The sequence below is a fragment of the Heloderma suspectum genome, chromosome 3 (assembly GCF_057233095.1).
Source record: "Heloderma suspectum isolate Gila_16-S chromosome 3, 16-S_ref, whole genome shotgun sequence".
Lineage (NCBI taxonomy): Eukaryota > Metazoa > Chordata > Lepidosauria > Squamata > Helodermatidae > Heloderma > Heloderma suspectum.
Window position 1 is genome coordinate 114,533,950 of NC_139460.1, and position 72,089 is coordinate 114,606,038.

Consider the following 72,089-nt stretch of genomic DNA (forward strand, 5'->3'; position numbering starts at 1 on the left):
TCACAAGGTGGCTTGAGGCACCCCACTCTCTCTCAACCTCAGTCCTCCCCATCAGCAATATGGAGATAAAAATACTGATCTAGCTTGTAAAGTTGTTATAAAGATTACACGATAATGAACATGAAGCATTTTGAGCACTCACACCCTTCTATATAAATGATCTGCATTGTTATTAATTTTTAAAAGGAAACTTAAAACTACAGAGGTGCTCCATGGTTGGGGGGGGTATTGGTGACATCACAGAGGGATGGGGAATTAGCATTGGCAGCTTCTGATTTAAACTTGCACAGGTGATTACCCCCCCCCCCCCAGGGCTCAACCCTTGAGATGAAAGATTTGTTTGGATCCAACCTCACTCTTATAAAAAATATTATGTATGTCTTTGTCCTAATTTAGGGCAGACTTGGCACTTCTTGGCCTTCATGATTCCTATAGGAACCTGCCTCATCATGACTCAGGCCAGTGTTCCGTCTAATTCAGTGTTGTATGCTAGGGCTGTGCACCATTTTGGCCTGAGGTCCAAAGCTCGAGTTGAAAAGGGCTGCTTTGGGTCACTTCGAGCCCCTTCTGAGGTGAAGTGGAGGGGGCACGAAGCAACCCGGAGTGGGTAGGGGGTTCTCTGAAGTGCCTTGGTGTTCTTCGGAGCTTTGGCACCCCCGGCCCAGCTGCGCTGGTGCCTCCAGGTCCTTACCTGAGCCGCCCATCACCACTGCTGCCACCACGTCTGCCTCCATCATCACTGCCACCGCTGTGGCCACTGCTGCCTCCACCGCTGTGTTGCCACTCTCGCCTCTGCCACCATCACCACCGCAGCTCCTGAGGCCTGGACGCATGCTGGCTCTTATTGCAGGGAGTCACCATTTTTGAAATGGCAGCTTCCTGGAACTTCTAGCAACGGTGATGATGGCAGTGGCAGCGGCAACGGAGGTAGTGGCAGCAGAGAAGAAGATGGTGGAGAAGAAGGCAGCAGCAGTGGAGGTGGCAGCGAAGGAGGAGGAGGAGGCTGCAAGGTAAGGAGCTGGGGGATTGCACGGGGCATCAAGGGCCCCTCGAAGCAGGATTCAGCCATCTGAATCCTGCATCAGATTCGGGACCAAGTCAGGTCAGGGGGCCCCCAAATTAGCCCAAGCGAAATCGGGGCTGCCTCTGAAGCTGCAAAGCATCTTCCAAGACAGATCAGGGGGTCCCTGCACAGCCCTGTTGTAAACACTGATTGGCAACAGCTCTCCAGGGTTTCAAACAGGAATCTTTCCCAGCCCTACCTGGAGATGCCAAGAATTGAACCAGGAATATCCTTCAGGCATATGAGCTTGCCCAAGCCTTGAGATTAGCATCAGAACTCTTGCTCTCTGGCCCATCATCACTGAAGACTTGACTGATAAGCAGCAGGGACAGGGTCCTTTCAGAGGAGTCAATCCAGAAATTAAGCAATGAGTAGTATGACTGACAACAGACACAGTTGCAAGACGTATTATATTCCTGGATCTCTTGATAATCAGAGTTTCAGGGAGTTTTCTCACAGCTATGTATATATGTATTTATTTACAGTATTTGTATACTGCTCCATATCTCAAACAGATTTTGGAGCTAAAGGTGTCTACCGTTGGTAGATTTCTTTGTGTGGGTTCAAGCTTTCAACCTGTGAGCGATTCCAGCCTCCTGTGTGGTATAAACCAAGGAAATTTGAACAATTCAATACTTTGCTAATTTTTTATGATTACATTGAAAATAAGATACTTATGACAAATAAACTTCTTACTAGTGAATTTAAAGAGGTCAAATAAATGAAATAATAGAAGGTGACTAACTCTGTTTGAAGCGGTTGAGTGTGGGTTGTTATTGAACCATGGGTTGTCTGTTGAACTGTGGGTTAGCGTGTTGTCCGAACCCAGGACATTTTCCCCAGGGTGACTTGTTAACCATGCAGTGTGGCTTGTTAACTACTCTGAACTCCCCAACAACAAACCATGGATCTCAAGTTGGCTTGTTCAAGAAAAAATAAGGAAAATTCCCTGTGAAGTTGTTTCAAGTCAGGAAATGACTTCTTCACCTCCAAATCTGGGCCCAGCTTTTGATCACCTAGAGCAGGGGTAGGCTACTGGGCAACCTGGTGTCCTCTAGAATGTTTGGACTACAAATCCCATCAGGCCCAGCCAACAAGCCATTGGCCAGGGATTATGAGAATTGTAGTTCAAAACATCTGGAAGGCTCTCAAAGACATATGCCAAACCAGAAGTGATTCTAACATGGCTGAAGTTGGCCTAGCAATACTACATGAAAGAATTTCAAACAAACATGGTCCAGATGGATTTGAGACAGGGGCAGTGATGGTTCAGGAAAAGCTTTGTTGAATGAATGGACTTTTAATATCCTTGAAGGAGAAGATGCTGGGTTGCAGGAAAGAAAAAGGAAGGTTGTAAAATGACAGAAGTACAGAGATGGAAGTGGGGAACAAAAAGGAGACCAATAGCAGGCCAATAGGTTTGTGAGCAATGGAAGAATAGTGGAGATATGTCAGGTACAGACAATTAATAACAGACCTTCCAGTCTCCTTAAATCAATGCTTTTCCATTCAGTGAATGCTAGTAAAAATGTAGAAAGTTTCCCAGAGGATTGTATAAAGATGCACTCCTAAAGACTAATTTGTAGCTTCCATGCTATATCTCACACAATATTCTTAATTATTATTTTTCTGAAGGCTTATCTACAGAATATCCATTTCTATTAAATAGATACCCATAGGTCTTAGGACGCAGCAAGACCACATATATTCAAAACACAGATGAAATAAAATAAAATTATCTTCCATGGAAATCTGGTCATATGATGTGTGTCATATCTAAGTCTATTTATCTGGGTATAGAAGGAAAATAAGGCTTCTATAAGATCCTGGTTGCAATCAAAAGTCTAAAACTAATACTTGAGCCCACATTATTTTCCAAATTTTTTAACTTTCCCAAAGTATCACTTTATTTCAATTTTGGGGAAAAAATCTACTGGGAAAAGAAAAAAGAGATTTAGAGAATCATATTGAATTCATTACACATGTTCTCAGTTTCCTCCTTAAGTCACATTAAAACTGTAACGTTGAAGTCTTCCTACAAAAATATTTCATTCTTTTAGGCATCCTGCAAGGCTGACCAAAGGGACATTGGATACTATGCACTTCCCTCTGCAGCATCAAGAGGGAAGTCCAATGCCAGAGACCCTCCCTGAATGGCAGCGGAGCTCCTGTCACTGTGGCTGCCCCACTGCCAGTGCTCTGTCAGTGGTGGAACCAAAGAAAGGGTGGTTTGGGATGTTTTTGGAGCATCATGGGGCAGATAAGTATCCCCAGGATCCTTGGCTCCCTCCTTACTCTGGCACACACAACCCAAACAGAGCCAGAAACTATGCCAGCCCAAGAGCTCCCATTGGAGCAAATGGAAGGGGGGAAGGTCACCTCCCATTTCCCATGCTGGCTGTCACAAGCTGGCAAGGCTTAAGAAATGGTGGAAGCCCTACTGCAGATTCTCTCCCCACCCTCCATAGGATTGCTCTGCCCCTAAATAATTTAGATCAGGCAAAACCATTAGAACACTGGGCTGGCGAAGTGGCAGAAAAGGAAAATGGAGACCTACAGTGCCAGTCACCAGTGACATAACATTGATATCACCTGATGTCAGTTCAAGCACAATACAATGTGCTTGACCATGGAGACCAATCATGCATTTCAGCTAATTCATCAAGTGTGGACTAATCAAGTGAAAAGGGGCAGTATCCCATTTGGCACTCGTGCTATCATAAATTATGTTGCATTTGTATAAGCTACCTCTAGTGCGATGCCAATAGTGTTTGCTGGAGAGACGGGTTTGCCTGGAAAACACGTTGCACCAGCAAACACTACTGTCATTGTACTAGAAGTAGCTTACACTAGTACAATATAATTTCTGTTAGCACTAGTGCCAAATAGGATACTACCCATGAGGTCCAATGGGTGCGTGCGTGTGGGGGGTGTTCTGTGCCTTAACAAGCTAATGGTCATGGCAACAGCCTTCTCCACATCTGGAAAAACAACAACCATACTTAAGGCTGGTGAAAAATATCAGTCTGCTTCTGCAGCATATGTGTCAGGCAAGTTATTAATTTGGTTAGCTCTGGGTTTGAAAATGCAAAGATGATATTTCCTAGGGAGTTATTTTTCATATGGCCAACTGGTAGATAAAAATGTTAATCTAGGCCTTCCCTTTTTCCAGTACTTGCAAATTAGAAGTTACATTCCAGAAACAACTAGAGAAATAGACTTGGTTACTTTGAGAAGTTATTGAGCTTGAATGTACAGAAAGGATTATTATTCAAAGTATGTATATATATGTATGTATGTATGTACAGTATATATGATAATGAGACAGAAATAACTAAACAAAAGTGGGGAAGAATTTAACATAACTATCATGGAGGAGCAATGGAATTAGGTCTGTTCAAAAATTTGTAGAAACGTTATTAGATGTGTTTTCTGGATAAAATGTCTTTAAAATTGTATGTATGTATGTATGTATGGCATTACAGGCCAGCCAGGATCTTTAGGAAGTTCCCAGTGGTAACAGACAGGTGCTGAAGGTCTAATGGTAGAGGAATTTTTTGCCAATGTATGGTGGAATTGTAATCCTGTTAAGGAATACTGGAACAAGATAATAAACACAATTACAAGCTGTGAGTTGTAATTAACCCCAATAACTATGCTCCTGGGTGATATTAAAGATCAGATCCCTAGAGATTTAGTAGCGATGTTAATAGCTGCAAGGATCATCTTCACAAAAGCTTGGCGATCAACATGCATACCATCTCTTGTATGATGAAAAAGAAGATCTGGACTGCCATGTTGATGAATACATGCCAAACATGGTAAGGTATGTGATTGGTGTGGCATGTTTCTTCTACACGTCTCTCCTATGCAGCACGGGTGCATGTGCTCCACATTACGCACTACATGCACCTGCTTCTATAAGGTGTATATAGGCCCTTAGTCCTGATGGTGAAGCCCAACTACATGCACAAATCTAAGATGATTCTGCACCTGGAATACTGTTTCTACACACAGAACCGCTTTGTTCCATTGGGGTGAAGGTGTTGGATCATTCTCTAGTAATCGTTTAGACTCCTTCATCATCTGCAATGCTTCACATGCAAATTATCAATATGATCAATATGGCCCATGTGGGTTGAAGCTTAAATACCATTGTTGATTGTCTTAACTCTCCAGACTCTCCCTCTGACTGGAAAGGCTGTATTTGGCTTTTAAAAGTCTAATTTCTTGTTGGTGATCCAAGGCTCTGAAATTTAACATAAAAGCGTCCATAAAAGATAATTGTGGCCCCTAAAAAATTGGCATGCCAAGTGATTTCTTGGCATGGCTGAGCCAGCCCTGTATTTTCAAGACAACAAATGTGGGTTTTCTTGTTGCAGAATACAGAATATGGATGTTGCAGAGGCATTGAATTCAAAGCCCATGAGTATGCTGTGATGCCATTTTATGATTTGCTCCTGACCTTATAATTTCACTATGCATAATCCTTTCTTTCCAGAGAGTGGACCATCCATTGAAGTGAATGGGAGAGCTCCATGTAAATAATCCATCAGAGCCTTTATTCTTGCAAGAATTATTGGACCAAAGCTCATGCTTTTAGGATTATATTTTGAAATGTTTCCTTAGCATATCATGGGTTTTTAGCATACTATTGAAGCGTGCAAAACTAGTTACTATTTCAGTGCATCAACAGACTGATTTTTTATAGCCTTAATACTGAACCCCAGACTCAGTTTTATTGACAACTGTTGGATTCTACCAGCACAATCTCTTCCGGTCCTCTTGATTTCTAGAGATTTCTGTGCAATCTTACACATGTTTACTCAGAATTAAGTCCCATCGAATTCAGTGGAGCTTAGTGCCAGGTAAGTGTCTATGGGATTCTAGTCTGAGGCTATACTCACTTACCTGGGAGTAAATCCCATTAATCCCAAAGGTGCTTCCTTTTGGGTGGACACATATAGATTGCAGCCATAATCATGTATTTAATTTTCCGAATGAAATCAGTTAAGAAGAGTCGGTGTGCTTCACTTCATCTGGCTCATGTCCTTGAATCATGAGTCACCTTTACAATACTGATTAGTAAACATTTTTCTTTTATTCCCTTTCATTCAGAAACATAAAACAATTTCAGCAGTTCAGACTAGTTTTGAAAAATCTTTAAAAAATAAATAAGTAGTAAACCATTATGATTTGTTTCATAATTATATTTGAAAAACTGTATACGTAATATTGAATTTAAAGTTATAACAATATTGAATTTAAAGTTATAACAAGACATTACTTTTAATTCTCATTGTGATGATGCTCTTTAGGTTTTTGTCCTACCAGTTTTTGCAATGCTAAATTCATAAAGTGAAGGGAAAAGTTACAGTTTATTTTTGTTTTTCTGAATGAATGTAGTTTTATTGCTACAAATTGCAAATGACCCTCCAATTTCTTCTTGTTTTTAAAGGCAGCTTAAAGAAAATACAGATGCCATGCTCCTATAGTGTTCAAAAGAAAGGGCAGTTGTGCACAAAATTGTTCATGTCACATCATTTGACCTTGAAACTAATGAGAATTTGAGTGACAGGTTTGACACACACTAATGTGGATATTCTTCCTAAACTTGAAACCCTCGCGAAAATTCTTACAATGGCTATTCTACGCTGCTCACCACAAGGTTGTTTAAGTCGTCCTGCTGATAAGTTCAAAAACTTCAATTGCCTTCATGGCAAATATATCCTCAGGGGCTGTAATGAGATTAAGAGCAAATTGGAAGGTTAAATTTTAGTCTTGTTGAGTAGCTTAAGCTCCCATTTTCCAATCTGCAAACTCGCAACTCCCCATCTGAGATTTCTAGCGGAGATTAAAATAACCTTTTCCTATTTATGAAGAACCAACCATCCTTTTTCTAAGCCCATCTATTAAATACTTAATACTCAACATTAAACCAGAAGAATAAAATGGCTGAAAATAGAAACATGAATTCACATGGTCTATTTTGTGACAACCACAGAGATTAAAGGATTTCTAAGTGAAAAGATGCAGTCCTTTAAATGTAGTAGTAAGTGCGAAGTTGGAATAAATGTACAACTATGCAGTCAGAAAATAAACCAAGAATAAAAACATCTTGACCAGGAAAAAGTGTAGTTCAGTAATTCATTTCAAATAAAACAGCTAAGTACAATAAATGGATTTTATTTCTTACATTTATAGGAATTATACATATCCAGAATTTTAAAAAGATTTTCTGGACCCATCCTCATAGCCATTAATTAAATGACAGAATACTATTGTTGCTTGAATTGAGAGCAAATTCACAAGTTACAGGTGGCTGCTTATTTTCTCAATTTTTCCAGGGGTGGCATATACACTTAAAAAGGTGGGTCACAGAAAGGGGCACTAACCAAAGGGGTCAAGCATTGGTGAAGAATGGACAGTGACCTTCTTATCTGGGTAGGCGTTGTCCCCCTCTTACCAATGGCTCATCCTATTTATTATTTTCATCTCCAATCCGTGGTCTACTACATAAGCAGTGTAACTTGTGAGCCACCAGAAATGGATAGAATAGCTAGCATCAGCTGAGAGGAGATTTAAAAAAAAAATTCCAGGTTCCTGGATTCTGCTATGGTATTCTCAGCTTATACTGCTCACATAAGAAAATATTAATATGTAAAAAAAAAAATGTGGCTGACGCAACGTTTCAATTTCATCTATAAAAACCCAGGTATTATAACCTCTAAAGTCTTCATTCACAGCATGCATGTGTATAGGAATAGGTTACTGGTGGCCTGAGGTCCAGCTCCGGAGGGAATCTCAACTGCCTGCACTACAGCTCACATTAGAAAACATAGGTAAAGAGCATTCCACCCTCTCCTCCCTGGCGAGAACAGGAACAGCGGTTTTGCCATTACCCTCCCCTTAATATTCAAGTCAACTGCAGCCATCTTTTTTCTGTAACATGTGCTTGGGAGGGACAGCAATGATCACATCTCACTGCTCTCAGGGCCATTTGTGGCTCCATTTTGAAACAGCACCTGGTGGTCCTGGTAACAGCTGGCCAGTGGTCTTAGTGGTACCTGGGCTTTCTAGCCTCTTGGAGAGGCTATTACTTGTAAAGAAAAGAAAAGAATCCTGAAAATGTTAAAGGGAGGCCTCAAATTTTACTGCAGATTTTTTTAAATTAAAAAATCCACAATACAAATGGAAAGGGGACAGACTTATGAAAGAACACATGTGAAAGTGGCATGGACTGGAAATAGATTGGTCTGTTCATCTCTAAAATAAGGATTAAATATTTGTGGTAAAGAAGGAAAACAAGGGAGGGCCTACATGAAGAATGTGAGTATCATTCTTACATTTCTATGTACTTAGCTGGCTGGGCCCTTTGTCCTTACTGATAGTAGAACTTCAGATCTTCAGACACAGACAATGGATGCAATGCTCCTCATAGGGACTAGATGCACTAAATAAGCTTAAAGTAAAGCTGAACAACAATTAATATGTTGTTGCATTTGATATAGATCCTATGTTGGTAGGGGTGGGAGAACATCAACTGGCTTTTCCTGGTTTGCAAGGAAAACCTGGGGGCCATCTGTATGGAAACACTTTGCAACCTGATTCTGCTTTAAATTGCATTTTCAGGAAATCGGATTTGCGCCTTCCACGGTACACACACCCAATTACAGTGGGGTATCCCCCCCCCAAAAAAAAGAACCTCTTTGGCACGGCAGACAGGTGAAGCTTTGCAGCATCAACAAGCTTCCAAAATAATAATAACACTAACACCAACAACGGTTTCCCCTCTCCTCTCTCAGCCCCTCTTAAGTGCAGTGGGGGAGAGGAGTGTGTGCATGTGCACATCTGCATGCACATTCCTCTCTCCAGTGGCTCTGGGCAGTGCACTCAGTAGGAGCAACCAGGCCATGGGGCGGAGAGCGAGCAGTGCAATGGAGGATCCGTGGTGCCCGTCTCTCCTGCTGTGGTGGCATCCCAGGTTCCACAGAGGCCCTTCCCTGGAAGAAGGAGGAGGATTCAGCAGCCCCCACCCCCTCTAGCCCTTTCCTTCCCCCCCCCCCACCTCCACACTTCTGCACTTCTTTAGCTGTGAAGGGCCGGAACCTCAATGGAAGTAAATGGGAATTCCCGAGTTGACATGTTTATGCTGTTCTCAGAGAAGTGGGGACTTCAAAAGAACAGATGTCATCCCAAAGCGCATGCTCATTTGGGGGAAAATAAAGCACCTTTTAAACTCGTTAAGCCTGTGGCAATGCTTCCCACCTCCAGAGAGGTGCAGATCCAGAACAATAGCCTTCCCCACCCCTCTCGCTCAGGGTTGAGTAACTGCAGTGCAAGTCAATGAGAATTACTTCTGAGTAGTCCTGTGCAGCCCCGCAGCTGCAAATGAGTAAGGCGGGTAAAAAAACAAAAGCAAAGGGGCATCCCACAGTGTTGATGTAAGACCCGACCCCACCCCTAGGCATACCCACCATACTGAGACAAATTTATTTTGGGGAATCAGGGCACACTCTGCTTGAACCACATTGAAGTTGCAGCAAGAAGAAAATCTGGGGCAAAATGCCTTTATGAAAATGCAGATTTTCAGGCAAGGAACTATGGTATTGCTGCAATGTGGTGGCTGTGTCACATGTCCTTCATGAGGCTGAGATGCAGCAGCACTGGAGTAAATCGGTCATGTAGCTGGGACCCTGGTTTCCCCACTTTCTCTGTTTTAGGTGTTAAAAATGGAAAAGATGAACTCCCATTTGTCCACCACATGTCTCAGTAGCGACCACTGTAACACAAAAGAGAGGGCGCATCTCCGGTAAACCCTTGCTCAGAAACTATGATTGGCCAAAGTTCCTAGGTTCATATTTAACAAGAGTTTTCTCTCTTCTACACATTGCAGTATGTGCTGTGAAAGCAGGTGCTGACAGATGGCTTTTTAAAAAATGCATGAAGTGGCATTTAAAGCATTTTAAAGTGGAGGAGTTTTAGTTAGTTGTGAAGGTCAACACCTGCTGGTCCCATGGGGAATATGTCCCCCCACCCCATGAGGACATCCTGCAGACTGGGAGATCAGAAGGGTCAACATGTGAGCCACAGTTCAAATGAGGATTGCTGAAGATGCAAAGGCTAGTATAATTTTAGCTGGGGCCGGGGGGGGGGGAGGTATAGTTTTCTACTGGCTGAATGCTAAATCATGTGACAGTGATGAGTGAAACAATGGCATGCAGACAAGCATGTAATTTGTACCACATCTTTTTGCAACTTTCTATGACTCCAATGAGTCATTATGGGCATTAGCATTCCAAACAAGCCGATGGATGAGAATTTGACTCCCAGAAAAGTACTGAAATTGTGCATGTCTTGGGATTTATATGTATTATTATTATTATTATTCATTAAATATTGATGGTTTTGGTCACATATGACACCTTTTCTTAGATGCATAAATTCCTTAACAACCATGTAATTGAGGTAAAATTAGATGTTGTCTGAGATTACTACGTTTAGAAATGGATTCAGAACTTGAAGAAGTCTGAAATCTTACAAGATCTTCCAGATTTGCTGTATGATTAAAAGGGCGGAGACACAGATGTGTAGAATAAAGCAAGGTTACAACAAAGGCATTGAAGTGCAGTTCTCCGTTACGCTTTACCTTCTAACAGTTTAATGTTCCTAAGAGACCACCAAGTGCTGTCAATTATAACTGCCCTTCTCAAGCTTAAGGTTAAGTGACTACAGTAACTGAGATGATTAAAAAAAACCCTGTGCGATCTGCTTCCTTTCTTCCTGCCCCCTCCCATCACTGTGCCATTACCCCTATCATCTGGAAAGGTTCAGTCAAGAACTGACATCTTGCAGTCCAAACTTTGCTGCTATAAAATCTCATACAATAACTATTTGCTTTCACAGCACAGGGGGCACGTTTAACCACAATATCACTCCTGCAAAATATTAACAAATACATTTGAAGGTTTTCTTAAGTCAGTAACATTTTTAAAAACTTAAATGCATTCACTTTGCATGGGGAGTTAAAGGCAATGTGGCATGTAACAGTAACGGGACTCCATGGACACACAGAGTTTCTTTTCTTCAAGAGATGGGTTATAAGTAGCAAGAATGAATTTTATTAATATAAAATCTTAAGTGCCTGCTACTTTAAGTGTAACCAATGGCAGGGCCAGCACCAGTGGCAGGGCCAACATGGTCAGGCACCTGCTGAGGGCCCACACCACAGCAGGGGCCCACTGAGAAGAGCTTCCTGAGGTTGCCGCTTTCTTCACCATTGCAATCTGCTTGTATACCTGCCTCCCACTCTGGCCCAGACAACAGCGGTGGTGAGGAGGAGGAGCAATAGATGCTACCGCCTACTTGCTCATGAGCTCTGTGCCTGTCAAGCAAGCAAGCGGCAGCAATTATGAGAAAAAAGAGGAGGAGCAATAGCAGCTGATAACGATGGTGGTGAGAAGGTCGACTCCCGAAGGGAGGGGCCAAGGGCGTGTTGAGGGTGTCTTGCCTAGGGGCCTTCAAAAACCTGGAGTCAGCACTGACCAACATTGTAAGACTTAGGTTCCAGTCTCGAGCCTGGACAAAGTTAATAGTCTTAATCCAAAAGAAATTCAAATGTTTATTGCACTGGAAATCCCATGCAGCTTTGCAACTTTGGAATCTGCATTTACCCACATAACAATGCAATGGTTCCATGTAATAAACACTACAAATCCCATGGTGCATTACATCTTGGAAACTGAACATCCTGCTCCGTTGGTCAGCTACATTGAAGTTTGCATTGAAAGGGGGAAAAGTGTGAAAACATGCAAAGATCTGACTCAACCAGAAATGATCTTAGTATTGAGGCCTTCCACCTGCTTTTTGGATCCTTGCTCTTCCTAGTTAATAAAATATGTGAGGTTTGGTCTGGCTGTGTGAACCTTGAAGGAATGAATACTTCCTTGAGTGGAGGTAAAGTGCCAGCTTCCTTTTAAAAGGCAGTGGCGATACCTCTGCTGGAAAAAAAAAATGAAATCTGGTCTCTATGACCCTGGATAATTCCCATTTAATATCTAACATTCCATTCTTGAGCAACGTCCTGGAGAGGGTGGTGGCATCCCAGTTCCATGTCTTGGTTGACAATTATTATCTAGATCTGTTCGAATCTGCCTTTTGGCTTGATCATGGTATAGAAACATTCTTGGTCATCCTGGTGGATTGCAGGGGAAGTGGGAATATGACCCTGTTGGATAGGGGGTGGGTGAAGTGTGACTGTGTTGGTTCTCCTGAGCAGCTCAGCAGCCTTCAATACCATTGGCCATCCCTAGGTTGCATGCCCAATTAACCAATTATTAAACTGGTTCTCGTCTTTCCTGGTTGGGGTTACTCAGTCACTGGTGCTGGGGGATTCCTGTTCTCCCCCTATTGGATATCATAGGGTTCTATTCTGTCTTCTATGGTTTTTAACATCTTGAAGAAGCCACTGGGAGAAGTCATCTGGTGGAGTGGGCTAAAGTCTTATCAGTATGCTGATGATGTGTAGCTCTATCTTGCATTTCCATCTACTGATCCAAGGGAGGCTGTGGAAGTCCTGAATGGTTGTCCAGAAGTAGATTTGGAATGGATGAGGGCAACCAAGCTGAAAAATAATCCCAACAAGGTGGGAATACTGTGGGTGGGAAAGCTGACAGATCTGGATAGAGGTCTTCATTTCTAGATGGGGTCACACTACCTCTAAAAGACCAAGTGTGAAGTTAGGGAGTCCTCCTGTGAAGGCACAGGTAGCTACAGTAGCCAGAAGTGACTTTTACCAGCTGAGACTGGTGTGCTAGCTACAACCCTATGTGAATGCAGTGGATCTCACATCAGTTACTCATGCTCTGGTTACAACCAGACTAGACTACTGCAATACACTTTATATGGGGTGTAGAGAGCATGAAAGAAAGACCAGCAACCACGCTGAAGTAAAAACTGAAGTGCCTCTCCCACAGGAGATAGCCCCTTGAATTCCACTCCTCCTTCCTATTGTCCCTTTTACCCATAAAGAACCATAGCATATCATGCCACACAGTGGCAGCTGGTGCCCATTGGAGCTGGTGGGGTGGATGACAGGGCAGATGCTCAATATTCTACTGAAATTGCCAGAGGAGTAAAAGAGAAGACCACATGTGGCATCCGGAAGCAGTGGAGCAAATGTACCTGGTTGTGGGAGGATCTCTCCGCCATCAGTGGGTGGGTGACAGGCAGGGGATCATTGCACCAAATATAGACCCTTCTCTGATGCCACATGGGGTTGCCTTTGAATACAGTCCAGAGGCTTCAGGTAGCACAGGATGTGGTGGTCCAGATGGTGCTGGGGGCAAGGTGTTAGGATCATGTTAGACCTATTTTGCACCGGCTGCACTGACTGCCTATTGAATCAGCTGGGAGAACTGACTGTGCCCTGCAGCCTGCATGGACTCCCTAAGATAGCTTGCTGCCTTTAGGTGCAGTGGAGAATTCTGTCCCTCACCAGTGTTAAAATAAGATTCAACTGTAGATGGAATGGGGGGGCACCATCTTGTGCTTTGCCGCAGGCAGCAAAGTACCTTGGGCCAGCCCCCACAGGAAGCATTCGGGAATATGGTCTACTGCAAAATAATCTTTCTCTTTTTTTTGCAAGAGAAATGGAAGGATTGTGAATTCACAGCAAAAGTTGATTTCCACCTCTTTGGGGGGGGGAACCCCCCTACACAATATGTGCACCCTCTGAAACCGCACCTCTTGGCAAGAAAAACTGCCAGCATGACCATAAAGCAAATGCCCTGAAAACCAAGATGAATTGTGGCACAAGAATGACTTGTTGCATGCAGATGGCTGCTACAAAGAAGCTACTTAAATATGGTCCTGTGGGATTTTTTGATTATTTAATGTACAGTGATGTCCAGATGCCAGAATACAATACAAACAGAATACAATGACAATAGAAACAGCAGGCTGATGCTGCTTTGTTAGTCAGCGACAGCCTTATGGATGCTTCCAGCAATTCTGCCAGTGCTACATTGTCTGTTCTGCTACAGTGCAACAGACTGAATGGTTCTAATAGTTAATTTAATGTTAGACGGGGTTCACATGTTTGTTGGGCCAAGGATTTAGGTATATTACAGTTTTAGATCTATAAAACACTCAATACATTTCTCTGCTTGGGACATTAATTCCATCGAAGAGGGAACAGTGAATTTACTGACACAATAATATAAGGATTAATTCCTAGGTAGCTATAGGGAATTATGGATTAGCCACATGGTTTGGTTGATAATGCTCTTTTTAACTTGGCAGTAATTCACTATCTAATGTCAAGGGATATGGTTGTTGGAGCAGCCGTGGAAAAAAAGGAATTGCTTTGAGGGAGATGTATGTGGTAAGTAGGAGGCAAATGCCGCAAGATGATTTGTAAAAAGGATTCATTGGAAGAATTTGCATCTGTGCTTCGTATTAGGGATCAGCCATGCTCCAAATGATCATCCTAGGCCCTCACTGTAGCACATCTGAGCTCCACTGACTCCTTCCCAATTTTCCAGGTTTTATGGGGAGGGAATGATAGGTGAAATTATGTCACTCCCCTCTTCTTATAGTCCTGTTGCTGTTCTCCCACTTTGGAAGAGGGATTGTCCTTGCAATGCTCTCAAGTACTGAAGGAAATTGCAAGCATGAAAAGACAGTGGTTGGGTTTATATACCCAAGCTGTACAAAGTATGATCCGTCAAGAAAAACACTTAGGATATATACAGCTGTCTTACTGAGTCAGACCATCTGGACTAATTCTGTCTACTCTGACTGTATGTGGCTCTCCAGGATCTCAGATAAGGGGTCTTTCCCTGCCTTGCTACCTACATTCTTTTAATTTGAGATGCCATAAACTGAACAAAGAATCTATTGCATATATAAAACATGTGACCTATTAGTTATGACCCCTCCTTATATAACACTGTTCACAATGTGCCACATACATTACTTCAGGGCCAAACTACGTGTTCCGCTAAACCTTTCTCTCCACCCATTTTTTAAAAACTAAAATTCCCACACCCCCATGGGGGGGGGGGCTAAAAAAAAGGAAAAAGCATCCTCTGGAATCAATGGAGGCTTTCTTTTCTTTTTTGAAAGACCCCTGCAGGGGTGGAATTTTGCAGGGAGGATTTTGGGGGGGAAATGTGTGGTGGGGCCTTCCCTCCCAGAGCATCCTTCCCTCCCAGAGCACCATGATCCCAATCTGAATTGGGGCCATGCACACTTACATGAGAATAAAAAGTAAGACAAACTTCAGCTCCATGCTACACAACTAGCATAATGTATACTTTGGCCCTCAGTAATTTTAAACATGCTTGGAAGGTCAGTATTATACCCACACTGCAAATGGACCATTATCACTACAAGACAGAGGATTGCCTAAGGCTGCCTATCTAGTAAGTTCATGGTGAGAGGCAAGATTCGAACCAGGGATGTATTGGTTCACTGCTCACACTCTTAGTCATTGGCTGGTTCATTCTGCCCATGAACCTGTATGGGAGATCACCAGGGGGTTGCTAAACCTCCAGGAAAGCTAAGACAGTAGGGTTGTGCATGATACATGGTTGGTGGCTCACAATTTGTTAGGACTCTGGCTTAGGCAGAAAAATAGGCATCACTGCCAGAAGGAGGCACAATGTCTTCCTTCAGAACAATAGCAGGTGATGCAGAAATATCTATTCTTAACTTGATCTACCAACATAAGTGATACAGCAGTGGTGATTGAAATATTTTACAGGCTAGTATTTGCATACTTTGAAATGTATAAATATTCACTGACAGACATGTTGACACAAATCAAAATGTTCCATGTTGGTTTGCCATCTCTACAACTGATTTCAAGATAAAGCTTTTCTGGGTTTTGGCTTTCAGGTACAACTCAGCTAAACACAAACAAACTTCGGGCAAAGGCCACAGCTCAGTGGTAAGATGCATGTGTTGCATCTACAGGGTTCCAGGTTCAATCTTGGTATTTCCAGTCAGCATAGACAATACTGAGATAGATGTACCAATAGTTTGACTTGGTACAGGGCAGTTTTGTTTGCTCCTATCCTTCATCTTAAGGCTTCCTAACACAACCTTTTGAATCTTTCCCTAGTCAAGCTGAAGATGCAAATCAGACTCAAGTGTTTTAAATCATGCAGAAGGACGAATGTAAACTAGCAAGAGAATCTTCCCTATGATGAATCCTTCCTGCTGGTTTCACAGGATCCAATATTCTGGTTTGCAAGCAGCTGTAGTAATTAGACATGACAAGACACTTTCTACATACTGTTTTGTCTAATGAACTGTCAGAGAGTGTAGTTTTTGTGACTTTTAATTACCACACCACCCACAGTTAGAACATGCTCACCTACCTCTACTGTTTGAGTACTAATCCATCTTCTCTTCAAATATTCAGCTATTAAAGCAGTAGGCTCCTGCCTAGACCTGTGTTTCTAAAAGTGCATTAAGGAAAAGATAGTTTTGTTAAATAGACTTCATCGAAGGAGGCCTTTTATTACATTTGCAAAGAGTTTATTTGAACTTTGAATGGAATCGATGGAAGTCAATGAGCATTATTTTTTTCCTGTCAGACTCAGTGGGACTGAGATCAGGACCTACATGTTAACTCTCCTGGGAATTTCAGTGAACAATTAACAGAACATTAGAGAAGCCTGAGGTGGAAAGACCTATAATGGCAGGTCAGTATATGCCAATATAAGCAACTGTATAATTATTTCCAGGTTTAAGCTTTCTAGCCTATACTGGAGTGAGTGAAAGTGACTTATATATATATAATCTCTGAACATGGCTGGCATATAATACTTGTAAGGACTTCTCCTGGTCAGGGTTTGGCAGCCATTTAGCCCAATTCTATAAATCTTTATTTAGCAGTAAGGCCTAATAGGACTTACTCCTTGGTGTGCACAGCACATGGAAGCCTTAAACACTACATATGTTATAGATCTTCCAAAAAAGCAATGAAAATTTGGCCCCTGGCACTTGTGGGGAGGGGGGAACCTTACTGCCAATACCTCAAAATACAAGATTATTGCCAGGGACTGTAACTGGTTTTGTACTGTTATTAAAATAAAGACAGGACTGCACAAATATATGGAAATACTTCATGCTATAAGTCATATAAAGTGAGTCTAAGTAGAACAATAATCTAAAACAAAAGACAGAAATGTGTAGGAGCCAAACAGTACATTTATAGTCACATCCCCAAAGAAGGAATAAGGCAGGGACTTCCCAGTGTAATCAATGACAGCCTTGAATGTTATTAATTTTAGGAATAGGGATGAGAAGTAGTGTTTCCTTCTTGAAGTTACTAAGCTGAAACATTCAGCTGCAGGATGTACAGACTGTGTAAAATCCATTCCGTTTGTGTTTCGTGGATTGCCAGGCACCTTTCTTGCCATCGTCTGCCCACCAACGGAATTGGATGTTGTCTGTTTTCGAATTTGTGCAAATGCACAATTGCGCATGAACTAAAATGCGCAAATGTCCTCAAAATGTGTGTTTTCATGCTTTAGCCTATGGGGTCAATGCGCATTATTGGCTGTGTGTGTTTTTTTTTAAAGGTGTGTTTTTCTATACCAAAATTTGCACAAAATTCAGGAAAGTTAGAAAATCAGTCTGCAAATCTGCGAAATCTGCTCAGCGGGGGAAAGCCGGTCCACTGCAGAATCCATGGGTCGGATTCATGAAAATCCAAACTCCTTGGGTTCCATTGCAGATTTCTCTGACATCCCAAGCTGCAGGGGAGTGCAGGTTATCTAGCACAGATCACTATTTTGCTTCCTAGTTGTTGGGTCCCTTTGGATACTTTTTTCACTGTTCCTTAACTGCTACAATTTAGTTAGAAGAACATATGCACACCTACATTTCTGTATCAAATAATATTTTGGCATAGCAACACTTTTATCTCACTACGTTACATGGTTTTCCCAACATTTTTTAAAAGTATAATACGTCTTTCTCACAGATGTATGATATAAAGTTGGTGGTACCATGACCTGCAGACTGCCATCTTGCAGCAACCAGGAAGTGGGCCTTCCCCGTGATGGCGTCCAATTTATGGAATGATCTCCCCCCTGGTATTTGGGAGGTGCCAACGGTTGCATGCTTGAGGCATCAACTAAAAAGACCTATTTCTTTATCGATGTCTTCCCTAAGTGAGTGTGCTGCCCAATCTGCTTGTAATTATGTGTTGTAATGGTTTTAACTGGCTTTAATGTTTTTATTAATGTTTCAGCAATTATTATGTATTTTAATTGTATTTTATGCATATCATAATGTGCTTTTAATGTTTTTAATTTTCTTGAATGCTTAAAGATATTATTAAACATGGACAACAGTATATAAATCTAATAAAGGAATGAATGAATGAATGTTGAAATGTTCAGCCAAGTGAGATTGAATTGAAGATGAAATCCCCATGGGTCATGACTCTCACTTGGTAGTTTTCTGCACATCACTTCCCTTATCTTTTACCTACTCAGTCTCACAAATAGGATTGTACCAACTTTTGAACCAGCCCCTATAGCAGCAGTTTGATCCTGATGATGCTGTGCTGTAGGCAGCAGTCTGAGCTAGGAATCATGGGACAACAACACAGTAGAGAAGATGAAGGCATAAGTCAGAACCGAAGGACAAACTAGGATGAAGGATGAATGCACAACCAAGGATACATATCAGAGCTCAGGAAGACCTTGTTCAAGCAAAGCTCAATGGGAACAGTTGGAATAAGTCCCCTTATTCTTCTTCCTGTCCAGGATGATCTGGTGGCTAGGATGGGTGGATGGAGTCAGTCCAGGGCCTGACAATATTTAACCAAGAAGCTGCAGTGGCTTACTAAGGGACAGCTGTCTACAGATCCCAGCAGGTTCCGACAAATGCCTAGCAAGCAGCAGGTGAAAATGAAAAGTTTCACCTGCTAATTTCTGGATACCACGCTTCTGTTAAAAGGAACAGGAAAGAAGCAAGCTGGACTGTTTTGCAACCCCAATCAGAAGGTGGTTGTGAAGATAAATTTATTTATTTATTTATTTATTTATTTATTTCATTTTTATACCACCCCCAAGTCAAAGCGCTCTTTCAATTAAATGAGAAAGCCACATTGTTTGTACTGAAATGACCAAACCAGCTATTTTCTCATTTCGATGAGAAACTATTTCATGATACCAAACCAGTTCAGTGCTTTCAATCACTTTCCTCATAATATCATATCCATGGATGTTTAGCATGATTCTCTCAGTTGTTATTTTACAGAAAGGCAATTATTTTAATAGCATTTCGTTTGTAAGCAGCTTTGAGCTTTTTAAAAAAGTAGCATAACAATCTTTTAAATAAGATTGCAATCCTATCAAAATTAGCTTATTAAAGCAGATCAAGGAATGGACAACAGGCAGATAAATGTATTGAAAAAATGGACTTATCAGGATTCAACAATTTATTTTTATTATATTTATTAAATTTCTTAATCGCCCATCTGGCTGGTCACCTGGCCACTCTGGGCGATGTACAACAGTACAATTTAAAAGAGTAAAATTATACATTAAAACATTGTTTAAAAATACCCTAACCCACCCCAAATGCCTGTCTGAATAACCAAGTTTTCAGTGTGTGGCAGAAGCTCATTAAAGAGGGGGCATGGTGGAGTGCCCTAGGGAGGGAGTTCCACAGAGAGGGGGCCACCACAGAGAAGGCCCTCTCCCTCGTCCTCACCAGCCTAGCTGTCCTGGCTGATGGGACAGAGAGAAGGCCATCTGAGGCTGATCCTGTTAAGCGGCCTGTTTCAAGTTGCTGGAGGTGCTCCCTGAGATAGGCTGGGCCAGAACCATATAGGGTTTCAAAGGTCAAAACCAACACCTTGAATTTGGCCTGGAAAACAACTGGTAACCAGTGCAACTCCTTCAGCACCAGAGTGATGGGATCATGCTGGCAGCTGCCTTTAATCAGGCGAGCCACCGCGTTCTGTACCAGCTGCAGCTTCCGAACCGTCTTCAAGGGTAACCCCACGTACAGCACATTATAGTAGTCTAGATGAGAGGAGACCAGGGCATGTACTACCGATGGGAGCAGATGGCCGGGAAGGTAGGGGCGCAGCCTCCATATCAGATGGAGTTGGTACAACGCTGTCCGGCTCACGGCTGACACCTGAGCCTCCATGGACAGCTGGGAGTCTAAAATGACCCCTAGGCTGTGGACCTGGTCTTTCAAGGGTAGCTGTACCCCATTCAGCACCAGATCAACATCCCCCAACCTCTTCTTGTCTCCCACCAAAACTACCTCGGTCTTGTCAGGGTTCAGCTTCAGTTTATTCCTCCCCATCCAGCCACTCACCATCTTCAGACATTTAGACAGGGATTCCATGGCCAACCCTGGTGAAGATTTGAATGAGAGGCAGAGCTTCGTGCCATCCTCATATTGACGACACCGCACCCCAAATCTCCTGATGATAGCCCCAGTGGCTTCATATAGATGTTAAACAGCATCGGGAAGAGGAAGGAACCCTGTGACACCCCACATGTGAGCAGCCATGGGTCCGACACCTCCTCTCTCAGTGCTACCCTCTGGTATCTGCCGGAGAGGAAGGACCAGAACCACTGCAATACAGTGTCTCCAATGCCCAACCCCTCTAGGCGGTCCAGGAGGATACTGTGGTCAATGGTATCAAAAGCCACTGAGAGGTCGAGGTGAACAAGGAAGGAGCATTCACCCCTACCCAAAGCCCTCCTTGTATCATCCACCAAGGTGACCAAGACCATTTCTGTCCCATGCCCAGGCCTGAAGCCTGATTGAAATGGATCTAGATAATCGGCTTGTTCCAAGTGTGCCTTCAACTGCATTGCCACCACCCGCTCAGTGATCTTGCCCCAAAATTGCAGATTTGAGACTGGGAGAAAGTTGTTCAAAACTTGGGGATCCAAGGAGGGCTTCTTTAAGAGCGGTCTTATCACTGCCTCCTTGAGGGTTGATGGCATCACTCCCTCCTCGAGGGAGGCGTTCACCACCGCCCTGATCCCCTCACCCAGTCTCTCTCTGCAGCCCATAATGAGCCAAGAATGGCAAGGATCAAGTAAGCAGGTGGTCGGCCTTACAGATGAAAACACCTTGTCGACTTCATCAGAAGGAAGAAGCTGGAACCGATCCCACAAAACCGGTTTGCCACAGGCCGCCTCTCGCTCGCTAACTGTATCCACAGCACATGGAATAACACTCCTGATCCAATTAATTTTATCTGCAAAGTGCCTTGCCAAGGCCTCACAGGAGGCTATAGAATGCTCCAGCGGTTGTGGAGCAACTGGACCGACCAGGCTCCGGACCATTTGGAACAGCCTCCTGGGACAGCGCTCTGTGGACGCACGCGATAGAGTCAGCATAGTATTCCTTTTTTGCTGCCTTCATCGCCACGTGATAGGCTGAAGATACAGCTCTAGCCTGTATCTGATCGTCTTTGGAGCAAGACTTACACCACCGGCGCTCTAGGTGTCTCACCTCCTGTTTCAGGGCTCATGACCCTGGATAGAACCTAGAGGTGTACGAAACCCTGCTTACCTGGCTCCGCTGGGTTCTGCAGGTGGGAGGAGGTGATCCATTCCTCCCCCCGGAATCCTCAACAGAGGGGGAGGCGATCTGTTCCTCCCTCCCGGAATCCTGGCTGGCTGGCTCCGCTCCATGGCCAGGCCGCGGAGCCGCCAGCCGGGCCAACCCACAGCGGAGCCTCCAGCCACTGCCAGGCTGGTGTGGACGCAAATGGCGTCCTGTGTAGGGGACAACATTTGTGTCCCTACACCGGCCCGTGATAGGCTATGTAAATATTTACATAGCCTTTCACGAAAAAAACCCCAGCGAACACAAATGGTGGCAGCTACGGCGGCCGCCATTTGCGTTCCCTTTTTTTTCTCGCCGTGATAGGCTACGTAAATATTTACGTAAATATTTACGTAGCCTCTCATGGCAAAACAGAGGGGCGCAAATGGCGGCCACTACGCCATTTGTGCCCCTCTGTTTTGCCATGAGAAGCTACATAAATATTTACGTAGCCTAGGTCCCTTAGTTCCCTGCGTTAGCTGTGATAGGCTACGTAAGTATTTATGTAGCCTATCATGGCTATATGGACGAAGCGAATGGCGGCCGCGACCATGTCTGCCATTCACTATGCAGCGCGGACGGCAGCAGGTAGGTGATCTGTTCTGAGCCCATTTTGCGGGGTGGGGGGGCACGGGGGCTTCGTTCCACCACGGATTTCGGGGGGCCAAATGCACTGGCATTCGGCCTCACTGAGATCCGTGTCAGAATTCTCCGCCATGCCTAATAGAACCATGGTGCAGTTCGACCCCTGTTCAGGGGGAGAGGATGTTTTGGAGCCACCTGATCTAATGCCCCAGTAATTGCAGCTTTCCCCCTACCCACCAGGGTTTTGACCAAGTAGCCATTTGCATGCTCCAGAGAATTCCCAAGCACTTTCAGGAATCCATTTGAATGTATAAGATGCCTGGGGTGGACCATTTTAATGGGTCCTCCACCCCTGCAGAGGGGTTGTGGAACCGAGAAGTAGGGATGGGTGGATTCCCTACCTGCTGCTCTGGGGTGGGGGGAACCTGGCTGTGGGGGGAGGTGATCCATCCCTCCCCCCAGAATCTTCTTTGGCCAGTTCCGCTCCATGGTGATTCCGTGCAGCCGGCCACCGGCTCCATATCGCCAGCAATGTGGCCGTATCGCTGGCGATACAGAGCTGGCTGGCGGCTCCACAGAGTCACTGCGGGGAGGATCTGGCTCCAGAGGATTCCAGAGGGAGGCAGAGGTGAGTGGTGCTGTTCCACTGCGGACTCCGGAAGCCAGATTCCTTTGAATCCAGCCTCATTAGGGCCACGGCAGATTTCTCCGCCATCCCTACTGAGAAGTCCAATGCCACCAGATAGTGATCCGACCATGACGGGGGGGGGGGTGGATATACCCCCGACTTCCAGATCACTCCCCACTTCTCCAGAAACAAACACAAGGTCTAGTGCATGACCGGCTACATGGGTGGGCCAAGTCAGAATAGGGTACAGCTCCCAGGTAGCCATGGTCTCCATGAAGTCCTGAGGTGCCCCCGTGAGGATGGCCTTTGAATTGAAGTCCCCCAACACCAATACATTAGGGGACTGCACACTAGGGATGGCGGAGAATTTCTCCCCGAAACTTCGGGGGGCCGAGCGCCAACGTGTTCGGCCCCCCGAACAAGTTTCAGGGAGAAATTCTCCGCACCCCCCCACCACCGCACCCACCCCCAGGACGGGACTTACCTCTCCCGAATGTCCCTCCCAGCGGCGGGTCCGGCCGGCGGGTCGTCGGGTCTTCGTCAGGGGCGGGGGCAGCAGCCAATCTTTCGACCGGCTGCCGCCGCCGCCATTGCAATAAAAGAAAACAAAACAAAAACGCCCCCATGATAGGCTACGTGACAATTAACGTAGCCTATCACGGCTAGATTTGCAAAGTCAGCCGTGATAGGCTACGTAAATCGTCACTTAGCCTATCACGGGTGACTTAAAAAAAAAAAAAGTGCGTACGGATAATGGCGGCCCCCATAGGGAGCCGCCATTCCCGTTCCTTATTTGGTCTCTGTAGTCTACGTAAATGTTTACGTAGACTACGGCGAAAATAAGGGCAACGCTATTTGCGTTGCCCTTATTTTCGCCGTAGTCTACGTAAAGATTTACGTAGACTACAGAGACCAAATAAGGAACGGGAATGGCGGCTCCCTATGGGGGCCGCCATTTGCGTACGCACTTTTTTTTTTTTTAAAGATTTACGTAGACTACAGCGACCAAATAAGGAACGCGAATGGTGGCTCCCTATGGGGGCTGCCATTTGCGTACGCACTTTTTTTTTTTTAAAGTCACCCGTGATAGGCTACGTGGCGATTTACGTAGCCTATCATGGCTGACTTTGCAGATCTAGCCGTGATAGGCTACGTTAATCGTCATGTAGCCTATCACGGGGGCGTTTTTTTTTTTTAACTGTTTAGTTCGCGGCCGGGCGAGGCGAGGCGCCTCCTCCCTGGCCTGAATTTCGGCTGGGCGAGGTGGGAAGCCTCCCCCCCGGCCTGAATTTCGGCCGGGCTAGGCGGGAAGCCTCCCCCTCCCGGCCTGAACTTCGCGGGGGGAGCAACGAAGCGCCTCCCCCCCACCGTGGGAAATCTTCGAGGACAGGTAAGTGACTTTCGTCCACCCCTACTGCACACACACATCAGAGACCACCTCAAGCACCTCGGCCAGGGAGTCAGCTGTGCAGTGGGGTGGGCAGTATATGAGCAGAATCCCCAGACTGCCCTTCGGGCCCAGCCTCCAGTACATGCACTCAGAAACCTTGGTCTCCCAGAGAGGGGGTCTGGTGAAGATCAAGGACTCCTGGTAGATAACAGCCACTCCCCCTCCCCAATCCCCAGCCCTCGGCTGCTGTGCATACGAAAATCCGGCGGGACACATGGCTGCTAGGGTTGGAGCAGCGGCCTCAGCCAGCCAGGTCTCCGTAATACACGCCAGGTCTGCACCCTCATCCAGGATCATGTCATGGATGAGAGATGTTTTCTGAGTAACAGACCTAGCATTGCAGAGCAGCAAACGAAGGCCAGAAGATGGAGTCACGCCTCCCCCAGCCATCCTTTGGCTCTGGACAGGCCCAGAACAGGGGACAGATATTACACATCTCTCCCTTGCTCCCTCACCTGGCATGGCCTGCCCCAGCGCTCTGCCAGCGCCTGCCGCCCAGCCTCTCTATAGTGTAGCCCCCAACACTCCCCCCACTGCCTCCGCCAGGTGGACACATGTCCCCTTGCTCCCGCCTATCAGGCAGGCTACCCACCCCTAAAAACACAACAACAACAACCCCCCCCAATCCACCCCTACCAACAGTTAAACAATAATCAAAACATCCCCTGTACCAGTACTGGCTCTCCCAGGCCACCTCAGCCAGCCAGCTGGTATGGTCCCTCCAGGAGGAACAGGTGGCGCCGGTCAGCAGCAGCTGGCTCCGCACCTGGGGCCTGGTCCTGCAGGGAGTGGCGGCCTGCCAGGCAGAAGCCCACAGGAAGAGCAGTGGTGGCGGCAGCGGCGGCAGCAGGCACTCCCTCTTCCTGGATGGTGGCTCTCCTACAGGTACTGGCTCCATATATTGTCTTCTCTTTATTGCAGAGTATTGCTTGTTTTTCTGTGTAAACTATTATTTTATTTTATATGTAACAACACGATCTATTTGTATTTTTAGAATATGCATTCCTTTCATACATTTTATTATTTTGTAAAAAATATTTTAAATAAATGAATATATTAATGAATCACCTCTTTGGACTAGAAAAGCATAAGGATTCATTTCACTCACCTGTAATACAGAACATAAAACAGAGAAAGACAGAAGAATTATATATACAACAGTCTTTAGTTAGTCCTTATTGAAGACTCCCCACTCCCACCCTGAGAATAACACCATAATTTTTCCTGAATAAAGCTAACCCAGAATTCCTGCCAACAGTGATTGTAACAGAGGTTGTTCTATAATTTCTCTGAATTCATTTTTCAGATAGTGGTAATTATGGTTAAATTAATCAGAATGTGCAGTGGGTCTAGAGCATTGTGGCTAATCAACCAGACTCTAGAAATATGTTCTCTAACACAATAACTCACAGTAGAATTGTAATCTGTCTGAAGTGAGTGGTATGGCTCTTTTCATTAGATGTTTTTCTCCCTTTCATCCACCATTTCCAGTTCTGTTTTTCTGTCTTTACACCCAGCATGAAGTGAACTGTTGAGAATAATTAAGTTGCTGCTGTCTCTCTTGAAACATAATTCACTGAAAGCACACTGGGAATCCAGAATTTAAGTATGTTTCTCTCCCCCCGCCACAGTTATATTATTATCATCTGCCACAGGGAAAAAACAGTAAATTCCCCTAGTAGATATTTGATTAGCTATGGATGTCACTGTATATAATTTGCATCCAAAACAGCAAAAGCAGCTAACTTTGTTAGTTTGATGGATGTACTCAAAATTCCCAAACAAAATAAATGTAATGTTCCTGTTTGTTTTGTTTCTTGGGAAATGTGATCTGAGTTTTCTCTGAAGTATTCTTTCAGGATGTAGCTACCCTTTGGGACAACCTATTACACACGTGCGCACGTGCACACACACACACACACACACACACAGAGAGAGCTGTAAGAGGCTACCTTTGAACTGGAAGCATTTTCTCCTAATCCCAAATGTTTAGGGAATAGTTCTCGTTAGCACTAGGGAAAATGCATACGCATGCTCAGTAAAGCTCAGCATTCTCTTACCACTTTAACACTACAATCTCAAGAAGGCAAAAAAGGGGCAAACCCCCCAAATGCCACTGAAATATAGGATTATAATTTAGGGATATACGAATTTTGTTAAATCTGTTCAGGCTGTGTTTTGCAGATAATCAGACGTCTTTTGTTCCATTGTCCGCCCATTGATGGAAGTGGGGTTTTTTTAGGCATGTACAAGGATTTCATTCCACTTGCGCTAATACACATCAGTGCTAGTGCACATTAGCGATTATGTGAATTTGTGCAAATCCCCCCCCTGCAAAAGTAAAAAATTGGTCTGCAACTCCACAGAATCTACACAACTTGGAAAAAGCTGGTCTATTGTGCAATCCACAGGTCCAATTCATAGAAAGCTGAACTCACTTGAATCCATTACAGATTTCTCCGCCATCCCTATTATAATTGATATACCTTAAATGTAGGTATGAAATGCTTAGAGAGGTGAAATGTCCAAAATGTTTACATATTCCTTAGGAGCAAATGATACTTTGGTGGGGTATTATGTTTCAAGCATCATAACAAGTTTTATTCCTTTGCAAGTTATTAGTCCTGTCTCCTCCTGCTCCCTTTAGAGTGGTACATTGTTGTTGTTGTTGTTGTTGTTCAGTCGTGTCCGACTCTTCGTGACCCCATGGACCATAGCACGCCAGGCCTTCCTGTCCTGCGCTCTCTCCCGGAGCGTGCTCAAGTTCATATTCATTGCATCCGTGATGCTATCTAGCCATCTCATCCTCTGCCGTCCCCTTCTCCTTTGGCCTTCAGTCTTTCCCAGCATCAGGGTCTTTTCCAGGGAGTTTTCTCTTCGCATTAGGTGGCCAAAATATTGGAGCTTCAGCTTCATTATCTGTCCTTCCAATGAGCACTCAGGGTTGATTTCCTTTAGGATGGACTGATTTGACCTCCTGGCAGTCCAGGGGACTCGTAAGAGTCTTCTCCAGCACCACAGTTCGAAAGCATCAATTCTTCGGCGCTCAGCCTTCCTTATAGTCCAGCTCTCACAGCCATACATTACTACTGGGAAAACCATAGCTTTGATTAGACGGACCTTTGTCGGCAAGGTGATGTCTCTGCTTCTTACTATGCTGTTTAGGTTTGCCATAGCTTTCCTCCCCAGGAGCAAGCGTCTTTTAATTTCATGGCTACAGTCACCATCTGCGGTGATCTTGGAGCCCAAGAAAGTAAAATCTGTCACTGCTTCCATTTCTTCCCCTTCTATATGCCAGGAAGTGATAGGGCCAGATGCCATGATCTGAGTTTTTTTAATGTTGAGTTTCAAACCAGCTTTTGCACTCTCCTCTTTCACCCTCAACAAGAGGCTCTTGAGATCCTCTTTGCTTTCTGCCATTAGGGTGGTATCGTCTGCATATCGGAGGTTGTTGATAATTCTCCCGGCAATCTTAATTCCGACCTCTGATTCATCCAACCCGGCATTTCTCATGATGTACTCTGCATATAAGTTAAATAAGCAGGGTGACAATATGCAGCCTTGTCGTACTCCTTTCCCAATTTTGAACCAATTGGTTGTTCCATCTCTGGTTCTTACTGTTGCTTCTTGACCCTCGTACAGGTTTCTCAGGAGACAGGTAAGGTGGTCTGGTACTCCCATCACTTTAAGAATTTGCCACAGTTTGTTGTGATCCACACAATCAAAGGCTTTAGCGTAGTCAATGAAGCAGAAATAGACGTTTTTCTGGAATTCTCTTGCTTTCTCCATTATGCAGCGAATGTTGGCGATTTGATCTCTAGTTCCTCTTCCTCTTCTAAACCCAGCTTGTACTTCTGGTAGTTCTCGGTTCGCATACTGCTGAAGCCTAGCTTGTAGGATTTTGAGCATCACCTTGCTGGCATGTGAAATGAGCGCAATTGTGCGGTAGTTTGAACACTCTTTGGCGTTGCCCTTCTGTGGAATTGGAATGTAAACTGACCTTTTCCAGTCTTGTGGCCACTGTTGAGTGTTCCAGATTTGTTGGCATATTGAATGCAGCACTTTAACAGCATCATCTTTTAGGATTTTAAATAGCTCGGCTGGAATACTGTCATCTCCGCTAGCTTTGTTGTTACTAATGCTTCCTAAGGCCCACTTGACTTCACTCTCTAGGATGTCCGGCTCAAGTTCAGTGACTGCACTATCATGGCTATCAGGGACATTCAGATCTTTCCTGTATAGTTCTTCTGTGTACTCTTGCCACCTCTTCTTAATCTCATCTGCTTCTGTTAGGTCCCTGCCTTCTTTGTCCTTTATCATGCCCGTCTTTGCACAAAACGTTCCCTTGAGATCTCCAATTTTCTTGAAGAGATCTCTAGTCTTTCCCATTCTGTTGTTTTCCTCGATTTCTTTGCATTGTTCATTTAAGAAGGCCTTCTTGTCTCTCCTTGCTATTCTCTGGAACTCTGCATTCAGTTGGGTATATCTTCCCCTTTCTCCCTTGCTTTTCGCTTCCCTTCTTTCGTGAGCTACTTGTAAAGCCTCATCAGACAGCCACTTGGCTTTCTTGCATTTCTTTTTCTTTGGGACGGATTTCGTTGCTGCCTCCTGAACAATGTTACGGACCTCCGTCCATAGTTCCTCAGGCACTCTGTCTATCAGGTCTAATCCCTGAAATCTATTCCTCACCTCCACTGTATATTCATCAGGGATATGATTTAGGTCATACCTGAACGGTTTAGTGGTTTTCCCGACATTCTTCAATTTAAGCCGAAATTTTGCAACAAGCAGCTCATGATCTGAGCCACAGTCAGCTCCAGGTCTTGTTTTGACTGACTGTATAGAGCTTCTCCATCTTTGGTTGCAAAGGACATAATCAATCTGATTTCGATATTGACCATCTGGTGACGTCCATGTGTAGAGTCGCCTCTTGTGCTGTTGGAAAAGAGTGTTTGCTATGATCAGCATGTTCTCTTGGCAAAACTCTATTAGCTTTTGTCCTGCTTCATTTTGTACACCAAGGCCATGCCTGCCTGTTATCCCGGTGATTTCTTGACTTCCTACTTTAGCATTCCAATCCCCTATGATGAAGAGGACATCTTTTTTTGGTGTTAGTTCTAGAAGGTGTTGTAGGTCTTCATAGAACCGATCAACCTCAGCTTCTTCGGCCTCAGTGGTTGGGGCATAGACTTGAATTACTGTGATGCTGAATGGTTTGCCTTGGATTCGTACTGAGATCATTCTATCATTTTTAAGATTGTACCCCAGTACTGCTTTTCCCACCCTTTTGTTGACTATGAGTGCTACTCCATTTCTTCTAAGGGATTCTTGCCCACAGTAGTAGATATGATGGTCACCTGAATTAAATTCGCCCATGCCTGTCCATTTTAGTTCGCTGATTCCCAAGATGTCGATGTTCAATCTTGCCATCTCATGTTTGACCACCTCCAGCTTACCTTGATTCATTGATCTGACATTCCAGGTTCCTAAACAATATTGTTCTTTACAGCATCGGATTTTCTTTTCACCGCCAGACACATCCACAGCTGAGTGTCCTTTCGGGTTTGGCCCAGCCGCTTCACTCTTTCTGGTGCTACTTGGAAATACCCTCTGCTCTTCCCCAGTAGCATATTGGACACCTTCCGACCTGAGGGGCTCACCTTCCAGCGTCATATCTTTTAGCCTTGTGATACGTTCCATGGGGTTTTCTTGGCAAGAATACTGGAGTGGGTTGCCATTTCCTTCTCCAGTGGACCACATTTTGTCAGAACTCTCTGCCATGACCTGTCCGTCTTGGGTGGCCCTGCACGGCATAACTTATGGCTTCACTGAGTTACGCAAGCCCCTTCGCCACAACAAGGCAGTGATCCATGAAGGGGTACATACAGGCAAGCAATTTTTATCATGGGTTCTCAGGTCCTGTGTAAAATGCCAGTTGAAGCTGTTGCCACTGGAAAGTTGAAATCAAAATTTCTAATCAGTTTTTCATGTCCTGAATTTTATTGTAACATGCATCTTTGAAATTCTATAAGTTGGAACTGTAACAAAAGCAATGAATCTCCACCCTCTAAAAGGAACCTGAGTATTCTATAGCAATATAGTGAGATATTCTGGAGAGTGGTTTCCTTTTTTTACCTGTTTTCTTTCCTTCCTCTTCTTGTACTCCACAGGCTGGTGTTTTTTAAATGTCATGGCATTCGGAAAGTCACCTTCCACCTGCAGAGGGTGACAAAAATGACAACAGAGGGGATGGGACTAGCACACTCCCCCTCCTTGCACTTTTACTTTATGTGCATTCTGAACTTCTGAATAGAACTATAGCTTCCCCAACTTCTGGTTCCTTCACATCTCCCACTCTAGGTTCAACTAAAATCAACATTTTGAAAGTCCCAGAAACTCACACGTGCTTAGTATTTTTTTAATCTTTTAATTTAGAAACATATATACTTCTGTGTACTTAAGGAGTATTTTGAGTGGTATGTTTTTTTTCCAAACTAGTAAGCACTCAACCACCAAAGCTTTCTATCAGAGGAATGATAATATGTCTCTATATCATCTGTTCAACTTCAAGCATACTTGAAGGAAGCTGATTTTCTTGACCAATTTCACTCTGGTTTCAGACCTGGTATTTGCACTGAAATGGCTTTGGTCACCCTGATGGATGACTTGGAATAGGAGAGGGACAGTGGGAATATCACTCTGTTGATAGACTATGAGTTCATTATTAATCTGATTTAACTTTCAAGATATTTTGTCATCACAATTTTTAACAATCAAATAGGCATATATGTTTCTAAAAACAATTCAATGTTAAGAAATTTGGAATCTATTTTATTATTAAAGTTTATTAATTTATTATTAAGGTTTATTAATTTATTATTAAGATTTATTTTATTATTAACATTTATATACTGCCCTATTTGCTAAAAAGCCATCAAGGCAGCATATTGCTTTATTATCAACATTCAGTTTAGATCTTGATTTCTCCGTATCTGAGATGTGACGTAATAAATTAGGGCACAATTCACCTGGACGTTTTCTGTGCATGTCCATTGAAATGAAGAGAAGCTAAACAAGAATGTAGTCGCTTGTACTGCAGAATTTCCCTGTGTATTGTATCCATTACGTTATAAGACCCGCCTTCCCCCCGCCTCCTAGATAACACTAAAAAGCTTTGATTTTTTTTTCAACTTTTATGTCTCACCATTTCCATAAAGAACCCAAATTCATCTTCAGGACTTCAAGTTTTGTACTGGGGGTTTTGTATTGGGTGCTGCTGCTTCTTGCTATACTTATCAGTCAATGATTCAATGATATTCAGTATATTTAGACTGAACCTTTGGTTGTATTAAAGGCCCTTTTTGTATTGGATCCATAAAAGCTAGTTTTCTACTACTTACTTTTTTTTCTTAGTTCAATTTGGCTAATTTCCAGGTAATATTGAGATGAAACAAAATAATCTACAAAAATATTGGAATTTTAATCTACAAAAAAACATGTATTTAGAATGGGTATCTTGATATGGAAGCTGCCCTCACACTACGGCTGTAGACATGGCCAGGGTACATCTGATTTTTTGACATAATGATAGAATGTGGAGAGGATTTTAATTTCTCAAGCAAGGCAGGGCAATGTTATTTAGGGATTTAAGAAGCATCATCTGGCAAGTCTTCATTTACCTAAACTTTTGCAGCAGTATATATTCTTGCAAGGGTGGAATAATGTCCTTCCAGAAGTGAAATAATTTAATAGTTTTTAATGTGATAGTACCAGTAGTGCAGTTAAGCAATTTTAGTATCTGGACTTAATAGTCTTATGGTGGAGGTGGCTAGATGTGTTAGATTGGAATACACTACTGTTAGGGCGCAATCCTATGGCTGCTATTCAGTGGCTAGATGGCCATAGGATAGGTCAGTTCCTGGGAACTGACCTCGGAGCCCGTGCTCTGAGGTTGGTTCCCTGAGAACCGACCTCCACCCCCTCCCACGCTGCCTTGTAGGCAGCACAGATGGGCCCTGTGCTCCATGCTCATAAGAAGCGTGCGGAGCAGTGAAAACGGGGTGTTCCTGGGGGCAGGGTGGGCGGACATCCCTTTCCGACACTTCCTATGTGTCTTCCGGCATTGTCCGGCCCCGCTCCGGCATCCCGTGGCTAGACAGCTGAAATCGGAATCCTGGCTGCTGTGTTTTGTACTAGCTGTGGCTAGCAAATATGATGACAATGACCATGATGATAGATCAGCCAAATACAGACTTGCCCTCCGGAAATGGAAGGGCTCTTTCCAGGGACTGAGATCCAGAGGAGGTTTCCCCTGGAGGCAGGGTGAAGGGAGAGGTAGACATTTTTTGCTGATTTCCCCTACCCTCTGCAGCCCCCAGTGTTACCTCGCTTGTTCCTCCAAAGCAGCTGGGGGGGCGGCGGCACAGGGGACTGCAGGGAGAAGGGGACTGCAAGGAAAGGAGGAATCAGCAAAAATCACCTTCCTCCTTCCTCTAGTGGGAACGTTTCGTGGGTGGGGATCCACCCACATGTAGCCTGGATCCAAGCCATTATTTAAATTTCCTAGTCTTTCTTTCTTGATATGAAAGAGACCAAAATAATTGAGATATAAATGTAGCATATGATCCTTTTGGAAAGACTCCACATGGAGTTACCAAGAAATAAACACAATATAGCTGACATTAAATCCTTCTGTTAGTGTTTGCTTGAAAAGACAAGGTGGAAAACTAAACAAAGGTTGAATAGAAACATTGAACTAGTTTCATTTAACATCACATCCAATGACTAAAATAGATTTAGGCTCATGGATGTGTACACTATCTATATTTTAATCTTATACACAATTTTCTATCCAAAAGTGTCCCGGAGAGATTATTTTTCAAACAAGAAATGAGTAGAATTGCCAGTACTTTTTTAATGTAAGGGAAAGCTTTTGTGATCCCTATAGTCTCCTGGATAGCTATTTAGCAAGTCCTTTGGGATATCATGCTGCCTGTACATTTTAACTGCACACCATCACACATGTGTTGTTAGTGAACTACAACTACAATACGCTTCTAAGACTTTTTTCCAATAATAAGTGGTGTTGACTAGTAAAACATGCAGGTACATGCTCATAAATAGCCCACATTTACACTTCTCAAGTGCCCTTTGTTGTTGTTGTTGTGATTTTTATTATTATTATTATTATTATTATTAATATTAATGAATTGATTAAATAAAAATTTCACAGAAGAAATTGTACCTGCCTATACATTTCCTTTCCTTACATGAGTTAAACAAAATCAAAGCAAAACACTACTTTAGTTTAACTTTAAAATATAACATATATATAACAGTTAAAATACTGAGCTAAGCACCTTCACTCCAATACAGCCCGTTCTTGCAGCACAGGGACTCTGGTGTGTACACCGACTACAAGGTACAAGCTATTGCACATATATCTTCAGTGGAGTCACTGAATGAATTAAAATGAATGAGGCATCCTGTGCACACAAGAGCTAAGTTGCAATCAAGCCCAGTGTCAGCATGGACTCGCTTTAGTGTCCTGGCAGAGTCTCCTGCTGAAGCCTACCTTGAGTCTCCCTTTAAACATTGCTTTTCCAGAGCTCCAATCAGCACAGATAGCTGACTATATCAGCCATTTTAATTTCCCACAATGCCCCATGTAGTGTAGCTACGGGCACTGTGGGAATTAATATTGGGAGCTACCAGATCCTATCACTTGGATCTGGTTGGAGTACTGCTGCTGTTGTCCACTGCAGCTAATGCCACCACCAGATGAATGGCCCACTGATGTAGGAGGGAGACTATCACCTTTAATTGTCCAATAGACAATTGTGCATCAAATAGTGCATCAACAATCAGTGATGAGAGCAAGTTGCTTAAGAGTTTGCAGTATCAACACAGATGGCTTCAAAGTAGGGATGGCGGAGAAATCTGCCATGGACTCCAGTGGCTGGGATTCTAAAGAATCCAGCCCCCTGGAGTCTGTGGCGGAAAGGAGCACTGCCCCCTGCCCCCCGTGAAACCCGGCGGGATGGCGGCAGTGGGTGCAGCGGGGTGGTGGCGGTGGCGGGTGCTGCGGCGGGGTGGTGGGGGAGGCGGGGCGGCAGGTGTGGCGGGTGCGGCGGGGCGGCGGTGGGTGTGGCGGGTGCTGCAGAGGGTGCGGTGGAGGGTGCGGCGGCGGTGGCTGGTCTCCTGGCTGGCCGCGGCCAGGCGCAGCTTACGCAAATGGCAGCGACTACGGCGGCCGCCATTTGCTTTCACTATTTTTCGCCGTTCTAGCCTACGTAAATATTTATGTAGGCTAGAACGGCGAAAAACAGCGAAAGCAAATGGCGGCTGCTGTAGTAGCCGCCGCCATTTGCGAACACTTTTTTTACTTTGCCGTGATAGGCTACGTAAATATTTACGTAGCCTATCACGGTTAAGTACAGGGACGCAAACAGCAGTGGCTACAGCCCCCATTTGCGTCCCTGCTGCCCAGCAGCCGGATGTCCGGCTGCGGGCGGAGCCAGCCGGCAGCTCCACGGAATCCCTGTAGAGCGGAGCCGGCCGGGCAGGACTCCGGGGGGAGGGACGGAGCGCCTCCCCCCCGTTGAGGATTCCGGGGGGAGGGATGGAGTGCCTTCCCCCCCCACCGCGAAGCAGATCCGCGAAACGGTAAGTGACTTTCGTACATCCCTAGTATGAGGGAACAAAGGGGTGGCAAAGACTGTTATGAAAAAACAAGGGTTTTGCCGTATATATTAAATACAAATATACTGTGACTGAAAGCTGGGGGAGTGAATGAGGGAACAGGAAATTTGGGGGGGTGCCTGCTACCCTCCCTACCTGTACAGTCATCTCTGAGGTATATATAAACACATATATACAAATAATTTGTGGGTTTCACACCTTTTTCCTAACCAGAAATACTTAAACTGGGGAGATGTACTCTGAAAGACAAGCGTAGTTTCGGATGGGGGTGGCAGGGAGAGATGTCTCTTGAAACCTTTGATGTAAAAGTTTAAACTCAGGGCTAAACTTGATGCTACGCTAAATATCTAGCATGCAGCTATCCTCACCATTATTTGCCTTGAAGGAAGCTTGCAGGGCCCCAATCCAGATCAGGGCCATCTTGCATGGATAGGGGATTAATCCTTCCCACCCAGCCACTTTATTTTTCCTAACCCTCCACCCACCCCCTTTGCAGGGGCTAAAAAAAAAGGAAGGGACACTTCAAAGGGATTTCTTTTTCTTTTTCTTTCCCCCCCTTTTTTTAAGCACGGGGGTGGGGTGGGGTGGGAGCTGAATTTAGGGGGAAAGTGGCTCGGTGGGGAAGTTTAAATGTGCTTACTTCAAGGGAGGGAAAAATGGTAAGGACCAGCTACATGCTATGTATTTAACCCAATGTCTGGTTTAGCCATCACAGTGGCTCTCTTCACAAGTTGGTTATTTAGCAGGATTGTTCTTCTTTAATCACTGGATTTCACAGGAGCTTTAAATGATGCTGCTGCTCTCCTGCTGCTATCTCACAACTTCCCCTCCGTCTTCCCATGTATCTGAGAATGGGGAAAACCCAGCATTTTCTGTGCTTGTGATTGAAATTGTTATTTCCCCCCTGTGTATTTCCCCATTAGTGCTTTGTCCCGCTTTGTGTGGGCGTGTGCTGGGGGGTGTTGCTGGGCGGTGCTGAATAACATTGTCATGACAACAATCAGAGTGGGGCGGGGGAGGTCAGTGACCACGCTTCCAGTGACGGTTTCTCTCTCCCATTCCACTACGGGCCTTGAACTGTAAAGTGGCTAACCATCCCAAATGCTTCTCCGAGATCCCCCTGAGCACAGCAATGCTTACTTCTGAGTAAACTCATTGGCTGTAAGGTTTTCCTTTCCTGGGATTAAGTGCCATTTAAATCTGTGTGGCTTGCTTCTGAGTAGGCATGCATAGGAGTGCATTGTAAGTCTACTTAGCATAGCAGTCTTAAGCTCTCCCATCCCCTTCAATGCATTTACTTTACCACCACTACCCTTGACTTCACTGACTGCTTCTTCTCACTTTTGCTCACCAGATTGATGGGCTTTTTTCCTCCCAGGGTGGATGGTGGAGTCTCCCTTCTCAGCCACGCAGGAGAAAGGCTTGACAGTTAGGATTTCAATGGGTATTAAAAGTGCCTTTTCTCCTCCCCTGAATAAATTCATCATGCAGAGCTCAGAATGGTCATTTTTAATGGTTTCTTTTGTGTGTGTGGAGTTGTTTTAGATAAGGCAGTAATGCTGAGGTGGTTTTCCATAGTACTCCCTCCCATCTAGCCAGCCACTATCTCTTCTCCTAGCCCACCTTGCAGGGTCATTGGGAAGCCAGAATAAGAGGGGAAAGCAACAACAGCATTGGGGTGGGGGGAGAAAGCAAGCTGAGTCTAATGAAGAAGATGTCTCTCGTGAAGCGGTCACCTAGGGAGGGGGGCTGCTAGGGATGGCTTGGTGCATTAATTGTATACAAGTCCCTTTGTAGGTTTCTTACTTCTGTAGCTGGGAACCCAGAAATCGGTATACCCTTCAAACTCAGTAGTGCAAGCAATAAACTGCATTTAATTCCATCACACACTGACATATTTAGCAGAGAAGGACTAGCAGCACCAGCAACCTTGGGGTAAGCCACCGAGAAGACTCTCTGTCCCTTGCCACAAAGTCAGAGGAAGGCGGGGGGCAAGGGAACAGCTCCCATCATCCACTATCCGGGTCATTAGGAGGGCTTCCGAGTCCCTCCTGCTGTGGAAGAGTGGAGGGACAGGCAGAGCCATCAATCATGTTACAGGAACCAATGATCAGGGGAGGGGAGGGGGGCTGGAGCCAGCAGCCCCCTTCTGTCCTGATTGTTCCGTGCAGCTCTGCCCAGCCATGAAAAGGTATAGAGCGGAGGGACGTGTGCTATGAGAGATCCTGTATACAGGGCCAGTCTAAATCCCGGAAAAGATCTGGAATCAAAAGGATGGGTTTGTAGTGGGATAAAATGCCAGGTGTGAAGACAGTCAGTATCTATTGTTGCGTTATGAGTAAAGCAAGTGCTTACAATTGTCCTGCTTTTAAATGTTATGCCAAATTGAATCAGGCTATTCTAAAGAGCTGCCATTCCATTACTAGTTTATGACATGTTATGGGTTTAATTTGTTTAAAACCAACAGCATTGTTACTTTGTGTTAGGATGTGGCTCATTAAGGTTGCTAACAGAAATTATGCCAGTCTGGCAGTGTTTCTGTATAAAATGAATAATCATATTTCTTTCTTTAAAAATTCGGTTTGAGTTGACTGTATTTCTGCACCTGGACTCCATTTCTAAGTCTTCCTGGCATCCATCCTGTCTTTCTGAAGACCTCTTTTTGGCCTTTTGATGTATTGCTGTGAGTCTTCTTTGGAACACAAAACACATAAAGCAAATCCTTGGATGTGTGGGAACTGAATGTCTTCTCAACAAAGCAAAACAAGGATATAGAAACAAGGAGTACTATGAACTCGTTCATTCAAGCTGCCAGAAAAGAAGCATGAAGGAGTGAAGTATGAATGTGACAAATAAGACAGTGACAGTGCTGACTGCTGAACAGAACAAGTGTCTTTTGCCAGCTTCTTCCGTGGACATCCCTTCCTTTCAGAAATTTTAGATACTAGAATGATGGGCAAAAGGAATTGAGATGGGGAAAGGGAATGCATATTTTAGTTGTCAATTTTCCTGCTCTCCTCACAGCATGAAAAGGCCAAAAGAAAATTCACTGAAGTGTACAAGACACTATCACTGTTGTAACGGAAGGGAAAATGTAAGTTAGTAAATATTTATACTGAAGTACAATAAAGGAAAGGGCCAGACAATGATTTAAATTACAGTTGTTTACTTTTTTGCAAGTCTTTATGAAATGTGCTGCTTATATGGGCAGAGCTCCTACATGTTTCTTTATTATGGTTCAAAGTTCATACTACAGCATTCCTTAGGATATGATAGAGTGATAGTCCACACGGCGATATATGTGCTGGCTGGCTCTCCTCCCTTCAGCAACACATGTATAATTTCTGATGACATTTGTACATCTAAACAAGTTTGTGCCGTTGCTTAGGACTGGTTTCCCACTTCCTTTATTTATAAGTGAACCATATTGCATTTCCCCACAGATTGCCAGTAGCAACTCCACCAGCAATCATAAGTATCGTTTGCTTTGCCATTTTACAGCACCCAATCATATTGGCTCTTACACTGTGACTGTCAAAGTTTATAACCTTGCCTGAGAAATTTATTCTGTCTCTTGCAGTCCAATATTTACTGATATACATTTCAAAAATTATCAGAAAGTTCTGCCCTCTCTCCTTACATCATTTCCAAAATAACTGTAATGAACGTTTAGTAGGATGGTGTGTAATTGATCAGAATTGAATTAGTTTTTTGTGGGGGTTGTGTTTGGCTATGGTGTTAGGCAGAAACCTATATTCTATTATGTCTATGAAGGCAGAAACAGAGGAGATACCGTGGGTGAACATCTTCGCCTTTCTCTTGACTTATGGGAGTTCAGGGCCAAACTAAATATGACATAAATAATTATGTGAATGCTGTTAATGTGCACCTTTTTTGTTATGTAAAATTAGCTGCAGTGGGGATCCCTGTGCAGTACCATAAGGGTGGTGAAGGAAAGGTTGACTATTTTCTCTCTGCTGGGGTCCCAACAAATGGAAGCTTCCTTTGAAATGCAATAGCAGCTTTGGAAAGGCAATTTTTGTTGGGACCCTGGTGGGGAAAGAAAGTTAAACTCCCGCTTGGCTGCTGTGTAAATAAGAAAAAAATAAATAAAATCTTTTATTTATTTAAAGATTATAAGATAAGACAGTTCCTGCTCTCAGGTTTGCATCACACAAGAAGAAAGAGGAAGACATCACACAAGAGGAAAGGGGTTGAGAGGGAGGAGGAAAAAAGCAAATCCAGGCATTAGTTCTTAGTTACAATGTTCTAATACATGTTCTTTCTGGCAGGGAAGGGTGAAGAAAGCTCCCTGCAGCTGTCCCTTCTCTGAATGATGTATGGGGTCAGGTTGGTCTCCCCCTTGCTATGATGTTCTTCCTGGAACATAGGGGTACAGCTTCTCAGGACCCAGTGGATAAGGCCAGAGTGTACTGCCCTTCAGCTCTGCAGACCCAGGGAAACTGACAATTATGTAGTCAACCTCATGGCTACTTTGTCCATTAAATCTCCTGTTTTGCAGGCATAATGTCATCCTGTCATCAGAGGTGCACCAACATATGAGCAAGCATTTCAACTAACCCTGTGTTTCTTTCCACCATACCCTAGATTCCACCCATTTGTATCCCTTAAGCTGGTATCCTGCTTGTCAGCAGAACTGGCTGAATAAAGCAGCCTGAATCCAGAAACTGAAGGGCTTGGCGATCTTTGCTGGGTCATAAATACTCCCCTGGCTAAGCAGTTATAAGTCTAGAATAGCAAAGCAAACCAGACTGGGCTTCTAACAGAATGAAACACTACAGCTAGTACAGAACAAGCTTGTCTTTTTTATACAGAAGAAGCCCAGCTTAAAAGGAAACTTAATTGGCTCCACCTGAGCACTAGGCCCTCCTGACTGGCCAATAGTTTGGGCAGGGGAGTTAAAATTGTGTATATTAGTGAAGTAGCAAGAGCAGAGTTAGTGTTGTATTGGTGTTCTTTGGGAAAGAAGAAAGAGCTAGAAATCAGAAGAAACCAGGATGGAGAGAGATGCAGAAGACTCCAGGGCTGTGTTTCTACCAGTGATTTACTCCAACCTGCCTGCACGTTGGGGTCTCTGTAGTTCCATGATGTTGTGGCCATTCAGCCCCAGAGTCAAATTTTATCGCTGAAAAACCGCTTCTTCTGAGACTGCTTATAGTCCAACTTTTCCCGGTTATGGCGGCTCCATTGCTGACCTGTTTCCACAATCTCACTGGGTTCACTGTCTTAGCCCTGTGCATGGGGCATGTAGCCCAGCCTTTGTGAGTGTGTCACTCTGACCTCAGTGACCCAACCCTTTCCCTAACTGTTTTCCAGAAGTTTCATTGCTGTTTTGGAGCAGGTGCCGAGGGACCAACTTTTAAAACGTCATTGAAAATAAGCATTAGAACACAGCCCATGACCCTAGTCAAGGAGTGTTTTCTCCCATTGTGCTGAATGAGGCTTGCCCTCTCAATGACCACAGAAATGACAGAGAAGCCCTTCAGTTGACATGGCACATATCAAAGCCCTCAGTTCTTGAAATGCGATTAAGTGCGATCTCAAGGCTTTGGTCCATTGCCTTAGGACGTAACTCCTTCACAATCACAACTTCCAAATAGAGATCCTGTGCATTAAAATGGGGGCTGGTTTTGGTCTCTTTCCCACAACTAACCCATTAGTGTCTCCTCAGAAGTAACTCCCATTGCTGTGGATGAGGCTGAGATTCCCTCAATTGAAATGGCACACATTAAAGCCCAAATGCTTAAATGCATTTAAGCTACCAAGTGAAGCTTCACAACTTTGAATCTTCAGAGATCATGCCTGAATTAGAAAAAAAAAAACATTGCGGAGAAGCCCCGCTTCTGCGAGGATAACTCCTGAATTTTTAAAAAAACAAACATCTGGAGCGGAGGATGGGAGGGGGTAAAACTTAGTCTCATTTGAAGGGATAGAACAACCCCCTGCTCAATGCAGGAAGCCTGATTCCCAGGCGGTTGCCCATCCAACTACTGACCGGGACTGATCCTGCTTAGCATCTGAGATCAGACAAGTGCATGCAGGACTTCCCACAGGGCTAGCATTAGCTAAAGTTGCTTGATTGCTAGGCCTTGTCTAAAAGCAGGAAACAGTCTAGACTAGATTTACATAGACATACTTCTATTATTTTGATTTCCTAAATGATCTTATGAAAAAAGTGGGGAACCTGTGGCCCTCCAGATGTTGTTGGAGTACAACTCCCACCAGCCCTAGCCAACATAGCCATTGGTCAGGGCTGATGGAAGCTGTAGTCTAACAACATACAGCCACACCTATATTATGGTTAACTGCCGAAACTGTTTTAAAATCTGTTTCCCCCCCTATCCTGAATATCATCACAATAACTGTTAAATTGCTGCTTTCCACAACCTTTAACTAAAATCTAAATTTGTTGTTGGTTGAGCCTTGGTCTCCCCCACTGTGGAGGTCTTAATACGACTGTAACTTATTCCTCAGGTATTTGCTACATTTCAGAAACGTAACTATTTATATTTTTAAACAACACTTTTAATGGTCAGCTTACTTTGCGTGTGGTACAGCATTAAGAGGATACTTAGGCTAATGTTTTGATTTTAAACCTGGGAGTATCATAATTTAACATGATTTTCCTTACCTGTCTGATCACACATACATCCCATACACATACAGAGAGGAAGCTAGCTAAGGAGGTAGTGGGCTCTCCCACACTGGAGGCATTCAAGATGAGGCTGGACAGCCATCTGTCGGGGATGCTCTGACTTGGATTCCTGCATTGAGAAGGGGGTTGGACTTGATGGTCTTGTAGGTCCCTTCCAACCCTACTATTCTATGATTCATTTAATTAACAGTGTATTTAAAGACAGCACCAATAAGTAAGTAACAATTTATTATGGTCACAAGACCAGCAAAGTGAAGTAGCACTGTAAGTACAATAATATAAAAGCGATAAATGCTAGTTAAAATGCAAATAAATAAGAATTACACATAACCCACTCATAATAATATAATATTTAGCAAGTTAAAACATTATCAAATAATTGACATCATCCCACGCTGGCAAACAAATGCAGCAGCAGCAGCACAGAATCTAGCCACCTTAGAGGTTACCTGAGAATTCTGGTCAGCCAAGAGATAATCTGTATAAAACACATCGGGTCTCTCAAGTATTCCTTGTAAAATAGGAGTAATAAAGATATCCCGAATATCACGAGAGAAGGAACAGTGCAGCAGCACATGGCCCACAGTCTCCACCATGCCAGCTTCACAGGGGCATAAATGCTTAGAGTGTAAGGTACTATTTGTATCTACTCTCCAAAAGTGCAGAAGGGAACGCATTGAACTTGGCCAGCATGAATGCTTTCCTACATTTTGGAATGGTTAAAGTAGTTAAATAGGTTGCAGGTAAGAAAGTCCACTCCCTTCATGGATCACTGCCTTGTTGTGGTGAAGGGGCTTGCATAACTCAGTGAAGCCATAAGCTATGCCGTGCAGGGCCACCCAAGACGGACAGGTCATGGTGGAGAGTTCTGACAAAATGTGGTCCACTGGAGAAGGAAATGGTATTTCCATTTACCAGTATTCTTGCCAAGAAAACCCCATGGAACGTATCACAAGGCTAAAAGAGATGACACCAGAAGATGAGCCGCTCAGGTCGCAAGGTGTCCAATATACTACTGGGGAAGAGCAGAGGGAATTTCCAAGTAGCGCCAGAAAGAGTGAAGTGGCTGGGCCAAAGCCAAAAGGACACTCAGCTGTGGATGTGTCTGGTGGTGAAAAGAAAATCTGATGCTGTAAAGAACAATATTGTTTAGGAACCTGGAATGTCAGATCAATGAATCAAGGCAAGCTGGAGGTGGTCAAACATGAGATGGCAAGATTGAACATCGACATCTTGGGAATCAGTGAACTAAAATGGACAGGCATGGGCGAATTTAATTCAGGTGACCACCATATCTACTACTGTGGGCAGGAATCCCTTAGAAGAAATGGAGTAGCACTCATAGTCAACAAAAGGATGGGAAAAGCAGTACTGGGGTCCAATCTTAAAAACAATAGAATGATCTCAGTACGAATCCAAGGCAAACCATTCAACATCACAGTAATTCAAGTCTATGCCCCAACCACTGATGCCGAAGAAGCTGAGGTTGATCGGTTCTATGAAGACCTACAACACCTTCTAGAACTAACACCAAAAAAAGATGTCCTCTTCATCATAGGGGATTGGAATGCTAAAGTAGGAAGTCAAGAAATCACCGGGATAACAGGCAGGCATGGCCTTGGTGTACAAAATGAAGCAGGACAAAAGCTAATAGAGTTTTGCCAAGAGAACACACTGATCATAGCAAACACTCTTTTCCAACAGCACAAGAGGTGACTCTACACATGGACATCACCAGATGGTCAATATCGAAATCAGATTGATTATGTCCTTTGCAGTCAAAGATGGAGAAGCTCTGTACAGTCAGTCAAAACAAGACCTGGAGCTGACTGTGGCTCAGATCGTGAGCTTCTTGTTGCAAAATTTCAGCTTAAATTGAAGAACGTAGGGAAAACCACTAAACCATTCAGGTATGACCTAAATCATATCCCTTATGAATATATAGTGGAGGTGAGGAATAGATTTAAGGAATTAGACCTGATAGACAGAGTGCCTGAGGAACTATGGATGGAGGTCCATAACATTGTTCAGGAGGCAGCAACTCAATCCATCCCAAAGAAAAAGAAATGCAAGAAAGCCAAGTGGCTGTCTGATGAGGCTTTACAAGTAGCTGAGGAAAGAAGGGAAGTGAAAAGCAAGGGAGAAAGGGGAAGATATATCCAACTGAATGCAGAGTTCCAGAGAATAGCAAGGAGAGACAAGAAGGCCTTCTTAAATGAACAATGCAAAGAAATCGAGGAAAACAACAGAATGGGAAAGACTAGAGATCTCTTCATGAAAATCGGAAATATCAAGGGAACGTTTTGTGCAAAGACGGGCATGATAAAGGACAAAGAAGGCAGGGACCTAACAGAAGCAGATGAGATTAAGAAGAGGTGGCAAGAATACACAGAACTGTACAGGAAAGATCATAATGTCCCTGATAGCCATGATAGTGCGGTCACTGAACTTGAGCCGGACATCCTCGGGAGTGAAGTCAAGTGGGCCTTAGGAAGCATTAGTAACAACAAAGCTAGCGGAGATGACAGTATTCCAGCTGAGCTATTTAAAATCCTACAAGATGATGCTGTTAAAGTGCTGCATTCAATATGCCAAACAAATTTGGAACACTCAACAATGGCCGCAAGACTGGAAAAGGTCAGTTTACATTCCAATTCCAAAGAAGGGCAACACCAAAGAATGTTCAAACTACCGCACAATTGCACTCATTTCACATGCCAGCAAGGTGATGCTCAAAATCCTACAAGCTAGGCTTCAGCAGTATGCAAACCGAGAACTACTGGAAGTACAAGCTGGGTTTCGAAGAGGCAGAGGAACTAGAGATCAAATCGCCAACATTCGCTGGATCATGGAGAAAGCCAGACAATTCCAGAAAAATGTCTATTTCTGCTTCAATGACTACGCTAAAGCCTTTGATTGTGTGGATCACAACTAACTGTGGCAAATTCTTAAAGTGACGGGAGTACCAGACCACCTTACCTGTCTCCTGAGAAACCTGTACAAGGGTCAAGAAGCAACAGTAAGAACCAGACATGGAACAATGGAGTGGTTCAAAATTGGGAAAGGAGTACGACAAGGCTGCATATTGTCACCCTGCTTATTTAACTTATATGCAGAGTACATCATGAGAAATGCTGGGTTGGATGAATCACAGGTTGGAATTAAGATTGCCGGGAGAATTATCAACAACCTCCGATATGCAGACGATAACACCCTAATGGCAGAAAGCAAAGAGGATCTAAAGAGCCTCTTGTTGAGGGTGAAAGAGGAGAGTGCAAAAGCTGGTTTGAAACTCAACATTAAAAAAACTCAGATCATGGTATCTGGCCCCATCACTTCCTGGCATACAGAAGGGGAAGAAATGGAAGCAGTGACAGATTTTATTTCCTTGGGCTCCAAGATCACCGCAGACGGTGACTGTAGCCATGAAATTAAAAGACGCTTGCTCCTTGGGAGGAAAGCTATGGCAAACCTAGACAGCATAGTAAGAAGCAGAGACATCACCTTGCCAACAAAGGTCCGTATAATCAAAGCTATGGTTTTCCCAGTAGTAATGTATGGCTGTGAGAGCTGGACTGTAAGGAAGGCTGAGCACCGAAGAATTGATGCTTTTGAACTGTGGTGCTGGAGAAGACTCTTACGAGTCCCCTGGACTGCCAGGAGGTCAAATCAGTCCATCCTAAAGGAAATCAACCCTGAGTGCTCATTGGAAGGACAGATACTGAAGCTGAAGCTCAAATATTTTGGCCACCTAATGCGAAGAGAAAAGTAACTGGAAAAGTCACTGATGCTGGGAAAGACTGAAGGCAAAAAGAGAAGGGGACGACAGAGGATGAGATGGCTAGATAGCATCACCAATGCAATGAATATGAACTTGAGCACACTCCGGGAGAGAGCGCAGGACAGGAAGGCTTGGCGTGCTATGGTCCATGGGGTCACGAAGAGTCGGACACGACTGAACGACTGAACAACAAAAGAAAGTCCGCTCCCTGTCTCTGAATTCAAAGTATGGGATAGCTATTCTTATATGATCTTGTAACTCGTCATCCCTCATACACTGGTGCATGTCTCCTTTGACTTTTGAAAGGCAGCTCCAGGTAATCAAAGAGAAACAGCCTGAAACGTCTCACCATCATAACTACCTATGGGCCACCACCAGCCCGATGAAAATAACCATCCCACATTCACCACCCCACTTGCAGGGAATGAACTGGGGGTGGGGAGAGATGACACATTTTGTTTTTTAGTAGGACAGAGAAATTATTCAAACATTTCAGGGAAGCTTCCTTGTTAGAGGCAGCAGCACCAGTGCTTTCCCCCCTTCCTTTTAAAACTTTAGTTTGCTATCTGTGCAAGTGATAGTGGAGCTCCTCTCAGTGGATGCCTACTGGTGGCCACCATGTTCCCCCTATATACACACAATAATTCCCCTCAGAATGATTCCAGGGGCACTGTGGGGTAAAACATGGCAACTACCTATAGTGATCCCATCCCTCCCCCCCCTCTCTCTCACTCTTTCTCTCTCTCTCTCTCTCTCACACACACACACACACACACTATATATATATATATATATCTTCTGGGGCCACCAAGAGGGCTTCTACCACTGGCGGCACTTCTTTGTTAGAGGAAACAGGCTTTTCTTAAACTTTTCTTCAACACTGCTGTCATCAGATCCAGTTAAGAGCTGTCTGGCTGTGTCTTGAACATTTTCCTGTTTTGTATACTCGCCTCCTTGTGCCCATCTTGGAATCTTGCCTGGGCTCTTTATTTGTTCCCTGCCTGTTTGTCCTTAGTTTTTCTGATCCTGCCACATTGCCCCTTGGGCCCTAGAAAGAGACATCCAAATCCTAGCTGGCCCTTTGATTTATACCTACAGCCACACTGAGGGCCATTTTTCTTGGTAGAAAGGTGGTTTATAATAAATAAACACACACACACACACACACTTATACAATGTTTTTTTCCCTGCCCATATTGCCTTGTTAGGTTGGGCTGCCTAATGGCTTGAAATGTCTTCTACTACACACATAATTCTAGCTCAATATTATTTGGCTATATAATTAATGAATTTGTCTGTCTGCTGTGTGGGCATTTGCACTTTCACCTGCAGTCCATGCCAGCTTCTGGTACTCAAAAATGCAACAACTTGACAAGAAGGTGGCCGAGCTGTAAAGCTTTTAATTATTTCCAATAATTGTAGAAATTGATATTCTTCATGTGATCACCATAGGTCATTTGGCCAGGTCACTGCCTGTGATATATTAGACCAGTATTTTTCCAAATAACCTGCTTAACAAGATTAACTAAAATGTGGCAGGGAAAGCCGGACACATGGCATTTATTACTCTGTTTAGCAATCAAGACTTTCTGGCCGAAGGACACCTCCTCCTCCAATACATAAACACACCAAAATACTATTTTGACTAGAACTTGGCATCTCAGTCTTGCAAGACCATCAACACTATTGAGAAATTTAACAGTCTCCTCCTGTAGTACAGTTGATTCATCTGGAAAAGAGTCCATGTGCTCTAAAAAACAGATTATATAATCATTATAGCAATTTAATTGTCAGTATGCCATCAGTCATTGTCACACGGTTGAATCTTAGTGTTCTGGCTCTATGATGGTCACATTTTTGTTAGAGATTTATTGCATTATAAATGACTTTTTGGAAAATATCACTACTGAGCATTCACTTTTGTGTCATGTGTTATTCTACATAGCCACTATACCACATGACACACAAAAGAGTAAGTCTAAAGTTCGAAGAAATCATTAGGCTCCCTTTGCAAAGAAACCGGCCCAGAATCCGATTTCAGAGCTGGTCAGCATTTTCCTGCTTCCCAGGCCCACCACTGTAGTTCTTTCAAAACAGCTCCAGCCCAGAAGTTTCAGGTGTCAAGTATCTGTCAACACTAGAAATCACTTTTTTAAAAAAGAAAGAAAAAGCTCTTTCTGGACAATGTTTAGGCATAGGAGTCACTTTAGTGATCCAGAAAAAGCCACATTTTCCATAAGCATATCCTTTAGCCATGGCACCTGTTTGAACAGTTTGCTCTGTACTGCTACTGGTCCACAGTATAAATACATCCTTGTAGTATGTTCTTATTGCATGATAAACCATTCTATTGCGTTTAGTACATATACCAATAGGTTTCTGCATATCATTGCTTGACATGCAGAATTTATATATTAGCTATAAAGCTAAGGACAGCTGATTTTTTGATGAAGCGATGATAGATGTTCACTTATCCAGTTTTTGTGATTCTCTCAAGTAGGGATGTCAGAGAATTCTGCCATGGATCTCGGTGAGGCCGAATGCTAGTGCATTCGGCCCCCCGAAATCTGTGGCGGAACAGCCTGCCACCCCCCAGCCCCCCCGTGGATCCCCCCCGGGATGAGACTTACCTGGGGCAGATCTTCCGGGCGGCGGTAGCTCCGGCGGCGGCTCCGGCTCCGGTGGGCGGTCTTCCGACCGGCTGCCACCGCCACCATTTCCAGGCTTGTGGGGAAAAAAAAAAGACGTGATAGGCCACATAAAGATTTACATAGCCTATCATGGCTAGGTTTAAAAAAAAAGAAGAAAAAGACATGATAGGCTATGTAAATCTTTACATAGCCTATCATGGTTGGGGGTGGGTTTAAAAAAAAATGCATACGCAAATGGCGGCGGCTACAGCAGCCGCCATTTGCGTTCCTTCTTTTTACCGTCTTAATCTATGTAAATATTTACGTAGACTATGATGGCGAAAATCAAGGGGAACGCAAATAGCGTAGCGGGCACTATTTACGTCCCCTTTTGATCCACCGTTTTAGCCTACGTAAAGATTATGTAGGCTAAAACGGTGAATGAAAAAGGGAAGGGATGCAAATAGTGCCAAAAAGAAAGAACGCCAAAAAGAAGGACGGCCAAAAAGAAGGAACACAAATGGCGGCGGCCGTAGCCGCCACCATTTGCATACGCGGTTGTTGTTTTTTTTACCCAGAGCCCTCCACAGCCAGAAATCCGGCTGCGGACGGCTCTGGCCTGGCCGGGCCTGGCCGGCTGCTCCACGGAGCTGCTGCGGAGCACAGCCGGCCGTTCGAGGATTCCGGGGGGAGGAACGGAGCACCTCCCCCCCGGCCAGGATTCCAGGGGGAGGGACGGAACGCTTCCCCCCCACCATCAAAATAATCCGCGAAAGGTAAGTCACTTTCATACATCCCTACTCTTAAGAGGGTTTGGAGTTCCTCTAGATGGCACTGTGGTATAGCAGAATAGCACCAATATACAAGAGGAAATCACACTTTCTTTTGCTCTCATAATTAAATGGCACATTTTAAATGGCTGCTCTAAAAATACTTGCTGAAAGTGCTAGTTAGACACAAAAGCAAAACTGGAGGGTCACGACATTATCTAAAGAACCTCTAAACAACCATGAATAGGAATGATGAGCACATGATAAATGCCTCATATAGAAAAGCCCTTACACATCTCATTATGAGTGAGAAATCTGACCTCCTTCTTTACATGATATTTCAGAAGCCCCAAAAGAAAATGCATGAATTACTCACACATGAACTGTTATCAGATGATCATAATGCTCAAAGCAACCTTAAGTGAATGAGCTTTGTACTCTTAAAAGTTTGTGTGCGTGCATGCCCAGGGAAAGAGAAGGTGGGCAAAATAAAAAGAAGCTTCTATACCAATGGCCATTCCTATGAAATGCCTTCTGGGTAAAGGTTTCAGTACAGTACAGTACAATGTGAATCAGCTCTCTATCTACACAAACTGTTTTATTTCAACACTTTTATGTACTGGATTTGTTCACTAATATTAAACATTGCTGAAGGAGGATAAAACTTAAGTTTGCAAAGCAGTTTTGGGGCTGTTCCCTTTTTCCTTGCCAGACATTAGCAGTACCTAGGAATGGTAGTTATAACAAAAATATTGAGTTTTGTGAATAGGTATTTGTGATAAATCATGAATTCATAAATGGACATTTGTGCATGTTTCCTGTTGATGCCAAAATTCACAGCTGGCCATAGAAAAAGTGGTTTGAGTACTGATGTTCCCTTCAGTGAAATTTTGCTATTTTTAACCCAGAGAGCAGCCTTTACGTTCTGTACTGCTTACAGAGATTGTCTTCAGTTTACTAAAAAATCCAAGGCAAATCTGAGTCATGTATTTTCCTTCATGAAGTGGAGTAAATATAATCATTTTTGCTGTTGGTGAGAATGTGTGTGTGTGTGTGTGTGTGTGTGTACAGTGGTAGAAGCAGTCAATTTCCCCAACTTGATTGACTCTGGTAGAGCTTGTGTTCACTTTGAGAAGGATTAAAGAGTATATTGTTGGATGAATGGTGCAGATGAAATATGGGAGAAATAATACCCACTCTTGGTGTCAAACAATTCCAAGTTACAGTACTTTCCACAAGTTATTTTAGGCATAATATTTATTAGCCTTCTGTAAAGCCTTTATATGCTTAAGAAGTCAGAGTTCTGTAGCTTTACCTACACCTTTCCCTCATATGCAAGCATTTGTCCTTCTCCTCCTACTGTTACAAGGCAGCTGTATCTAGGGATGTATGGACTGTGTAAAATCCATTCCGTCTGTGTTTCATGGATTGTCAACTGACTTTTGTTCCATTGTCTGCCCATCAAAGGAATTGGATTTTTTTAAGTTTCCAAATTCGCACACATCCACATATGCATAATGTGCATTTGTGCATTTTCGCATGTGCAAAAATGCGCAATTTCCCCCAAAGTGTGCAAAATCCCCCAAAATGTGCATTTTTCACACTTTAGCCTATAGAGAAATTCATATTTTTGGCTGGTTGTAAAAAATGCTCTGTGTATTTTTCTATGACAATTTTGTGCTAAATTTGGAAATTTACAAAACCGGTCTGCAAGTCTGTGGAATCCACCCCACAGTGGGAAAGCTGATCCACTGTGGAATCCATGAATCAGATTCATAAAAATCCAAACTCATTTGGCTCCATTGCAGATTTCTCTGACATCCTTAGTTGTAACTAGCAATGCTGGAGAAATTCGAGATGGACTAAAATGTGTTTGCATTTCTAAGAATCTGACCTGCAGAATCCACTGCAGACCAGCCTCTTCAGGCTGTGCAGTGCCTGTAGATTTTTCTTTTTTCTACTTTCCAGAAATTTACACAAATTTATTCATAAGAAAATACACACGTTTCTGCTGAGATATACACCATCCTGGAAAATATTCGCAGGGAAAAGTTAAATGGAATGGTGGACAATATGCTAAATGTTACTACCAACATAAATGATGTAAATTGTTGTAGACCTTCTCATGGAATTATTTTCATGTTTTTCTACATAATAATAATTAAAAAATTGAATACATCTATGAATGGACACTGGAACGAACAATACCACACAATCCACAAAACACCTACGGGACAGATTTCACAAAATCCGGACATCCCCAGCTGTAACTCAGTCCACAAAGCTAGAGAAAAACATCTCAAAGTGAGTTCCTGTATTGTTTTGCATGGGGAAGAACATGCAGATTCCAGGAATCTGGCAATGGTGGCCTTCAGCTCAGCTAGAGTGATGCTTCTGCCTTTAATAACTAGTTAACCAAGAAGATAGATGGTGAATGCCATGAAATTCCTTCACTTTCAGGGGTGGGACTTTTCTGGTCTCAGAGAGCTCCCCATCTCTTGGCTGGTGTATAGATCTTGCATTCTCAGGACTTGTTTCTGGGATGGGGCTGCCTCTCACTGACATTCCTTCCCTTTTGTATTTGCCTTGGTTTGCAGCCCCTATGATGGGATTAAGCTCCCAAATTCCCAGTTCCTGTCTCCAGGCATCTGCTGGCATATTCCCTGATCATGGAGAGAAGGGGCAGATTTCAAGGTAAATCTCTATTGTGCCCTTTGCTTATGCATAGTCAAATAGAATTTTCTATTGCTATTTAGTTTAACTATCTAAAAGTCATCTAAGACATTAAAAAGTTGAAGTATTTGGCATAGATGCTTATCAGTAATAAAAACCAACATTTCATGGTGATAATCATTATATATATATATCACTGATGCTGAGCAATGGCATATTACTAGCTTTGTTGGTTAAAAAGGTGGCACTGTGGAACTCTTGCTGTAGCCTTGACCACTAAATAGCTTGACAACTAGTAATTAACACATTTCAAAAATCATTTCCTAACATTTCATGTACAGTGAACAGTGTCCTTTAAACTGGAGTAAGTCACATTTGAACTTACACAAGTTTATTCATGGTTATTTTGCTTATAACTCTAATATCAACGAACGTTAATAACACTAAGGGATTAGGTGGTGTTGTAGGTAGACTGTTATACTTGGACCAGGATTCAGATTCCAGGTTCAACTCTCCATGAAGTTTAATGGGTGTGGTTGGACAGAGAGAAAGTGGCAGACCTAACTTCTCTTACAGGGGGATAAAATGGTGAATGGAAATGCTAATGCACATGATTCTGAGCCCCTTGGAGTAAGGTATGCAATACACATATATACCTAAGAGTAAAAAAAATGCTTTAGAAGCTAGGAAGCTTGTTATTTTTGCAATCTGTTGAACATTATCAGTACAACCAGATTTGGGACTTAACCTAAAGTGACCCAGGAGAGGTACCCTGGGCATTGGCTCTGTTTACTGATATCAATCTATGTTAAAACAACAAAAACAAAACAAACTGGTAATAAAAAAAACCTGGTTCACTGCTCCCTTATAGTAAAACTAAGGGCCGCCCTTTATGTTTGGAACCTGTCACGCTTATTGCTTTTCCAGGATGTTACCTGCTGAGGGAAAGTGCTGTGTAGCTCAAGGAGGTTAGCAGCCCCTGACAGGCTATCATTCATAGGCCTCTCTCAGTCCAACTGACTTTTATAAGACAAGGCAATGGCTCAGCAGGAGAAAACAGACAAATGAGAGAAGGAAGGGTCAAATATTTATAGCTGAGCACAATAGATCTGAACCCCCATGGCAAAATGGAACATGGTGGCAAAGAAAACATAATATGGAAAATGTGTAAACATAACACCATTCAATCCAGAGATCAGTTGAAGGGAGTATCAAATGGCAGAATTAGCAATGCTAATGGTGGATGGTATGAAAGACACAGTGTCCATTGCTTCAGAGCTTTGCGGTTTACAGAAATTGGCCTTAAACCTGACAGGATCTTCTATGGTGACTCTTCGGCATCAGGAATTGGCTAGTGTTCTACCATTCAAACATATGAATGGCTATTCACTGAAGAAAATAAACTGTCATAGAGGAATTTACAATGGACATCCACAGTGATCTGTGTGAAACTGGCCAAGTTACAAGTCACATTATATTTGCAGCAAACTGCATTTTGTACATTCAAATAATAAAACATTTTTCTACAGATTTGCACCCTTGGCACTCAGATCCAGCTCAACAAATAGTGTTTGAAAACAGGAAAGAAAAATCTTTCTTTGATTGGGATAGGTCAACTGTATGGGAAAACCCTTCTAAAATCCAATCCCTGGGCAGCCATTTCCAAACTCAATCTGAAAGGAAAATATTACCAGTATAGGAGGTGGTACTAGGTCTGGGGGAGAGCATCAATTAAACCACATGAACATACTTCATACTATTAGATCAACTGAGCTAATTACCTATGTAATTTACAAAGATTCTATGTTCAGTGTAGCTGGTAAGTCATCCGGAAGTCTTTCTCACTAGCTAGGGATAGGGACCTTCTGGAAATATTTTTTACACTTGTGGTATCTTCAAAGGGTGGAGCAAATTCAACGTTCCATTGGCCTGACACCTGTTTTTATCCTCTTATGTTAGGCAAGTCTCCATCTCCTTGAGATATTGGCATCCCTCAGGATGGCTATTAACTAATCATATTTGAAATAACCTTTCTGGGTAGGTTTTTTAGATAGAAAACTTTGGGAAGCATCTTCCCTTGGTCTTGACCTTTGTCTTTATCAGTTAATTGGAACTATTCTGCTGTAACTATTCTTCCTGGACAACATCTCATTATTTCAGGCAATTAGTTGCAACACCTGGTAAAACTTGTCCCATTTTTGAAGGAAATGGTTTCTTTTGGCTCTCTTTCATAAGATGGATGAAACTTGGTTCAGGCCTCTGCAGACTAATTATGGGAAAGAAAGACAGGTAAGCAGTTTGTTGTTATATGTACCAAAGATGTAAAAATGGGGGGAAATGAACGTGCGAGTCACACATTACGTTTATGGTATCTTGTATAAAGTGGGATTCATGTATTTCCCCCAAAGGAGATAATGAGTTTCTGTAGGGAGGAAATGTGGTGGTTACCACTTCACTCACATAAGATACTAGATGCATAGGGAAAGGATGCTTCTACGATGCATGTAAAATGGCACATAGATTCCAAGGAAACAGAAATGAAGTGAGATCTACAATCTGATCCCCAGAGTTGACTTGGGTTATAAGAGCTGGCAACAACAAACAAATCCAAGAAAAGTACAATCTGCATGACTCTGTATTGTTTGCTCCAAGCTTATTTATTTTCTGTTGCTTGTATAGGGAACAATACCATCCTTCCATCCCTTTCTACGAACATTCTTTTTGGATTCTTTCTTTCACCACATCCTGGAAAGGTGTCCTACTGCTATCTCAATAGCCAACTATTGGGCTGGTCATATAAATAATTATGTGAAATTTAGCCATCCCACTTTTGGGGGGTTCTTTGTTCCTTGGTTCCTGGACCACAGCCCCACTGTCTCTCTTCCAAACTCCTTTCTCTACCTACTCCCTTCTTGTGAACTGCATCTACCCTAGGTTTTCTGTGAAGTGCCTCCTTTCTTACTAATCGCTTTCTCTCCCTGCCCCACTTTCCTCTGACATCTGCCTCTTCCCTCAAGACCTTGAATCTCAACTTGCTGTTTCTTCTATACTTCCCTTTCTTCCACCATCCTGTCTCTGTGGCCTCTAATAATTCAGCTTCCCAGTCCTCAGTCTGGAGTAGTCAGACCCTCAAGAGCACAGAATAAATGGGAAGATGCTTCTCCAGGGAGCCAAGGCATATTTCTGAAGTATCATACTTCTCTCCCTTATCAAGTTGTAGTGCAGGGGGAAATAGATGTTCTTTCCTAACTGGAAGACTGTGTCCTTGGGAATTACAATCCCACAAGCAGGAACTACTAGAAACTTCCTTGTCTTCGTTCCATATCCAACCTAAGAGTGAAGAAAGGGGGCTGGTGCAGGCCAAAGAACTGATGGGTGTTTTGACTAGATGTTTCAAGATAATTGTTTCCCTGGAGCCTCCTTTTTTGCTTAAGCTGCACGAGGATGGTTATCGGTGCACTCATGAGTCTATAGCTAATATCTCACTGTATTACATAGTTCTTTTTTTTTTTTTAAGAAAATGGTGCAAGAAACTCTTTTAAATGTACACTGTAAAGTACGCATGAATATTAAATGTGTTATTTCAAATTCACATGGTTGGACTAAGCAGGCATTTTCCTCCATAAAATATATGCAAAGAAATATGCAAATCTTTCAACAGAGAGAAAGAGATATCTGCTCAGCTTCAGAGTGACATTTCAAGATGACACTTTCTTTATCATTGCCATGATTACATACAGATTAAATTAACTGAGGACCTCTTGTGAACCACACTGAATTCAACAGAAATAACTAATCCTCATTGATTATTAATGATCTTTTAGTTTTCAGAGGAAGAACAAGATATACCTAGAAAAAGATGCTAATTACAAACCCATTTGCCCAGAAGCAACAACAAAAAACAGAACTTTTGTCAGACAGTAGCAAATTAATGAGAAATGAATATTATTTAGGATCTACAGACTTTCAAATGTCTATCATTCCACGGAATACCTAATGCTTATAATCCAGTCCTTTCATATTGGGCGGCGGGGTGGGGGTGGGGGGAGATTTCACTTTTATAATACTATTTCTCCAACATGAACTACTTAAACTCACCAGTGTTCGTCTAGGCCACTAATGGCTTTTAGACCATGAACAGCCAGCAGACTTTCAGACAGATGGGACATTAGAAGTAATTAGATGATTGCTGAGATTAAGTTTTGCAGGAAGAACACAGAGAGAATAACCACATAATTTCCAGTTATTTAATGTCACTCTATAGTTAATGAAAACAATGACCACACTCCAAAATAGAATTAAGCATGTTTAAGCCTGTAGCAATCAACAGACATAAATAATGCTTAAATATGTATTGGATGGTTACAAGTTTGCTTAGAAAAACAAACTTAAGGGGGCAATCCTATGGGGATAGATGGCTGCCTCTGAACTTGGAGGAGACCGCCTATCCAATGCAGGGCAGGAGAAGTATGGAGGGAATCATTCCCTCTGTGCTTCTCCTGCCCTGCATTTGCAGCTAGACAGCTGATTTTGGCTGTCTAGCCACAGGAAGGCGGAGAGGGGGAGAAGGCTGCCAGACGACACATAGGATATGTCATACCGACATCTCTGTCTTTCCCACCCTGGAACACCCCCCAGAATGCCCCATTTTGGATGCTCCACACTCCTCTTCGGAGCATGGAGTGTGGGGGAAGTTCCGTGCTGCCTTCAAGGCAGCGCAGAAGGAGAGGAAGGTCAGTTCTCCGGGAACCGACCTTGGAGCGTGGATTCAGAGGTCAGTTCCCGGAAAACCACATATCCTATGGCCGTCTAGCCGCTGACTAGCGGCCATAGGATTGCTCTCTTAAGTTAAATAACAGATGATCCATTTTATAATAATTGCATGTATATATTTCCAGTGATGGGATGCTTTTATAACCACGCTGAGCATTTTCCCCCATAGGCCTAAACCAAAACAGAGCTTTGGTCAGAAAGTATAATTTCCTAGTTTTAAACAGTATTTTAGAATGCAATCCATAGGATTTCTCCCCTTAGAAGAAAGCCTCTATTGAGTACTTTTCTGATTAAAAAACACACACTACTGTTTCAGTCCTCAGTGAACTTACTGGGAAGTAAGGGTTGTTGAATTCAATGGGAACTTCTTAGGAATAAACATAATTAAGGTCTGCTGCCAATGTGCAACTGGCCACCCTAGTGAGCAGTTTTATGGAAGACTGAACTTGATTCTTTATAATCTCTTATAGATGCAAAAATTATGAAGCTGAGCACTGTATGAAGAAACATTCTCAAGAAACATGTGAAAATTATCTCAGCAGCCTATTTTGATTATAGAATGCATGGGAATGTTCAGTGATCCCACAGAAACACAATACAAAATTACAAATGTTTTACATGCACTGAATTTTCCATAAGGTATCGGTATCTTAAGATGCTGTCATACAGGTGCTGTATATTTAACATAAATGGTTTATCTCTCTTTACTCAAAGGACACAGCGCAAGACTGAAAGCTTTATAATTACTTCTTAAAGATTTGGAATCTAGGTTCACACAAGAATTTGAATAACTGTTTGATCCCATCCAAATAAAAACAAAATCTTTAGTATGAAATAAAGCCTTATTAGACTGTTCCTTCATAGGCTAGGATTCTTTTTTTTTATTTTCTTCCAGAGAGATATACATCTGAGGAATGATGAAATTAGTTCATTCCATCATGAAGCAACAATAAAACTCAAACTTGTTCTTCACAATAGATGAACAGAGTGCAGAATTAATCAAGGTGAGCTAGGTATACTTTTCTCCCCACACCAGGATTTGCAAGAGCACCGGGGTAGATATTTACCCAACAGACTTTTTATAATAAAGTTTAATTTTGTCTCATTTTTATGGAAGTATTTACTCATGTTTATGTAATCTGTTTTAAGTATTCCTTTGCTGAATTTAGCTTTGCTTTGGGAGTCATATCTAGTGTGCTTTAAGTGAGGTTATGGATTTCTGAGAGTTATTTACTAGATATTTTCATTAAGAGTCTTTATGTTGCCATGGAACACTTTTTATTCCCCCCCCACAAGAAAACAGTTGGGGCTTTTAGATAAGAAAAGATAAACTGGGGTGAAGGAAGGTTCATAGAGGTTTATAAAGTGTGAGGCAGAGTTGTGTGAAGCAGAATTAATAGGACAAAATTATCATCCTGCTTTCAAAATATATAAATGCTGAAATTGAAAGGCAGCAGCTTTAAGACCGGATATAACACATGACTAGTGTGTTCAATACTTGCTTTAACCAGTTGTGATAAACTGCTTAACAATTTTAGATAGGTCTATTAAGGTGCAATCCTATGCATGTTTAGACAGAAAATAATCCTAAGAAAAAAGTTATAACTAAACATGCATAGGATTGCTCCTGCAGTGTCTAACACATGTGAAAGCCAAAAATTTAATCTTCATGTTGCTGTATCTTATTCAGCAAAAACCTTTGTTTCATGTCTATTGGACACCACAATGTCACTTTAATAAGGAATTCAGCTAATTGTTGGTGGTGAAATGCAGCTTATGGTTCTTTTAAACATATCTTTTGGCAGTGTCCAGTAGTTGCTTCTTTTTGTGGGGATGTTATTATATGGATAAATTTTGTACTGGAACAGTCTTTAATATGCGCTGACATACATGCTCTTTTAAATTATTTACCTGCTTCATGGTAATCAAGAAGTGGTCAGCATAAATAGATTCTCCATGCCCTCTTGCCCACTAAATACTGATATTACAGCATTGGAAGGATAAACACTCACTTCCTATATTGCAATGGATTGAGGACCTTACAACTAGGGATGGCGCGGGAGTCCAAGAAGGGGCCTCCTGGACTCTGTTCGCCGAGCTGTGGGGTGCTGACAGAGGCAGACCTCTGAGTGCTCTGAAGCTTGGCAGCAGCTAGGAGCACGCCGAGGACTCATCCTGTCTCTGCCAGCTGTCAAGGAAGCCCTTGACAACCAGCATGGGCAGGAGGGGCCTCAGTGGTGCCCGAGCTCTCTAGCCCTGTCCTCCACAAGAAGTGTTTTGGGGGGGTGGGCTGCCGCACCAAGGACTCTAGCAGTCAAGCCCTTGTGCTCATAAAGCACAAGGGTTTGACTGCTGGAGTCCTTGGTGCACAGAGGAGGGCCAGCTCATATGGCTTGGTGGGCAGGGCAAGCATGGAGGCTCGCTGAGTGGGTCCAGGCCGGGTGAGTGGGGAGGGGGAGCTCGTCAAGCTCCCCCATGCCCCAGATGGAGATGAGTCTATCTATCCCTAGTTACAATGCTTTCAGCACTTGAATGGGTGGCATATAGATGCCACCTTCAAATGGATACTTACTTGGATATCTAGTCTGCTTTTGTTGACGCCTATGTAATTGCTAGAAAGTTGTATTTTCGTATATATGCATTTCAGACATATTCATTGCTATGGATATATACACATTTTGTATGTATATTTTAACTCCAAAAAAAAAAAAAAAGGAAAAGAAAAAACTTTAATTGTCATGTTCAGAGACAGTTTACACTGTTTTAACAGAAACTGTTTATAGGGGATGAATTTTGACACTGAATTTCATAGGAGTATGTCAAACTGATTTCCTCCATGTAAGTCTTGCTCCCTGTTGCAGACAGTTGCTGTTCACACACAGCACTTGCCCAAGACATTTTGCTGTCTGAGGCTGAAAAGCACATGGCACCTCCCCACCCCAAATCAAGGTGGCCCTAAGGCTAGCCATTTTATTCTGGCACCAGGGGCAGAAAATCCCACAAATGCTTCTCCCTGAGAGTAAAAATACAACAATAATAAATTATATAATTAACAATTTGCTGCCTTTTCATGATACCCCAAATCAGCTACTTCACTCTGTCAGCCCTGCTCACACAACACGATAGGACTAATATTCCTTCCTCCATTCCCATCTTCTACCATCTGAACTGATCTTTTCTCCCCCCAGAAACACCATAGTCACCCTGTCAGAAAGTGTAATTCTTGTTTCTGTTTAAATATATCACACAGAAGAATAGAAAAGAAAGAGGAAAGGGTTTTTAGTGTCTTTTCACTATATCTAGCGGTACAAAGTTGTGAAACATAAAAGAACTGAGAGTCAAAACCTGCTGCTTCTGTATTATTGCATAATTTGGGAACCCACTGCTTGTTTTTTCACAGTGTTCTCTTTTATTGTAGCACAGTGCCCCCTGCAGCAGGAATCCAGGATCTATGTCACTGAGAATACTATATCTTTAGTGTTAGCCTGGGATCTTTCATTTTACTCAAGTCTTGATAAAAACACATATGGCAGTTATAACACACTGTATTTCTGTTCCATCATATTTATTCACTGCATGTTGTCATCAGTCACATCATTATTTATTACACCTATATACAGAAAATAAAGAACACTATGAGAAAAAAATGAAATGCAGTGAACAGACCACAATGCAAAGAGAGAGAAATAATTTAGACATCTATCAAATGATACAAAAAGGTGTTGGTTTATAATCGAAATTGATACGTTTTTGAAGATAGCGGTGTTTGGAAATGTGGAATCAATGTACTTGGGTTCAAAATCCAGGTTTAAATGAACCTGAATTTCTTTTGTTTTCATAAAAATAATCTAGAATGAAGTAAATTGCAGGCATATTCATCGTCGTATTAGTACAAGCTCCTTCTAATGGCATATTTTTCTCAGATTCACACCATGTGAGATAGACACAGAATGAACAATTTGATCAACCATCTACCAACGACTACTTCTCACTAATGTAAACTTGTGTCTGGACTGTAATATTTCAAAAGCTGACAACCTAAAACAGTCAAACTGCACATTACATTAATTGTGAGGTGTGTAGCTGAGCCTGATAATTTTCTTTACTTTAGTGTAACTCCACGTGGCCCTAATTCAGCTTGGGGCCAATGTGCACCAGAGAATTAAACTCCACTGTTAAAAGTGGTTAGTAATTAAAAACTAAAATTAAAAAATCAACTCAGCTTTAATACTGATTAGCACTACTTCACAGGTCACCCTGTGCTGCTTCATCATACTATTCCTTCTTGGCTTAGTACAGTGGAGTTACAGGCTTTAGCAGTGAGGGTCTTTCTGAATCTCTTGTTGCTATTTTCCTTCCCTCCTTGTTGCTGGTGTAGCCACAAGCATACCGAATCAGCACTTAAATATACTTATCTAATCATTATCTGAGAAGACGGTAGCTTTCCACAGGGTTTTAATTTGTCTGTTAAACAACAACATGGTTGGCAGCAGCAACTGTAGCCTTTTAATCTATGCTTCCCTTGGTACCATAGGAAGTGTTAAAATTAGATTTTTTTACATTTACAAAGCCAACAGGCCTTGACTTCAAACTTGTGAATAAATGGTAATTAGCATGACGCCTAGCTGGATTCCTAGGAGAATGTTATTATTTTAATTCACTGTGCTAATTTTAAAGTTATTATTTGAACTCTCATATTGAGTCACTGTAAACAATTAATTTGGAAACTTGGTCTCAGCTACTTGAAAACACAGCAGCTCAGCTGTTATGGGGAGCTTCCCTTTTCAGCATGCAATTCCTTTGCTGAAGGAACTGCACTGGCTGCCTATTCACTACTGGGCCAGGTTTAAGATTTTAGTGCTGGTGTACCAAGCCCTAATCAACTTGGGACCAGGATATCTGAGAAAGTTCCTTCTCCTTTACCAACCTGCCCAGTCGCTGAGGTCATCTGAGGGCATGTCCCTGTTCCACATGGACCCACGGCCCGATTGGTGTCCACCAAGAAAAGAGCCTTCAGTGTGGCTCTTCCTATGGAATTTCCTGCCTTTGGAGATCAGGCAGGTGCCAACGTTGTGATGCTTTCAGCGCCTCCTGAAAACACTGCTATTTCAGGAAGCCTTTCATGAGTGACCAGCTGTGGTTAATCAAACTTGGTTTTATCTGAACTCTGTTTCTTTTTTTTTTTTTTAAGTTATTTTAACATTATGTTTTTACTCTTTATCCTGTTTGCTGTTCACTGATCCAAGGTTTTTGGATGGGGAATGGTATACAAATAATAATAACAACAATAACAATAACAATAATAATAATACTTGACTGGTGCTGGTGTGTGGGCTGCATTAAGCCAATGAATCGAAAGCTCTGTTGTCTCCTTCTTTGTGGTTTTCATTGTAGTTTTTATCACAAGGCCAACTTTACCATTTTAGTATGGTGAGCTGGCTTATTTCAGGTAGCAGATATTGGGGCATCATTCAAGTGTACTATATTGTCAATTATTTAGTACATTATTATATTTTGCCACAACATGGGAAGGTGCCATATGGATTTGTTTGTTTGCTTGTTTTTTGCCTCAGGTCCCAAAGTGTCTCAGGCTGATGCTGTTTTATTGCCTATAAATTATTTTATTTCATGTGATATTTGTTGTTGTTGTTGTTCAGTCGTTAAGTCGTGTCCGACTCTTCGTGACCCCATGGACCATAGCATGCCAGGCCTTCCTGTCTTCCGCTCTCTCCTGGAGTGTGCTCAAGTTCATATTCATTGCATCGGTGATGCTATCTAGCCATCCCATCCTCTGCCGTCCCCTTCTCCTTTTGCCTTCAGTCTTTCCCAGCATCAGGGTCTTTTCCAGGGAGTTTTCTCTTTGCATTAGGTGGCCAAAATATTTGAGCTTCAGCTTCAGTATCTGTCCTTCCAATGAGCACTCAGGGTTGATTTCCTTTAGGATGGACTGATTTGACCTCCTGGCAGTCCAGGGGACTTGTAAGAGTCTTCTCCAGCACCACAGTTCGAAAGCATCAATTCTTCGCTGCTCAGCCTTCCTTATAGTCCAGCTCTCACAGCCATACGTTACTACTGGGAAAACCATAGCTTTGATTAGACGAATCTTTGTCGGCAAGGTGATGTCTCTGCTTCTTACTATGCTGTCTAGCTTTGCCATAGCTTTCCTCCCAAGGAGCAAGCGTCTTTTAATTTCATGGCTACAGTCACTGTCTGTGGTGATCTTGGAGCCCAAGAAAGTAAAATTTGTCACTGCTTCCATTTCTTCCCCTTCGATATGCCAGGAAGTGATGGGGCCAGATGCCATGATCTTAATTTTTTTTAATGTTGAGTTTCAAACCAGCTTTTGCACTCTCCACTTTCACCCTCAACAAGAGGCTCTTGAGATCCTCTTCACTTTCTGCCATTAGGGTGGTATCGTTTGCGTATCTGAGGTTGTTTATAATTCTCCCAGCAATCTTAATTCCAACCTGTGATTCATCCAACCCGGCGTTTCTCATGATGTACTCTGTATATATGTTAAATAAGCAGGGCAACAATATGCAGCCTTGTCGTACTCCTTTCCCAATTTTGAACCAATCGGTTGTTCCATGTCTGGTTCTTACTGTTGCTTCTTGACCCTCATACAGGTTTCTCAGGAGACAGGTAAGGTGGTCTGGTACTCCCATCTCTTTAAGAATTTGCCAGAGTTTGTTGTGATCCACACAATCAAAGGCTTTAGCGTAGTCAATGAAGCAGAAATAGACGTTTTTCTGGAATTCTCTTGCTTTCTCCATGATCCAGCGAACGTTGGCGATTTGATCTCTAGTTCCTCTGCCTCTTCGAAACCCAGCTTGTACTTCCGGTAGTTCTCGGTTCGCATACTGCTGAAGCCTAGCTTGTAGGATTTTGAGCATCACCGTGCTGGCATGTGAAATGAGCACAATTGTACGGTAGTTTGAACACTCTTTGGCATTGCCCTTCTTTGGAACTGGAATATAAACTGACCTTTTCCAGTCTTGTGGCCACTGTTGAGTGTTCCAAATTTGTTTGGCATATTGAATGCAGCACTTTAACAGCATCATCTTTTAGGATTTTAAATAGCTCAGCTGAAATACTGTCATCTTCGCTAGCTTTGTTGTTACTAATGCTTCCTAAGGCCCACTTGACTTCACTCTCGAGGATGTCCGGCTCAAGTTCAGTGACCGCACTATCATGGCTATCAGGGACATTCAGATCTTTCCTGTATAGTTCTTCTGTGTATTCTTGCCACCTCTTCTTAATCTCATCTGCTTCTGTTAGGTCCCTGCCTTCTTTGTCCTTTATCATGCCCATCTTTGCACAAAACGTTCCCTTGATATTTCCGATTTTCATGAAGAGATCTCTAGTCTTTCCCATTCTATTGTTTTCCTCGATTTCTTGGCATTGTTCATTTAAGAAGGCTTTCTTGTCTCTCCTTGCTATTCTCTGGAAATCTGCATTCAGTTGGGTATATCTTCCCCTTTCTCCCTTGCTTTTCGCTTCCCTTCTTTCATGAGCTACTTGTAAAGCCTCATCAGACAGCCACTTGGCTTTCTTGCATTTCTTTTTCTTTGAGATGGATTGAGTTGCTGCCTCCTGAACAATGTTACGGACCTCCACCCATAGTTCCTCAGGCACTCTGTCTATCAGGTCTAATCCCTGAAATCTATTCCTCACCTCCACTGTATATTCATAAGGGATATGATTTAGGTCATACCCGAATGGTTTAGTGGTTTTCCCTACGTTCTTCAATTTAAGCCGAAATTTTGCAATAAGAAGCTCATGATCTGAACCACAGTCAGCTCCAGGTCTTGTTTTTACTGACTGTATAGAGCTTCTCCATCTTTGGCTGCAAAGGACATAATCAATCTGATTTCGATATTGACCATCTGGTGATGTCCATGTGTAGAGTCGCCTCTTGTGCTGTTGGAAAAGAGTGTTTGCTATGATCAGCATGTTCTCTTGGCAAAACTCTATTAGCCTTTGTCCTGCTTCATTTTGTACACCAAGGCCATGCCTGCCTGTTATCCCGGTGATTTCTTGACTTCCTACTTTAGCATTCCAATCCCCTATGATGAAGAGGACATCTTTTTTTGGTGTTAGTTCTAAAAGGTGTTGTAGGTCTTCATAGAACCGATCAACCTCAGCTTCTTTGGCATCAGTGGTTGGGGCATAGACTTGAATTACTGTGATGTTGAATGGTTTGCCTTGGATTCATACTGAGATCATTCTATCGTTTTTGAGATTGTACCCCAGTACTGCTTTCCCCACCCTTTTGTTGATTATGAGTGCTACTCCATTTCTTCTAAGGGATTCTTGCCCATAGTAGATATAATGGGCACCTGAATTAAATTCGCCCATGCTTGTCCATTTTAGTTCGCTGATTCCCAAGATGTTGATGTTCAGTCTTGCTATCTCATGTTTGACCACCTCCAGCTTGCCTTGATTCATTGTTCTTACATTCCAGGTTCCTAAACAATATTGTTCTTTACAGCATCAGATTTTCTTTTCACCACCAGACACATCCACAGCTGAGTGTCCTTTCGGCTTTGGCCCAGCCGCTTCACTCTTTCTGGAGCTACTTGGAAATTCCCTCTGCTCTTCCCCAGTAGTATATTGGACACCTTCCGACCTGAGGGGCTCATCTTCTGGTGTCATCTCTTTTAGCCTTGTGATACGTTCCATGGGGTTTTCTTGGCAAGAATACTGGAGTGGGTTGCCATTTCCTTCTCCAGTGGACCACATTTTGTCAGAACTCTCCACCATGACCTGTCTATCTTGGGTGGCCCTGCACGGCATAGCTTATGGTTTCACTGAGTTACGCAAGCCCCTTCGCCACAACAAAGCAGTGATCCATCCATGAAGGGGTTCATGTGATATAATTACTGAAAAATGAAATTCCTGCAGTTTGTCTTTAATTTCCAAGAGCTGGTTCTACTTGAAATATATAGAATAATTTAATAAAAGTGTCAGTATTTATTGTGCTCAGGGTCACAGCATTACGGATTCATCATTCCTTCTTTCAGGTGGAGTAACATAGGCTGGGGGGGGAGAGGAACCAGCACAGTGACTTGCTCAAGGGCATACTCTGAGTCCATGTGGAGACGGACCTTTAACACAGGTCTGGCGGATCTATGCACTGAGGAATAGGGTGGCCACTCATACATAGCCAAATAAAGAGGAAATGCATCACCCCCAAAAGAGAATACAGGTTGACATAAAATGTGCATATGCTAATATGTGTATGTGTATGTGTGTGTGCAAGTTTAGAAATAATTACTATAATTTAAGTAGGAATGCAAAACATCTTGCCATAGTGAGGAAGACTGTAACAAGGTGACCTGTGTGCCTGCTCAGTCTGTTGTCCAGGTACTAACTCTTGATGGGCAACTTGAAGGCCACTGCTGTCGCTTCTAATGGTTCTTTATCTTTAAACTGGACTTAGACCACCTGACAGCTCTTCAAACAGAGGACAGCTTCAGATAGAGGAATATCCTCTGACAGCCTTTCAAATGGAGGACTGTCCTCTGTAAAGGAGGACACATAGCCACTGTGCCAGTGAGCAGCAGCAATGCCTCTCATAGCTTCAGTGTTCGCTAGAGATATTCTATGAGGCCGTTTAGAAGTTCAAGAAGTTTCTTCCCATAACATTCTGTATAATATTCAGTCACCATATCAGTAATTACTTTCTGAGAACCCAATTTCATCTGTTAACGTGTGTGTGTGTGTGTATGAGATCCATTTCTGCATTTAATACTTAATTTGTGTAAGATGCAGTAAATTGGGGGTAAGTTGAGAGATGAATACCACAGAGAGAGTTTTTTTGTTACCTAAAAGTGTTATTTTTCAAGGGAGGCAGTTCACACATTCTGATACAAGTTAGGAAGTCATAAGTCCCCAAATGATGCATCACCCCTCTGTGTCAACACACACCAGCAGGTGGAACACAGACTGCAAGCCTATACGCATTAGCCCTGCTGAACTCAGTGGAACTTACTTCTGAGTGGATATGTATAAGATTACACTGTTATCTCCATATTCTGTTCCTCAATCCTGTGGTGATGGAAGCTCTGTGACCGCTTTCCACCAATCCTTTAAAGATTGAAGATGAAATGTTGCAACTCACAACTACCAGCATCTGTAGTAGTAGCAGTAAGAAGACTGCATACAGGACCTAATAATGTCACCCACAACATTAGGGACTTAGTCTCTTGCTCATCTGCCAATGTGACATATGCCATCTTCTCTCAGCAATCCCTTCTGCTTTCTGCATAGGGCAAATGGACATGAATCTGACATCAGAAATACCAATATCCAGAAACTAGTGGGAGAACACTTCTGCCTCCTAGGACACTCTATTACAGATCTCAGAGCAGCCATTGGGAGCAAAGGAGGGAGGTATCACCAAGCTTGGGAGAACCCAAAGGTTTCCAGAAGTACAACAAACTTTAGGGGAAAAAAATCATAACGATGGAGGAGGGAGGGGAGAACCCAAATCAGCCCAGTGAAGACTGAGCATGCTCAGTGGGCAAAGAATCTTGATTGTTTGTTGTGGGGCAGGCCAGGAAAGGGGAACGTAATATCCTGAAAAAGGGCACATCTGGCTGGCTGGCACCTTGAACAGGTGCCCTCTGCTCTGCAACATTTTGCTGCAGGTCCTACTTGTTTTCAACAATTATACAAAATTGTACCAGGAGTTTATTATAGCAAATAATGTTAGGAGAGAGTTAAGAAGATGGAAGAAAGGTGTTTGAAAAGAATGTCATGTCAGTAAATATTGAACTACAAGAGAATATTTCAGGTAAAAGGTAATGTTATACACTTTGACAGGCAAACTGTAAGAGCAAACAGTGACTGGATGCTGAGAGATGACAAAGAAAACAGTAAAAGCACCTCCAAAAATTATAGGAACAATATAGGTTTAACCTATGTGAGAAGTACCCATCATAGGAAAAAAAGAGGATGAAGAGACATGTGTAAATACAAGTATGCTGAGGAACACAGGAGTATAATGGTTCTACTACCATGGCTGCCACGCCACACCACAGCCACACCAGTATACCAGAATAATATAGTCATGATCCTATGAACACCGAGCAGCAAAGTAAAACAAAACATATACGTGTAAGGAAGGAATAGTTGTAGAAATAAGAGAAGCACCAACAGTCACTGCAGTAGAAAGTAGCAACACCGTGGAAAACAAAAAAGTTTGGGGGCTTGGGGAGAAGTAGTTTTACCACCGAGCAGGCAACAGGACACATGATGGGGCCTCTGTTGTCTCCCAGGAGCTCAGTTTCCACGTGTGTGCTCTCAGTTCTCAGCAATGTAGTCCCATTACATATGTGTCTTCCTTGACTAGAGTGCAATGTCATACTATCAATTATGTTATTTGCATAGCTTGTAGATGAGCCTTTTTTTTACTCAAGAGTAAGTGCATGTGGCTCCAATTTGGATTGGGGTCAATGTGCACCCCATTGCTTCCTGGAATTCTGTACCCCACCCTAAGTGGGGATTTTAAAAAGAACACAAGTTTCCACTGGAAACAGTAGAGACTATTTTTTCTCTTTTTTTTATCACCATGGGGGGAGCCCAGAATTTCAGGAAGCAAACAGGTGGTGGTAGTGGTGGGTTAATCCTCCTCTTCCCATGCACCCTAGTCCCAATCTGAATTGGGACCATGTGCACTTACTGTCAAGTAAAAGAAGAAGCAGCTCAGCTACATACTATGCAATTAAAGTAACGTCTAGTTTAACCCTCATATATGGCTGCGATTAGTGCAGCGTAAATGGAATCTACTCTGGCCATAGGAGCAGAGTGGGAGGAGATGGAAACAATCATCTTGGGTTTCAGTGGAAAGGTTTTATCTTACACCATTTTGCAGGCTGTCATAGGAAGTGGGGATGTACCATGGGTGACCACAGGAATCCTCCTTTACACAACTCGTTCTCCATACCAAGCTTCCTGCTTGCCCTAACTTTTGCCTCTTGCTCTTCTGGGTAAATCCCCATTTAGGGTGGGGTGCAGAATTCCAGGAAACAATGGGGTCACATAAAGCAACATTTTAGGAGGATGTACAAAAGCAGGTTTTGATCTGACCTGTTTTCTGAAAATGTTTGTAGCTGTTCTTGACAAGCTGATCATAGGTTATCCAAACTAGCATTCTATGGAGATGAAGACTTCAGGTGCTACACAGAAACCATGTTCTAAGCCTTCATACACTGTTAAGCACTTATGCTTAAGAATACGTCTCTCTGGACAGTGTCCTTTTTATTTTCATTTATATATAATCTTGGAATCTGTGTTAGTTTTGCAATATACATTCCAAAGCCATATAACTGACTTCTGTGGTAATTCCGTTTTTTTATTTTTATTATTATTTTAAATGTTATTTTATTTAGTATTTAGCTCTGTTGTTAACCATTTCAAGCTATTGAAAAAGCAGCCTGTAATATATATTAAACACACACACACACGTAATCTGGGTTCATGTATGTTTTCCACACTTTGGGTAAAATCCAACATAAGTCCTACTTAGAGTTGACCCACTGAAATGAATTGAATTTAAGTTAGTTGTGACTAACATAAGTCCCAGTCATTTCCATGAATTTACTCTAATTTGGATTTATATTGGATTTTATCCATTTAGGGCGCAATCCTACGCATGTTTAGACAGAGAAAAGTCCTACAACTCCCAGCATGCCCCAGCCAGCCTTTTAAGACTTTAAAGACTTTTCTCTGTCTAAACATACATAGGATTGCACCCTTAGTTTTTATTACGTTTTACTAAGGTTTTCCAGGCCTCACCTATTCTGATTCTTTTTCACACTAGATTTAAGTCTCGAGCTCCCATAACATATGTTTGATGCTAGTTCTCAAGGAAATTCTTCTCAGGTACCTGAATAGTGAAATTGTTCAGCTGTCTTCCATAACTGTTGGTTTAAAAAAAAAATGTTTATGGGATTTATATGTCACCATTTAATAAGTGCCCTCAATGCAATCTATGAAGCAAATCCATATAAAACATAACAAACATCATAATCATTTAAAAGTTGGAAGTAGGTGCTTTAAAACACACACACACACACACACACACTGTAAATATGGTATTTCATTGCAAGAGAAATCTGATATTGTATCCTTTATTTTGGTTGTTTCATTTACTTCAACCTGGCATGAGGCCTTTGAATGTTATTCGGCCTGTGGGGGAGCTGCTTTTCTGAAAGTTGCTCCCACATAGCAGAGATAACATTTAAATCCCCCAATCATATTCAGCCTGATTGCAAACTGCATAGGTCTTTCCTACAGAAGTTGCACTGAATGTCCCAGCAAGGTGCTGATCGCATGGTCAGGAGGACACATGCGATCTTTATCCAAGTGATTTGTTTAGACTGTAATCCTAACACTTATCTGGGAGAGTAAGTCCCACTGAACTTAACAGAACCTACTTATGAGTAGCAATATACAGGATTTCTTGTTGAATGTTAATTCAGCTGTACCGGAATCACTTGTGGAAAAATGGGTCCCACCATGCAGGTAGTGTAAATTTTTCTCTGTGCAAACTGTAGCATATTACCTAGGACAACTGTTGATAAAATCTAGTTCTGTATAGCTGATGGTAACATATTTTGGTTATTTTTTGTCCATCATCCTCTGGCCATTTACTTTACTGAACAATCCTATGTATGCTTACTCAGAATCAAGTCTCATTTGCTTCAATAGGATTTGCTCCCATGTAAGTGTGCATAGGATTGCAGCCTTCATTATGTTATCCACTTTAGCTGTTTTGTTGATCAACACTTTTCAGAGCTATTACTTCTGATGAATGATTTGCACTGCTATAAATACCTGGTTCCAGTTTAGCTTCTTGAGATCTGTGATTAATCATTCCCAGTACATAGAAGGAACATCATGTTAGGTACCTGTGTCTTGATTTCTACAATAAGAAACACAATGGTCTATTTATCCCATATATTTGCAAGTAAACAGTTTACAGGATCCCATGCTTAACAATTATCTAAGTCCATATCTCATGTCTACTATGCAAAAATGAATAGTATTTGTGTTCTTTTAAGGGAATTATTTTATTTCCCTGGGAAGACCAGTTAAAATATCATCCTAAAGCATCTATTTTGTTTACAACTGTCACTTTTAAACAGAAATCCCGAATTCTCAAGTCTGTATCTATCTGAGCAAACATTCAGAAGATCAAATCTACATTGATAACAGACCAAAAAGAGTTATCTTGGTGTGTAAATGGAAACACTGGAAATATGTAGTTTGTCTTCATGTGTTTCATAGTACAGAAGGGCAAAAGTGAGTGGCTATTGAATATCAAGGAAGTGCCATTACAGTTATTTCATTACCTGATAACATAAGAATGAGCTATCTTAAAAGGGGAAGAGGAAATTCTGCACACATCAAACATTTTATCTGAATAGTTCCATCGTAAGAGCTGTGTTAGACAAAGCTCTGGAAGTTTGAAGGAAAACAAGTATTTCCTTTCTTCTCTGCTTTTTTAAAGGGTCTGTTACATTACAGGCCAACATCACACAGGCTCTCTCCAAGTGAGTGGGTACAAGTTCCTTTGCCTCTAAACAATTTTTCTTTCTTGGTAATACTATATTTTACCCTCCCAAGTATACAGTGGAGCAAGCAGGGGTGGGCAACTTGTGGTCCTCCAGATGTTTGCTGTAAACCACTTTGGATTGCTGTAAGCCACCTTGGGAGGGCTTCTGCCCTGAAAGACAGCCAAGAAATGTTTTAAATAAATAATAAATTCCTACAACTTCCATCAGCCCTAGCCAGCATAACCAACGGTGAAGGATCATGGTAGTTATACGCTAAAACATCTGGCGGGCCACAGTTGCCCACCCCTGTGGTAAAAAAAAAAGTTTCAGTTCAAAACCTGCTTCAGAGATTTGGGTACGGCACTGCTTTGGCTCAGAACTTCAGAATGACATCACTTCAGTTTGGATCCAAAATAAAACCTTGCTGAAGTTCATTTTCTGAAGCTTCAGATTTCTCCAGCAACTATAATGTGGAAGCCAACAAATGGCTGGAGCAAGGAGCTCAACATCAAGCATTAACCTAGCAAAGATCTGGGAGGAAACCTTGGGAAATCTTGGACAGTACACATGGTGTCACCTACTTCTCTTCCTGGTTCAAAGACTGCAGCTTCGTTTGCTTCCTCATTGGAAGCTGGGGGTGTTCCCTTCTCTCAAGTAGACCTTGGGTGAAAGGTTCTTCTGGCAGCCAGGTAGGCACTCCAATGACAACTCTGAGTCTCCAACTGATGTTCTGTAGAGCCACAGGACAAGGGAAGAGAGTCCAGAACCAAAACAGGGCCTGGGATGGGATAAAAGGGGTTATTTAGCTATCCCAGTGATGGGACTCTTCAGGCATCATTTCTGGGAGAAGGGTTAGCTGTCGAATCCCAATTCTCCTCTTCCAAAGAGGTCTCCTCTGGGCTCAGGTTGTCTGGGAGCCTGATACTGGGCCCTGATAAAGTAATTCCATGAATGAAGTTAGAACTGTCAGTCACAAAATTGCACACCATCCTCTCTCCCACCCCTAACCCCCACTTTGGGCTTTCCTTTTATGGAGCTTGCCTGTGGGAGGTTCAACACTGTCTCAGTGTTGGGCTTACACAACACAGAAACTAACCATCCTCAAAAGTGGGTCTGAAGCTTTGGGAACAACCTGCTTAGCTTTGGCCTGCTCAAACACCAGATGCTTTGCTTCAGAGGTGGTGT

General features: G+C 42.8%; 1 protein-coding gene across 1 annotated transcript; it reads left to right on the forward strand.

Moving 5' to 3' along the window:
• Positions 1–8,055: 8,055 nt before the first annotated feature.
• Positions 8,056–57,172, forward strand: LOC146350098 (uncharacterized). Its single transcript, XM_084841764.1, has 5 exons — positions 8,056–8,392; positions 16,669–16,776; positions 51,492–51,588; positions 53,728–53,856; positions 56,811–57,172. The coding sequence occupies exons 2-5, from the start codon at positions 16,770–16,772 to the stop codon at positions 56,890–56,892; spliced, it is 315 nt and encodes a 104-aa protein (XP_084697890.1). The 5' UTR covers positions 8,056–8,392; positions 16,669–16,769; the 3' UTR covers positions 56,893–57,172.
• The last annotated feature ends 14,917 nt before the right edge of the window (positions 57,173–72,089 follow it).

Bases quoted from the DNA above. Each gene is read 5' to 3' on its own strand.
- LOC146350098 (XM_084841764.1), top strand. The intron at 51,589-53,727 runs GTAAATCTCTAT...TCATTATTTCAG, and splicing joins GAGAAGGGGCAGATTTCAAG to GCAATTAGTTGCAACACCTG. The intron at 53,857-56,810 runs GTAAGCAGTTTG...AATCTCTTATAG, and splicing joins ATTATGGGAAAGAAAGACAG to ATGCAAAAATTATGAAGCTG.